The sequence below is a fragment of the Cannabis sativa genome, chromosome 9 (assembly GCF_029168945.1).
Source record: "Cannabis sativa cultivar Pink pepper isolate KNU-18-1 chromosome 9, ASM2916894v1, whole genome shotgun sequence".
Taxonomy (NCBI): Eukaryota; Viridiplantae; Streptophyta; class Magnoliopsida; order Rosales; family Cannabaceae; genus Cannabis; species Cannabis sativa.
In genome coordinates, this window is record NC_083609.1 from 46,356,933 (window position 1) to 46,429,021 (window position 72,089).

Consider the following 72,089-nt stretch of genomic DNA (forward strand, 5'->3'; position numbering starts at 1 on the left):
ATAATTTTCAACTTTAATTAAATAACAATATTAAAGTATCATGATGAAAATCAACTTAGATATTGAAATTTTCAATTTAATTAAATGTATTAAATTCAAGAAATAAATAATTAAGTAAAGAGGAAACTTAATTATTAATTCTAGTTTAATACTAGGAAAATATTCTAAACTTAGATTGTACCAAAATTAATTAGGAAACAATTAATTTCACAATCTATGATATTTTCCTATTTAATATTAGAAATAATAATTAGTACTAGAAATAACTATCTAGAATATATCATTGACTAAGTGTTTTTCTAAAATTAACTTTAAAATATTACATGAAAAATAAATTTCATATTTTTTAAAAGTTAATTATGTTGCTAATTCAATTTTAATTAGGTTAAACTAATATAATTAACCTAATACAATTATTTAAATAAGGCAAATGGGCCTTCACAATTGGGGTAGTTCATGTGAGGGGGAGCTGGGTTCAGTATGTCGTACCCACTTCTATGGCCCCCAACTCTCACACAAGACCCAAAAGAGAGGAATTTAACCTTAAAATAAACAATTGTTATTCATTGAATAAGCCCAAATCTAATTGGGCCTAAATAAATTTTCTTATGTCAAAATTTATTTTAGCAACCTAGTCCATTTACTTAGTAAAAACTTAAATGTGCTTCCTATATGCATCTAAGCCCAAAAGCAAACATATAGGCTCACACAGGTCAAATGATTTGGATGGGCCCTATCATGTTACTAGGTTTACACAGATGAAAGAAGTACAAAATTTACCTGTTACAAATTATTTATAAGATCTATCGTCAATTAGACTATGATTAAAATCAGATTATTGGATCTGTCACCAAGTTAATCATAGCAATTTAGATCAGATAAATAATAGGTTTGTTAAAAAAAAGTTTTTGAATAAACAATATAAATAAACAAACATTGTCCATGTAATAGATGTGAATCAAGATATTAATATAATTAAATTATTATTCTTAAACTAACCAAATAAAGGAAACTAATTTTAAAATATCTAGGTTTATTTGAATCAAATTAAATATCTAATAAGATCAATGATTTGAAAGGAAAGAATCTTCAATATCACTTTCAGATCTTATAATTTAATAAAATAAACTAATTTTAAAATAGATTTGTTTAGATAATTATTATTTTAGGAATAAAATAATAAATGAATAATAATTACCATAATTATATGTCAAAATATCTCAAATTAAGCAATATTCAAATCTCTACAAAAATATCTATGTTATTTAAATATTTAAGATATGATTTATAAATTTCTAATAAGGAAAAAATGATATATATAGAAAAAATATCATTTTTATACTTATAATTTATAAATAATTAAATATTTAACAAAATAACAAATTTTTGAATTCGAAAAACATTATGGTAAGTATATCTATAAAAATATCTATGTTAATTTCAAATTTATTAATTATTTAATTTGTCATATAAGATAATTTTAATATAATATTTTAAATAAAAAGATAAAGTTATCTTTTAATTTAAAATATCTTAAATATCAAAATATCTAATCTTATAATTAAATAATAAATAAATATTAAAGAAGTTAACAAATTTTTAAATCTGACCATAATAGGAAATATTTAAAATTGGAAACATTCCAAAATAGAAATATTTAAAAATTGGAAAAATTCCAAATTGAAAATATTTAAAATTGGAAACATGAATTTTGGGAAACAATCCCATGAAAAAATTGGATTTTTGGGGAAAAACCCCAAAAATCGCAATTTTTGGGAAACTGCCCAGGATTGGGCGTGCAACAGGCTGAACGCAGCCTTCATGCGCGCGCGGATCGAAGGGATGCAGCCCCATCTGCCAAGAAACCTCGGCGGGCTGCAGAGTTCCTTGTGCGAGACTCGTGGGCGCTGGCATGGTGCACTCGGGCGCATGCAGAGTGACACGGACGTGTCACGCGCGCGCGATCGAGCACCCTTGCATACCCGAAATCCCGATTTTCCAAAATTCATAACTTTCTCAATTTTTATCGGAATCGAGTTCCGTAAAAAACAAAATTGCTTAATTTTTCACAAGGAATCCAAATAAAATATTTTCAAAAATTGAAAAAATATTTGTCATGGAAAACGAAACTGTACAACATCAACATTCATCAAACAACACATAAACCAACATGAAGCCATCCAAATCAACACAGAAACATGCAATCATCGTTTTAATTCATATTACATGAAAGTAAATAATTACCATGGCTCTGGTGCCAGTTGATGGAAATTATTTTACCAGGATCTAGATTTACTAACAAGTATGTTGGATTAACAACCTAATATGAATTCTAAAACAATGAAAATAAACACATATAAAGTTAGAAAACCTTACAGTGGGTGCAGCGGAATAATATGACTCCTTCCGTTCAGATCTCTAGCCCTTGATTCCTTTCTGTAGCAGAGCATCACCAAGATCTGAACCTGGATCTTCTTTTCTCCTTCTTTGACGCAGGAATTTCATAGTCTTACATACTATGATTGAGATACCACTTGATGTGTGTGGGCACTACTCATCTCACAAGGATTTCGAAATTTTCTCTCTTTTTCTCTCTTGAATTTCGTGGCTTATGGCTTCATGCAAGAGAAGAGAACAAGGTTGCCTTATATAGGGAAAATGGAGAGCACAACTTTCCAAATAAACAGTTTCCTTAATTACTGTGTAATCAATTAACTGCCTTATTTAGTGTGATCCACCACTTTCCTATTATAGCTAGGCTTTGATTAGCAATTACATGGCAATTAAAATTGAAAATAATAATTGGGAAACACACAAAGAGGTGCCGGCCATAGGGTGATATGGGCCTCACTTGGATTTTGCAGTTTCCTCAATTTTATTTCAATTTCTCCAAAAATGCCATTTTTCCAATTCTAATCATTTAAATGCCAAAACTAATTATTTAATAACTAAAATAGATTATTAAATAATATTGTCATTTAAAATAATTATTAATTAGACATACAAAGTCTCTTAATTAATAATTAAACCTAGAAACCCTTTTCTTTACGATTTTATCCTTAAACTGTGAGAATTCATAAAGTAGACATAGTCTAACTTTTAGAATTATAATTGATTAATTAAAATCAATTAACTGAGTCTTACAAGCAGTATGGTCTCAACTAGTATGGGGACCATGGGTCTATATAACCGAGCTTCCAATAAATTGAACCGAATTTACCAAGTAAATTCCCTAACTTATTAATTCCTCATTGAATCCACACTTAGAACTTGGAATTGCACTCTCATTCATATAGAACGCTCTATATGTTCCACGATATAGACACGTCATTAGTTATCCATTGTTATAACCCTAATGTGATCAATGATCCTCTATATAGATGATTTACACTGTACAGGGATTAAATTACCGTAACACCCTACAATGTATTTTATCCTTAAAACACTTAACCCTGTATAAATGATATTTCACCTAAGTGAAATGAGATCTCCACCATTTATCTTCGTTTGGTTAAGCTCGAAGGAAATCATCCTTTACTTCTATTTGCCAAATAGAAGTTATAGATTCCATATTTATGTTAGCGCTCCCACTCAATTGCATTACCGTGTTCCCAAAATGTACGTATCACCCTGATACAAAACTAGGCTTAACTAACAAATCAAAGAACACGAGTAACACTCTTGAAATTGAGCCTAACCATATCAGGATTTCGATCATGTGATCTAGGATCAACAGTTGATATTGAATTGAATAGATATTACGGTAAGTTTTAACATATCTAATCAAAGTTCAATATCGGTCCCTTCTGATGTATACTCCATACATCCGATACTGGTAAACTTTGCCAATGTCCTGGAAAGGACATAACACTTTTCCAAGGTGTAAGAATACCTATCGCTGATTATACCATGTCAGTCTAAATCCAGTGTTCTGACAAATCAGGGAATAAACTTTTGAACATATAATAAAGATTATATTCCACTGTCCTGACAACACTATAATCTTTAACCAACTCATATGTTCTGGACTTGAAAAGAATTCATACATTACATACCTATAATCATGAAATAAATCATGTGAACCATGCAACATAAAATGTTATTTCTGATCTTTATTAATAAGTAAATCTGATTATATGAAATGAGTTTTATTTAGGGCATAAAACCCAACACTGCCACACGCAATAAAGTTTGACAACACAACCCCCGATCTGCACCTACAAGGCTATGACCACTTAAGTCTAATGACGGCTACACTGTGAAGAATCACATCAGTCAAAAGGCAATAAGGACAATCCACATAAAATCCCTACAGCACCTAGGGATTTGACCATGCATTACCCATGGTATATTCATTGGGAATACCCAACTTTATTGATAGTTACAGAAATACATGTACTATGATTCTGGGAATCACCCCACAAAAACACTATAAATACCCCCTCAAAGCTCATTAATGGGGTCGAGAATTTTGGGTTGCATAAGTGTAAGAAGAGTAAATATTTACCAAGAACATTCTTTTTGTATTAAATACACTCATAAATATACAGACTCGTGGACTAAGGCTCATTAACGCCCCAACCACGTAAAAATCCTTCTCTTAATTTCTTACAGCTCTTTCATCTTTTATTATTTTATTGGTTGCCGAAAACCTCGGTCAACATTTTGGTGCTTTCATTGAGAGCTGAAGAAAGCTTCTGTAAACACACAATACGTTACAACAATGGTGGAGACTCGAAGCACATGCCAACCTCGCCCTCTAGAAGATGCTCAAGATCCAAATGAGGAAGACGTAGCCTCAAGAGCAGCTGAGAGCTCCGACGAAGAAGAAGCAATTCCTGACGATGATTACGAGGGAAACCTCGATGAGTACGCCTACGATGACGGTAGTTACTCGGAGTTGGTGCTTCTAAGATAAAAGGCTGTCGATCATGAAGCTGAGATCGCAGCCCAAAAAGCACAAAACCAAAAGATGTAAGAGGTAATGTTGGCCATGCAAAAAGCCATGGAGGCGGCTGACATCCACGTGCATCCCAAAGCTATGTCTGTTGGAGTTGGAAAGGAACCAGAGGAATCCTCACGAAGTACCCAACGGCAAAAATCTAGGGAACCAAGCCCTATAAGGTATCACGCTGAAGGGAACCAAAAGAAAAACCCTACTTCTACCACCGGGAAGAAGAAAAAGGCGCAGGATCCGCGGAAGGTCCGCTCAGATTTCCCGAAAGGGAAAGGTCTGCAGAGGGGCAGACTCCAAAAAGGGAGTCTTGGCCCTCAGGATCGAGAGGACCGAAAAAACATTTCTGTGCACCAGGAGCCCGGAGGTAGAGGAAGAAGAGGACAGAAATGTCCTCCCGTTGATTTGAGAAATCAAATCAAGGGGAATCAAGGTGACCTCCGGGATCACCTTGACCAAAAGAAATACGGGTCCGCGGTCTCCACGGGAACGTTAAATGAAGGAATCATGGCGGAACTCGCCATACTCCGAAAAGATATCGCCTGAGTCTCCCGGAGACAAAAGGGCAATGACTCTGACTCAGACTGTGAGGACCGGGAGCCATGTGCCAAGCACATCCTGGAGGCAGAGCTCCCCAAGAACTTTAAGATGCCCGAAATGGCAGCTTATACCGGGAACTCCGATCCAAGCGACCACCTGTCGCGGTTCAACCGTGTCATGACGGTCATGAGAGTCAGCAATGACGCAAAATGTCTGTGCTTCCCGCTTACTCTAAGCGGCTCCGCGGAGGAATGGTTCAAAAAACTGGAGCCAGGATCTGTGGGCTGTTGGAATAAGTTACAGACCAACTTTCGGAGACAGTTTGTCGCCGCAAGAAAGGTTAACCTGGAGGTCAGTGCCTTGACTAACATCAAGCAGCTACCTACAGAGACCTTAAAGAACTATATAAAGAGGTTCCGAGAGGAAGCCTCGAAGACCAAGAAAGTTGATGACGGACAACAGCTTGCCCTTCTCCAGGCAGGCATCCGTACAGGGACTCCATTCTGGAACGAACTACAACAAGAAGGAGCTGCAAACCTTCAGGACTTCCAGAAGAGAGTCCAAAAATACATCAATCTTGAAGAGGCCCAAATAGTGGCCTATGGAGGATATTATCCCACCGGATAGCAGGGTATATGTCTGAAGCCCAGCTGTCGGGTACTGTCCCGACCGCAACTCCACCTATGAGCGGCATACAATTCTGCGCTACTCCCGGATACAGCCAGGGTCAGGCCTTGGCCCCCGCATCGTCCCATTTTGGAAATCTCTCGGGGATAAATGGACAAGCTCCCTCGCACTCCGCTTCGACTGCCAGCCTGGCCGGTCCTTCCCAGGGCTCGAGGAGTAAAAGGTCCTCTAAAGGTAGCACCCGGACGGAGGAAAAACGACAGAAAAGGGGGTACACTCCCCAATATGCCCAGTACACGGAGTTGACAGACTCCCAAGAGCGTGTGTACTTTGCTACTAGGCAAAATACACACTATCGGAGACCACCTCCCTTGTACAAGGATAGTTCTCGGAGGGACCCCACCAAAAGATGCGAGTATCATAATGACATTGGGCACAGTACCAATGAGTGCAAAAATCTCAAAGATGAGATCGAAAACCTAATCCGATTAGGACACCGCTACGAGTGGATCAAGAATCGTTTGCCTCATCTCAACCCAGGTCAGGCGACTGGAGCTTTGCCACAGGGAACACCAGGGGGTGCGACAGGAGTATTGGCTCCAGTTGCTCCCACCGGAGATGCCCAGCATATCCCTGGTCTGCCACCCAGACCTAATGGGAGAGTGGCCATGATCTCAGGAGGACCCCATATCGGAGGAACAACCCGCAAAGAACTAAAGCGGTACGCGGGGGTCGTGAAGCACAATGAGGTTTGGGAGGTTACTCAACTCCCAGCTCAAAGTCCCCGGTTGATGGATCGACCCATCACATTCACGGAAGAAGACGCCAAGACTGTGCGTTTTCCCCACCATGACCCGTTGGTCATAGAGACCCCCATCGCCAATAAAGTGGTGGCCAGAGTCTTGATTGACAACGGAAGTTCCGTGAATCTACTTTTCAAAGAGGCCTTTACTGCAATAGGCCTGACGGATCGAGACCTCTCACCAAGTGGTTCCCAACTCACAGGGTTCAACGGAACAACACTTATCCCGATGGGGAAAGTAAGACTTCCAGTTACCTTGTGCCCGAACACCCCCAGAGCACGTTCAAATATTGCACTTTCGTGGTGGTAGACTGGCCGACGGCATACAACGCAATCCTCGGCCGACCAGCCTTGGTAGATTTCGGTGCAGTCACATCCATACGGCACTTGTGCTTAAAGTTCCCAACCCAGGAAGCTGGGATAGGGACGGTGAGAGGAAATCAGGGGGAGGCAAGGCAATGTTACAACGTAGCAACCAACCTGCCCGTACGGATGGTTTGGGAAACCATTGAGCCAGAAATGGCTGAAGAAGATGAATTGGATCCCCGCGTGGGGTCCGAGAAAATTGTAGAACCAATGGAGGACGTCGAGGAGATATCAGTGTGCGACCTCGACTCCACCAAGGTACTCCGGCTAGGAAAAAGCCTAGACCCGGAGGAAAAAGAAAAAATAATAAAGACACTGAAGGGCGCCATCGACATTTTTGCATGGCGCCAAGAGGACATGACTGGCATAAGTCCCCACGTCATCACCCACGTCCTCAATGTCAACCCGGACATTCCGCCGGTCCAACAAAAGCGACGACCCCTCGATTCAGTAAAGGCCGAGGCCCTAAAAAAAGAGGTGGATAAGCTTTTAACAAGCGGTATGATCCGCGACGTATACTATCTGGAATGGCTAGCCAATCCGGTCCTGGTGCCGAAGCCTAACGGAACCTGGCGAGTTTGTATAGACTTCACTGATCTAAACAAGGCTTGTCCAAAGGACTGTTTCCCTCTGCCCAGGATCGATCAGATGGTAGACGCCACTTCCGGATTCAAGCTGCTATCCTTCATGGACGCATACGCCGGGTACAACCAGATAAAGATGCACACGGCGGACCAAGAGTGCACTAGCTTCAAGACCGATAAGGGGGTATACTGCTACCTGGTCATGCCTTTCGGACTGAAGAACGCTGGTGCGACCTACCAAAGAATGGTCAACCGGATGTTCAAAGGCCTCTTGGGGCGAAACATGGAGGTGTACGTGGACGACATGCTAGTCAAGTCTAAAGCATGCAATAGCCATGCAGACGACTTAGAAGAGTGTTTCGAGGTAGTCCGGAGATACGGAATGAAGCTCAACCCGAAGAAATGCACTTTTGGGGTCAAATCAGGAAAGTTCCTAGGCTTCATCGTCAGCCAGAGGGGGATTGAGGCAAACTCAGAAAAAATTCAGGCTCTCCTAAGCATGCCATCTCCCAAGAAGCATAAAGACGTGTAGAGCCTAACTGGAAAGGTTGCTGCCCTGAGCCGTTTTATCTCCCGGTCTACAGACAAGTGCATTCCCTTCTTCAACATACTAAAGAGCACATGGCCAAGCCTCCAATCCTGTCAAAACCCGTCCTCGGAGAGGACTTGTTCCTGTATCTGGCCGTCTCCGAGCACGCGGTCAGCGCGGCCTTAGTCCGGGAAGAAGAGAAAACTCAACATCCCGTGTACTACGTTAGCAAGCGCATGATAGGGGCGGAGACACGGTACCCCATCATCGAAAAACTAGTTTTCTGCCTCCTAATAGCCTCGAGAAAATTAAGGCTGTATTTTCAAGCGCACCCAATCAAGGTGTTGACCAATCACCCACTCCGGCAAGTCCTGCAAAAGCCAGAGGCGTCCGGAAGGCTCCTCAAATGGGCGATGGAGTTGAGTCAATTCGACTTACACTACATACCCCGCATCTCCATAAAAGGGACAAGCGTTGGCGGACTTCATCACTGAATGTAATGAAGCCGAGGCAACTGCGAACGCGCCGGTACCATCGGTCCCCACATGGAGAGTGTTCGTGGACGGAGCCTCCAACAAAAACGGATTCGGAGCGAGGGTTGCGATGATATCCCCGACCGGACTTCGACTCCAGGCAGCCCTACGGTTCAACTTTTCGGCTTCAAATAACAAAGCCGAGTATGAAGCCCTGATAGCAGGACTGAGATTAGCAAAGGTCGTGTGGGCCAAAAGAGTAGAAGTCTACAGCGACTCCCAACTGGTCGTAAACCAGATATTGGGAGAGTATCAAACGCGCGGCGAACGAATGACCGCATATGTAACAATAGTCCGAGAACTGCTCCACGAGTTCACGGACTACAAAGTAGAAAGAATCCCCCGGGAAAAGAACGCTCACGCGGACTGCATGGCTAAGTTAGCTTCAGACAGTGAAATTGAAGGACTGGGGGTAGTACCTGTGGAACGCTTGGTAGAGCCAAGCATCAAAATAAAAGAGGCCATAGTAACGGTTGGGCAAGAACCCAACTGGATGGTCCCCATCATAGAATACATAACAAAAGGTGAGTTGCCCCAAGAAAGGGCACGCGTCCCGTAAAGATCCGATGCACTGTGCTCATCGTTATGTAATGATGGATAAAATTCTCTACCGAAGAGGACTCAACATGCCTTATTTAAGGTGTGTATCGGACCCTGAAGCTAGGCAAATTATGCTAGAGGTCCACGAAGGGTTCTGTGGAGATCATACAGGAGGACCAAGTCTCTCAAAGAAAATATTGAGACAGGGATACTTCTGGCCAACAATGAAAAAAGATTGCATAGACTACGTCCAAAAATGTGATTCGTGCCAAAGATTCGAGAACATACCGAGAGCTCCTCCCAATGAGATTACCCTGATCACTAGCCCCTGGCCCTTCGCGGTCTGGGGGATAGATCTTATTGGGTCCCTACCGACAGGAAAGGGAGGAGTAAAGTATGCAATAGTAGCAGTAGACTACTTCACCAAATGGACGGAGGCTGAGCCCATGAAGACTATAACTGCTAAAAAAGCACTAGACTTTGTTATCAAAAACATAGTGTGTCGATATGGCTTGCCTCACAAAATGTCTCTGACAATGGAAAGCAATTTGATTGCGAAGAGTTCACTGACTTCTGCAACCAACACGGAATTGTAAAAAGCTTCTCCGTGGTGGCAAGGCCGCAAACAAACGGACAAGCAGAAGCAGTCAACAAAATTCTAAAGGTCACCCTAAAGAAAAAGTTGATGGCCTGCAAAAACAACTGGCCCGAAGAGTTGCCAAGAGTGTTATGGGCCTACCGGACGACCCCCAGAACCACGACCGGTCATTTGCCTTTCTCAATGGCGTACAGTTGTGAAGCGATGGTCTCGGTAGAAACGTTATTCCCGTCCCACAGGAGAACGACTTACGACCCAGCTACAAACCAAGCTTTATTACAAGAAGCGCTAGATCAAGTTGAAAAACTCAGGGACGAGTCACAAATACGAATGGCAGCTTATCAAAAGAAGGTGACCAAATATTTTAACTCCAAAGTTAAAAACAGAAAATTCACTATTGGGGATATGGTCTTAAGAAGAGTCTTCCAAGCCACCCAAGAACCCAGAGTGGGGGACTTGGGCCAAACTGGGAAGGGCCATATGAAATCGAGGACGAAATCGGTTCAGGAACCTATAAGCTAAAAAGGATGGATGGAACCATTGTGCCAAGGGCCTGGAATGCCGATCACCTCCGAAAATATTACCAATAGTCCAAATATGTAACTTAGGCTTTGTTTAAAGGGTTTGTACCGTCTAAGTGTATGCAGCCTCTGTATTTTAAATAAAACTGAGTGCCTTAAAAACTAAGTTTTCATGCCACTCAGAGGGTACTAAGGCATACCACACGGACAGACAAAAAACAGGCCAAAAGTAAAACATCCTGACCCAAAGGGCAGGTCCAAAAAGAAAAAAAGTATGCATCAAAAAAGAGCGTATGTATAAACATCCTGACCCAAAGGGCAGGTCCAAAAAGAAAAAATATATGTGCGTCAAAAAAGATCATATATATATATAAAATCTTGGCCCTAAGGGCAGGTCAAAAAATATATACAAAGGGCCCGGGGACAGGCCTTACTCATTGTCTCCCCTTAGAAAATAAAACAGCTATTAAATAAAGATTGTCTTAAATAAAAGCAAAATAGCTGTAAATAATAATAAAAAAAAAGAGATAAGAAAAATCTTGGTTGAAATGGGCTGGATTCGGAACGGCCTAATCAATGCGAGGAGGAAGGCGAGGACCAATGCGTGCCTCAAGCATGGCGTCAAGCTTCTTCTTCTTCTCCCGGAATTTGGCAATTATCTCCGCAGGTTTTGGGTAAAAGTCAAGCTTGATACTATGGTCATTTGTCGACCAGGCCATGTAGACGCCATCATCGAAGCGCTTGATGCAACGGCTGCAGGAGATAGGGGAGAAGAGCTCATCTTTCTTAGCCTTTTTCAAGGCTTGGTCTTTAAAGTCCTTGAACTCCTTTAGCTCCACGACCAAGTTAGCCCTGGACTCCAAGTCCGCCTGGTCCAGTTCCTCTAAAGACCTCACCTTGGCGGCCATCTCGTCTAAGGCCTCCTTGGCCTCCAGAAGCTCGCGTTTGGCCTTGGCGACAGCCTCGCCCTCCGCCCTCAACGCATCCCGGTGCTTCGCCTCCAGCCTATCCCTCCGAAGGACCTCCTCTCGGATCATCGCCTCTGCTTGGGCCTCCCTTTGCTTAGCCTCTTCCTCGAACTTGGCCTTAGCAAGAGCCTCCTGCCGCGCATCCTCCTCTTGGAATGCCCGCCTTTCAGCAGACAGGTCCTGCAGGATCTTCACGACTTCGTCTATGCCCCCAAATTCGGACAAGACGAAGTCGTGATTAATTATGGTTTTAGAAAGGCGGCCGGCCTCTGCAGTAATCTAGAAAAGGAAGCAAGAGTGAGTGAAGGCCTTAAATAAAATAATGAGAAAAGAAGTAAATCATAAAGTACTTACCGCGGCCAAGGCGTGGCTGAGATCCTGAACTTGGAAGACAGAGTTCAAGGATGCACAAGCAGCGTACCGCTTAGGTGCGCACCGAGTCAGCTGGCAGACGTACTCACCGGTCATCTTAGAGGCAAAAGGAGCCAAGGTAGGCCCGAGGAAACGGTTGAACCAGTCCGTGAGGGGGTCCAGGTTTAGATCCCACGGATTCTGATAGTTCTCCTCGTTAAGGGAATTTTGCACCTCCTCTCGCAAAACCCTCCTCAAGGCCTCCACCTCAGTATGCCCCTGGGAGTACTCATCAAGGGCGTAATTTTACTTGGCTATCCGAAGCTCTTGCCTCGCCTCATCTCCGAGGACCAGAGTCAGCACAATGTTGTGAGGCATTGTAAACTCCTCCGCCTCGGGAGGGATCCCGAAATCATGGCTCGGGGCCGGAGTGTCCACCCTCCGCGGCCGTTTAGAGGATTCCTCTGGAACCATCTTGCCTTTGCGCTTGTGCACGAGAGCAACCTCTTGCTCTTCTTCACTTTCTTCAACTTCCCCAGGAAGAGCCCATTGCTCTTCTTGACCTTCTTTAGCTTCCTCAAGAAGTACCTCCTCCTCATCCACTAAGTCAATAGTGTTTGGAGGGGCACTGGAAGAAGCCTTCACGGGGGTGACCATCTAGGAAGAAGTGGGAGGAAGGGAAGCAGCATCAGGACTGTGGGCTCCAGCAAGGGTGGCCAAGATCGCCTCCATGGGATTAGCTGCTGCAACGAGAGAAAAGAGTTGTGTTAGAATATCTGTGAAAGCAGTGAACACTTAAAAAAGTAATCAAGCTAGTCCTACCCTGACTCTCTAATTCAGCCCTAGCAAAGTCTTGAATCTTAGCACTGGCTGCATCGTCCCCGAGATAGTTGTCCGAGGGACGGAACCAGCTAGAAGAAAGATAGGCCGAAGGATCTAAGGAAACGGGCACCGGAGGTCCAGAACCCATCCGGGACCGACCCAAATAATCTCCTAAGTTGGAGAAATAATACTCCTTTGCATGATCCCCCCACCGAGTAGAGGGCATCCTAAACGTAAGGAGACGTTCATCGAAACCTACGGGCCTAAGGCTAGCGTACTCACGGACAGGAGGGACGTAATGAATTGTTAAAGGAGACTTACCAGAGCCGGAAGTGCTGGCATCAGGAGCCCCCGTATTCGGCACCTGGACAGAAGGCCTTGGTCTGGGGGCCCTCCTCTCAACCGGGCTCCGAATGCGAAGGGGCCTCCCGACAGCCGCCTGGGTCCTTCTCTCGACCGGGCTCCCAACGCGAAGGGGCCTCCCAGCAGCCGCTTGGGCCTTAGTATAAGCCTTCTCCTGGGCCTTCCGATAGAGGTACTCTCGGTACTTATCTTCCGCGGTGGCAATGATCTCCTCTCGGAAGGTCTTCTCCGCAGCTGGAACCCTTACGTTTAGGCAGATAACCTTGGAAAGGTTGGAGTCCTCCACCGACTGATGCCCCAGGATTAGCTTGGCCTTTCGGCAATTCTTCGTCGTGACCAACCCCTCGACGTCAAGGTCCTTCTTGTCATATGTGGCGAAGGTCTTGGCCCGCTGGAGGAAGAGCTGAGTGGGCGCAGTCCGCTCATACGGAGGGATCCTAACCCATTCCGTGAGAAGCTCCGGGTGTTCCACAGCCAGGAACCAAGAGGAGAAGAAGAAGAGGTGACAGTACTCCTTGACGTGTTTTTGTTGGTTGAAGGGGACCGGGCCCTCATTCAAAGGGTGGGCCCGGAAGCCATAAAAATCGTCCTTAAGTTTGTCCCCCTTCTTGGGGACAGAAACGAGTTCATAAAAATACAATATTTCTGCCGGACTGGGAGAGCCCCAGCCCCTGGCAGCGTAAAAAATAAATAAGCCTGAAAGCATGCGGTAAGCTTGTGGAATAAGTTGGTATGGTGCAAGGCCGACAAATACAAGGAAATTAATGAAATAATCCTGAAGGGGAAGCATAGCCCCGGTCATCAAATGCGTTTGGCTCCAAGCTCTGAAGCCTCCGTAATTGTGATTGGGCGTCTCCACGTCGCGGGGCGGCCGGTGGTACGTCCCGGAGGTCGCAGGCTTGATCCCAGCCACCACCACGATATGCTCCAGCTGATGAGGGCAAGTTAAGGTAGAGTGAAGCTCGGCCGCTTCCCACCCCGTGGCACGAGGCTTATATCCCTCCTGGGTGACGGGACCCATCATCACCTCTTTCAGGGTGGCCAGGCGTTTTCCTCCCTTCTTGGAAGATTTGGAACCAGATGTAGACATTTTGGTTCTGAAAAAGATATTAAAATTCCAGCAGTCAAAAAGGGAATGGGGGTCCCCTAACCACTGGAAAGAGGCCCCCTCCGGATGGATGTCAACAAGAAAGCCTTAGAAGGTTTTCATGGACAAAAGTCGGGTGCAAGAATCTTACAGATAGTGACATTACACGTGAGCAAAGAAAAGAAAAGAAAAAGAAAGGGTAAAAGTCGAGAAAGACAAAGTCTTCTCTGTACCCTTGAAGGTCATCACGTAAAGAACAGATGGGCCTTTGGAAAATATGACGTGCAAAATAAGAGTGATTCAAACACCAGAATAGAGAGATCTAAACGTGTTACACAGAAACTCAAGGCGAAAAATTCCCAGAAACTTTGAACATTAAACCCAAAAAAAAAAGATGAACAGTAAAGCATGCCATGATAAAGTAAGGGATGCGAAGAACTTACATAAAGTGTTAGAACTAGGAGTTGTTGTTGATCGACGACGAAATGTTGATTGACAGTAAGGAATGAAGGTTAGTAAGAAACCTATGGTGTTTGAAGGTTTTCTAGTTTGAGGGTTTTCTTTCTCTCTGAAAAGTTCGAAGAAATTTGGTGAAAGGCTGAAAGTAACCAAAATGAAGGAAGAATGGTGGCTTTTATAGGCAAGAGTGCATGTGGAACAGGCACGATCACCTACCAATCGTGCGGTTGGGAAGGTACACGATTCGAATTCCCAAGATCCAACGGCTAGATTGATTTGTAATCAAGGCAGTGGAAACGCTTGAGTGTCCGTCTAACACCCATGAATGCGCCGTATCATTTAATGGACGTGAAACGAATCGACGCCTGCAAAAAGTGAATCGCTGCAGTAATGGCTATCATTAATTACACCTTCACGCGCCCACAACACGTGCCAGGAAACCGATGAGCCAACCGAAGGCATCTGAACAAGCCTTTTCATTTTTTCAATTAAACAAGGCTTGGGGGGTAAATGTTGCCCCTGATTTTGCCCAATATACGTGGACCAACCACACAGGGACACGTGAACCCGAAGACCTTAACATTCAAATTAGTGGCTAAGTCTTTGTAAAGAAAGGCGTTATCCAAGACCTACCTCCCGGAGAAGGCATACAAAGTCCTCCATGCTCCCGGATACCTAAGTGATATCAAAGCACCTCCGGGAGATGTCAGACTTCCACTGAGCAGTCATCTCGCATTTAATGCCGCATGGGAGGAAGCGTGTTGGAACTGCCACACGCAATAAAGTCTGACGACACAACCCCCAATCTGCACCTACAAGGCTATGACCACTTAAGTCTAATGACGGCTACACTGTGAAGAATCACATCAGTCAAAAGGCAATAAGGACAATCCACATAAAATCCCTACAGCACCTAGGGATTTGACCATGCATTACCCATGGTATATTCATTGGGAATACCCAACTTTATTGATAGTTACAGAAATACATGTACTATGATTCTGGGAATCACCCCACAAAAACACTATAAATACCCCCTCAAAGCTCATTAATGGGGTCGAGAATTTTGGGTTGCATAAGTGCAAGAAGAGTAAATATTTACCAAGAACATTCTCTCTGTATTAAATACACTCATAAATATACAGACTCGTGGACTAAGGCTCATTAACGCCCCAACCAAGTAAAAATCCTTCTCTTAATTTCTTACAGCTCTTTAATCTTTTATTATTTTATTGGTTGCCAAAAACCTCGGTCAACAGATAGTATTTATTACAGAGAATGTTCTTGGTGGATTTTTCCTCTCTAGTTCTTATGAAACCCAGAATTCTCGACCCTTGCCTTAATGAGTTTGTGGGGGTATTTATAGTGTTTTTATGGGGTGATCCCTAGAATTGAGGTACATGTCTTTCTGTAATTCTTAGTAAAGGCACACATTTCCAATGGATACATCATAGGAGATGCATGGTCTAATCCCTAGGCTTTGAAGGGGTTTTATGGACGTAGTCCTTTCTCCTTTTTGACTGATGTGATTCCTCACAAAATAGTCGTCTCTAGGCTCATTAATCATAGCATAGTAGCTGCAGAGAGGGGGTTACGCCATCAGACTTTAAGACATATGACAGTTTCAATACGCCTTCTCTCATGCGGCATTAAATGCGAGGTGACTGTTCAGATAGGATCTGACACCTCCCGGAGATGCTTTGTTGTAGCTTTGCTTTCCGGGAGTATGTGAGACTCACGTGCCTTCTCCGGGAGGCATGTCTAAGGCTGATCCCTGTGATTAAAGAGACTTAGCTGAATTATCTAAACGTTAAACCCTTTCAATCTACGTGTCATCATCCAGTTGGTCCACGTATTTTGGACAAAATCAGGGGCAACAATATCATTATTAATTCTCTCTATATAATTATAGATTGCTTAGTTATATTTCACTGACTATACTATTACTTTTATGCACTACATATTTTACTGTTGTTAAAAAATTATCTTAATTTTTGTATCTTGTTTGCTTGATTCATTTTTATCTCTATATTGATCCAGTTTAAGCTCCTCCTCTTATTCAATATCTGTCTTGGTTCACATAATTAATATTGCTAATCCATATATAATTAATACTTAAACAACATATAATGGAGCAAAATCCAAAGACAAAATGAAAGCTCATCCAAAACTAATTTTTTTGTAGCTGATTAAATTTGCATAGCTTACTCATATCCTTCTTTACCAATAGATAGCGAGTACTCTCAAAAATGAACAGAGTGCCAACACACTAATCTCTTTTGACTGTGTTTTCAAATTTTAATTTTTAAAATTGTGTTTTTAAAAGTGAGAATAAAAAATAAAATTTTCAGATTTTATTATTTTTATTTTTTGGTTGTGCATGTTCAGTTTGAGATATTTATTTGGGATTTTGTTCATCACTCTCTCATTTGTTAAATTTTCTATGTTTTGTTGTTACATATGTGTTATTCGGTGTTTAGTATTATATACATACTTAATTTTTATATTTTTTCGACGGTTGTTTTTTGGTTGTTATGAATTATTTTTTAATGTATTTAGAGTAAGGAGAAAATTTTCAAATTAAAGATTATCTCTCGTGATATTATGGAAATCCCTATTGATAAAAGAGTTATTGAAGTATAATATTTTTTTGTGTTTTTTTTTTCGTAGTTTTATTGTTGTTTTGCAGTTATTTTATTTAATTTTTATGTTATTATTTTAAGATTGGAATCTTAAATAAATACTTATGTTTGGACTTCAACAATAATTATTTTTTAGCTGTTCTAGTATTGCTTTAGTAGTTCGGACTGTAAGTGTTGAAAATAGAGGCTTCGTATATGTTTCAAGGTGTATAATATACGTAGGGGTGTGCAGAAAGTCATCCAATCCAATCCCAACCGACCGATCCAATATAATCGGATATCCAATCATAATTGGATCGGATCGGATGCAAATTTTAAAAATCCAATTGGATCGGATCGGATGTTGGATGAGACATCCGATCCAATGGATAACCGAACCGATCCAATCCAATATCATCCAATGTCCATCCAATCATATTTAATATTTATAATTTTATATATTTAATTATTTTGTTTTAAAAAAAATATATTACTTATTAATAGGTTTTATTGTGTACCTGCACACATTGATTTAATATTTTATATAATATTTGCATTTGATGTATTAGACTTGTTTATTAAGACTTTCACTTATTAAGTTAGATTTTTATTATATTTTTATTATGGGATTATGAAAATTAGGTTGAATTTGGATTAAATTATTGTTTATTATTAGATTATTAGGCTTTAAATTATGTTTTTTCATATTTTTTTTTCTTCTTTTGAATGAAATCATGGCTAAAATGGATTGGATTCATCCATTGGATCCATTGGATGGATCCAATCCAATCCAATAAAAAACCAGTTAAAGCATCCAATGAATGGAACCGATCCAATCCAATACATCCATTGGATCGGATCGGATCGGATGACTCAATTCAATTGGATTGGATCGGATGGCAAAATACAATATCCAATAAATAATTGGATTGGATCGGATGGGTCTAAATTAGGGGTGGGCATCCGATCCAATCCAACCTTTTTTTCCTCATCCGATCCAATCCAATTAGTAATTGGATTTAGAAAATCATCATCCGATCCAATCCAATTAGACCTCAAAATCCAATCCAATCCAATCCAATTACCAATTGGATTGGATCGGTTTTTTAATTGGATATCCAATTACACACCTAAATTTCAAAATTAACTTAAAAATATGAAGAAAAATACGTAAAAACTAAGTATCACATTTTATTTAAGTTTAATACTTCATAAGCATACTATTCTTAAAAGTGTAATGTAGCCAAAAGTTTTAAATAATTAAAACAACAACATTTCTGAGTAATAAAATAGAACAAAATATCATAAAAATAAATACACAAAATAATCAAGTGTTACAAATTCAACATACAAAAAAAAATCTAATAAATATATACTATATTTTTCAATATTTTTTATTATATAAATAATTTTTTAATATATATAAATGTAATTGGATTGGATCGGTTTTTAATTGGATTTTGAGATTGACATCCAATAACCGATCTAATCCAATTAGAATCCAACTTTTAGCATCCAATCCAATCCAATTGTAATTGGATATCCAACTTTTTGTAATTGGATTGGATTGGATCAGTTCGGTTCAATTGGATTAGATTGGATAATGCCCACCCCTAGTCTAAATTCATTGGATGTGATCCAATGAACACCCCTAAATATAGTATAAAAGTAAAAAATCATGGAATATTTTTGTAAAAATTTCCGTTTTAATAGTATAAATATAAATCTACCCAAAATCTATTATTTTCATAAGAACTTTAAGTGGACATGTCCTAGCTGAATAGTATTTGAGCGCCGAGGTTAATTTCCCACCTTTGGAAAAGAAAAAAGGCAAGGCAAGCAAGGCTGCATTAACTGACACACTCACTGAACTTAGGCCATTTATTCTCTTCAATATGGTATTCTGCTTCCTCTTCTCCCGCTCTCTTTCCCTCTCGTTTTAGCAACTTCTCCCATGGCTTCCACTTCCACCGAAGCCCTAACTCTCTCCTCTTCCCACCTCTTTCTCACCGCCCAAAAGTCCTTCCACCACCATCCCTCCCCACCTCCATTCTCCCTCTCTCCTTTCCCCTCATCTTTCCCACAATCCAAACGTATTCCCAAGACTCGTTTTCTCGTCGACGCCTTCCGCCACGCCGGCGACCACTCCATTTCTTACTTCCTCTCACATTTTCACTCCGACCACTACACCGGCCTCTCCCCCAATTGGTCTAAGGGAATCGTCTTCTGCTCCCAAATCACTGCTCGCTTTCTCGTTCAAGTACTCAAGGTACCTTCTGTTTTTGTTTTCCCATTGCCTCTTCGTGAATCTGTAATCGTTGATGGGAGTGAGATTGTACTTATTGATGCGAATCATTGCCCTGGTGCTGTACAATTCCTGTTTAAGATTCCGACTACAGACGGAAATTTTGAAAGATATGTTCATACAGGAGATTTCCGCTTCTGTCATTCAATGAAGTCGGACACCATTTTACGAGAATTTGTTGGTTCGGATTCTGTGTTCTTGGACACCACTTATTGTAACCCGAAATTTATTTTTCCATCGCAAGAAGAGTCTATTGAGTATATTGTTAGTGTGATAGAAAGGGTTACAAGTGAAAGCAAAGGTTCTGTGAAAGATGTATTATTTCTTGTAGCTACATATGTTATCGGGAAAGAGAAGATTTTGCTTGAAATTGCGCGTAAATGTAATCGTAAGATATACGTGGATGCTAAGAAAATGGCTGTTTTGCGAGTTTTGGGCTGTGAGGAAAGTGAAGTTTTTACTGAGGAAGAATCTGAAAGTGATGTACATGTTGTTGGTTGGAACGTGTTAGGTGAGACATGGCCATATTTTAGGCCGAATTTTCTTAAAATTAAGGAAATTATGGTTGAGAGAGGGTACTCTAAGGCCATTGGATTTGTTCCCACTGGATGGACATATGAAGTGAAGCGTAACAAATTTTCAGTTAGGTCTAAAGATTCATTTGATATTCATCTTGTACCATATAGTGAGCATTCTAATTACGAGGAGCTCAGAGAATATGTTAGGCTTTTGAAACCAAAGCGTGTTATTCCTACAGTTGGCTTGGATGTTGAAAAGCTTGATGGCGAGCATGCTGATAAGATGAAAAAGCATTTTGCTGGATTAGTTGATGAAATGGCCAACAAACAAGATTTCTTAAAGGGTTTTCATCGAGGGTATTGTGAAGTGAGTGATAAAGATGGGAAGGACACCAACAATGCTCCAACCAAAGAATTGCACTTGGACAAAAAGACAGCGTCCTCTGTGTTGGAAGTTAATGAAAATAATGATACTTGTTTTGGTTCTGAATCATCACTCCCACTGCAAGAATCTGATTCACAAAAACTAATTGTGTTAAGTGATGCGGAAGTGGAGAAAACCCTTCAGGAACTTCGTGATTGTTTACCCTCGTGGGTTACACGAGACCAGATGTTGAATCTTATTGCAACCTCTAGTAGGGACATTGTTCAAGCAGTTTCCACCTTCTATGAGCATGAGACAGAATTCCATGAACAAGCATGGGCTTGTTCAACTTCTAACTCTACTTCCGAGATCAACTTACCAAATGACTCTGCACCCCTTTTGCAAACAACCACTAAAAATAATAGTCCGTCTGGGAGGATTGATATTCCTTCAAGTCAAGATTTTAAGGTTGTTAACATAAAGCAAATACTAAGTGGTGTTTCACTTTCTCCAGGAAAGAAGAAGAATATTGTAAATAAGAAAAACAAGAAAGTAAACTTGAAGGCTAAGTCGGAAATAAGCGGATTGTTTAGCAGTGCTTCTCCTGGGAAAAGGAAAAAGAATATTGAGAACAAGCCAAACAAGAAATTGAAATTGAAGTCTAAGTCTAAGCTAGAAACAACTGGATCAAAACAACCAACAATAACAAGGTTCTTTAGTAAAGTTTTGGATAGTGGTTCTCAAAGTGCTGATACAACCTTGCATGATAAAATCCCTGAAGATGAAAATTTGTCTAGTGATGGCACCAAACAATACAAGAAAGAGATAGATCAATTTATTAAGATAATAAATACAAATGAATCGTTCAGAAGCTATGCTGCGACAATAGTGGAGAAGACAAAGGGAGATATTAATCTGGCTCTTGATATATATTACAATAATCCAGAGGGTGCACATGGTGGGGGTGAAGTTGATGTGGGCACTAGCAAAAGTTCACAATTCCAGTGCAGCATTCTCAGCAGTTTTCCTGGCCAGAAGAAACTTTCAACAGAAAATGTGGGGCATAAAGCTGAATACTCGACACCGGGATTGTTAATGGACAATGCAAGCACAACATCTGTATCACTATCTCCCGAAAAATACAATCCCACAGAGCATGGTTGGTGTCTCTTGTAGAGTAGCATGTTGCAACTACGAAAGTTATTTTGGCATAGCTATAATTAATTTTCTTTGCATTTAGAACTTTTGGTGACATGATCGTTCTTGTGCAGCTTGTTGGCGGGATGGACAGCGGGCTCCATATTTACATCTTGCACGAACTTTTGAACTGCTTGAGAGTGAAAAAGGAAAGATAAAGGCTACTTCTATGCTCTGCAATATGTTCAGAAGGTTTTTGAAAGTTTTGTGTAAAGTGGTTTTTCATATTAAAATGTTTTTCTACTGAATGCTGTTGCTATTTAAAATGAGCTTCCTCTTGTTAACTTTTATCATTCTTTCTACTTAGTTTGCTCGCCTTGTCTCCCGAGGATGTGCTGCCTGCAGTGTATTTATGCACAAATAAGATTGCTGCTGACCATGAAAATAAGGTTGGTCAATTCCTCTTTTAATATTTGTCTACACTATTTCTTATCAAAATGTAAAAAAAAAAATCTACTTCTATTGAATTGTTTCTTACAGATCCAAACTATGCAGGATAGGTATTTTCTTATTATGCCTGTTAAAACATTGTTGATATCAATGATATGTAATGGGTCAGTCTTACATTGTATTTTATGTCTTACAAGTGTTGTTTTGTATTATCATTTTCTTCTTTCTTTTGAATGCTCTAAGCTAAGTAGTCTACTAATAACTGCAATACTAAACATAGTGTATTGGAGCAAGGTGTCATCAAGCAAATTGTCTGTACAATTCCCTTTCCTGTAATGTGAAAAATGAAAAATCATCATTTATAACAATGGTACAGGAGCTAAATATTGGAGGTAGTTTGGTAACATCAGCACTGGAAGAGGCATGTGGGACAAGCCGGTCAAAATTAAGGGAGATGTACAATGACTTGGGTGATCTAGGTAGGAATTTCGCACTGATCAATTATTTTCTTTTCATTGTTAGCATTTTGTATTGCATATCAAATATTCTATTTTTCTGAAAGGTGATGTTGCTCAAGCATGCCGTCAAACACAGACATTACTTGCTCCACCTGCACCACTTCTGATAAAAGACTTATTTTCTACTTTACAAAAGATAAGGTAGGGAGACATCAACCTGGGTTTTTGTTTTTCTAAGTTTCTAAGCTCTGAAATATTTGGTTTTTGGTTTCTGGCATTCTATTTATATCTCTCTTGCTGTCTTTCTTTCTTTCTTTCTTTATTTATTTTCTTTATAAGAAGAAAAATAAGAAGATTTGTACATGTTCTATCTATCATTATTTTATTATTCTTTTACAGAAATTAAACTTGTATTAGTGACTGAAAATACTACAAGTATAAGTTTGGAAGGGGAAACCACAGAAAGACCATAACAAAACAAAATTACAAGTTGCAATTAAAAGACTTCATATCCCTAAGGTGTCTTGGACTATTTTATTTTTCAGTCTAATTTCTAAACAAGGTTACGGTGTTTAATTTTGGTTGGTTGTATGGTTAACATAAATGAATATAGACCATTCAATTAATTTGTCATTTTTCAGTTTATTTATGTACTGTTCATCAGTGTACAAACAGGCAGTGGAAGTACATTAAGGAAGAAGAACCTAATCGTCAATCTCATGCGTTCTTGTAGAGAGAAGGAAATGAAGTTTCTGGTTAGAACTTTGGTAATATTCTCTCAGAGCAGAGCCCTTTTGTTTTTAAATGTTGGATCACATGGGCATCCTTCATTTATCTCCATTTTTTTTGATTGGGATATACCTTTTTTAAATAAAACGTTGAACTGAGGATGCTCTTTATGTTATACGAGTATAGATTAAAAATTTACGCATTGGAGCTATGATGAGGACTGTTCTCCCTGCACTAGCTCAAGCAGTTGTTATGAATTCTTCTCCCCATGAAAGCACAAAGGATGAGCTTCAGGTTCTATTTATTTCTTTTTGAATATTTCAATTTAGTCTCTTAATTGTTTCTGAATTGTCAGTAGAGGAGGATATACTTAGCGTTTGGAATTGTTTATTCATTGTAATTTTATTTTTATGTTTCTTATGCTATATTTCTTTAATCTAGAGCCTTTCAGGAGCTGTTGTTGAAGCATACAATGTGGTTCCTAGTTTGGTAAGTTACTCATGCTTTGGACTAAAGTACTACTTTCTAGTTTTCCCCACATTCCAGGTCTATTGTTATTACAGTTTCCTCAGACTTACCATCCATGTGGCACATGAAAAGAAAAACCTGCTCTCTTATTTTTGTATGCTACTATTATGTATACCGTCGCACCACTTGGGCTTGGTTGGGTGTGTGTGTGATGGATGGGGAGGGGTTCAAATCCCTATTGTATTCACACAAAAAATGTATCTTGTATAGCAGAACCTTTTTCATGTGTTTTAAAACAAAAAAATAAAAACACATGTATATTGGCATACGATCAGTTTGAGTCCTTTTATATCTCATGCTTCTCTTTATATCTATTCCACTTTTGGGCTTTCCATGTAGTAAGTGCCCCTTTTAACATATAATTTTATCCTGTAACAATTGCATTTTAGTTATCTAGAAACTATATGTTTCACTAGAAGCTGTTTCCCGAGATATATATTTCTACTTGTGATTGACAGGACTTAATTGTCCCCTCTCTAATGAACAATGGGATTGGGTTTTCATCATCTACTATGTCAATGATTCCAGGAATACCTATTAAGCCAATGCTTGCAAAGTATGTTCTTTGCTGTTTTCTTTTCCTCCCCTAAAATTCTTTGGAAAATTGATAGAGTGCATGTTATTATATGTCCTTTTATATAATCTTTTTTCTGTGGTAGAATCACCAATGGTGTTCCACAAGCAATGAAGCTCTTTCAAAATAAGGCTTTTACTTGTGAATACAAGTAAGTCTTTCCCTCTTATATGTTTGCATTCAGTTTTTCATCTTTGGGTTAAGGTTGGCTTGAGAGAACCTATTTGATATGTTTGATGGATCCTTCATAATCTAAGCATGTCAAGACAATATAATGAAATAGTTTTTATGCTGATACCTTGTTTCAGATGTTTTCTTCATATTTGCTTATCGTTTTTGTCTTTTTGAATAGCATTTCTTTTATACAGAAATTTTTATTTAAGTGATCATCTTGCAGCGTTTTTGAACTTCTTGTATATGTCTTTGTGCATTAGATTAAGCATAGTATTTTAGTTAAGGCCATATGTTTTAGATGGTTCTAATTTGTAGGCTGGTCTTATTAGTTTTAGGATATTTTTGCTAAGCTTCTAATAATATTATTCACATCAGAATAGCCTCTATATATAGAGGGTTGCTAAGATGAGTTGGCAGCTCAGAGTATATCTTAGCAAATCGGACAATTAGAAAAAGACAAAACAAATCTGATTCAAAATAATCCCTAGAAAATAGAATACAAGACAACTCTTCTAATCTGACTCAATACAAGGAAATCTTCATAGAATAAACACAAGATTTTCAACCAGTCTTCTGTTTCATTATCCTCTTTGTATGAGTATGTTGATAGTATTATGTTGCTTTCACTTTTATTTGCCTTTGTCTTATATTTCTACATATTACTTGATGAGTAATCTACTGGTATGCGATATCAGATATGATGGTCAACGTGCACAAATTCACAAGCTACCCGATGGATCCTTTCGTGTGTATTCACGAAATGGGGATGAATCAACGTCAAGATTCCCAGATGTTATTGATATAATGATGAAATCTTGTAAGCCTGATGCAGTTACCTTTATACTTGATGCAGAGGTAAGAACTATTGATCCTACAGAGTATATGTGTACTTCATATTATGTATATACATGTATGTATGTATATTATGCACTTGCTGTCATTATCGTCTATTCTTCTTTTGGGTAGGACTGGATTTTTCATTATTTTTCTTTTTTTGCATTGGACTGGAGGAAGACTGGTTTACTTATTAATTACTATTTTCTTTCTGAGTAAAAATATAATTGATTCCTATGTATGTCTTTTTTATGGTTTTAGATTGTTGCAATTGATAGAAAGAATGGTTGCAAACTCTTGTCATTTCAAGAGCTGTCTTCCCGTGGGAGAGGCAGCAAGGATATCTCAATTACATTGGACAGCATAAAGGTATCACATGTGACAATTTCTGTGATATTATCATAGTTAATGATTTACTGCTTGAATTTGCAGGTTTATTTATTTTTTCAATCCTTTTTAGTCTTAGTAAGATGAACAATGGTTTTGTGAGGAGTGGAAGCATAAAGAAATGGTTAAACCAAAATCAGATTTCAGAAATAAAGGATCTTGGATTATGGATGTTACCACTTCATATGTATTAAACATCTAGTCTACTATTCATTCGTTGTGCGCATGTGTTTATTTATTTGCTTGCGCACACATTTACTTTTGTTTCACTTTCTGATTTTTCCCTTCTGTTATCTTTCTTTGCAGGTTGACATTTGCGTATTTGTCTTTGATGTCATGTTTTCGAATGGACAGCCGTAATTTTCCTTTAACTTTTTCTGAATTGTATGTGTATGATATACCATATCAAGTGTGTGTAGTGTCTAGATTTTGGATCAACAGAACAGTTTTCATTGTAGAATCGAAAGCTTAAATTCAGATAACCTTTGCAGTTGATTTGACGCATGCTTAACTGCATCAAACTGTTTAAATTAAATGATGAATTAGTGATGATCCCATTCTTCTAGCTTTGTTTAAGATATCCGTGAAAACTGTACTGTAAAGTAAATAGAGTCCTCACTTTCTTTGTTTACAACCCTCATGATGCCCAAATGGAAGGGCCACAGGGCATAGAAAAGAGATCCTGTTAGATTGTTTTGTGATAGAATAATCTTAGAATAGAAATAGTCTGCCAGCTATTTTCCACAATAAACACAAGTAATGAATTCTTCAAGTGATCTTTATTCTGAAAAATCAGTGACAGTTACAATATCGAACTTTTTGAGAGGCATGTTTGTCCAAATTCCCAATCTTTCGAGAGGATTGGTCTCTCCACAAGAGTCTACTCTTTTCTAACTCCAAGCTAATCCAAATGAGGTTGCTCCCTCTCTATTTATAAGCATTGATATTAAAATGACTTAGGTCACCTAGGACTACAATTGGACCAATAGAATTAAAACATTAAGACAACTCAACCTATGTACATTAAAGTATTTCATTTAATCCTTACGTGATGCACAAGATAAGTCTTAGGCTTAGGCTTATCATTCTGACTTAGGTTTTACTTAATCTTGTTTTTATAATTAGTTAAAAAACAGTCTTTAACAAATTTTTTTAAATGCTTGAATTTAGCACAAATCATGTCAAGCATGACAGATTTAGAGTCATAAGGGTGTTAGATCTTCAAACAATTTGAGGAAGTTGAGTAATCTGTGAAAAGTCATTGAGGAATTAACCGTTTATTTTCAAGTAATTGTTGTTTTAGCTGATGTAAATTCTTTTTACAGGCTGTTAACTATTCCATTACGCCAAAGACGAAAATGTATGCATCCACATGTCCTGTTTTAACATTATTATTTACAAGACTACATGTATATAAATACAAATATATATATACATATGTATATATTTTTTTCTAATCCCCGCCATTTTTGACGCCCAAAATTGCAGACTTGAAAGATTTATTTTTGGGTGAGAAGTTGGGATATCTTCAATATGCAAATGAAATGACAGTAAGTACTTACGTGATTAGTTTTTTCCGTAGAATATTTTATTTTTGTAGTTTGTGTAACCTGTTTGTTTGTAGGTTGAGCAAGATGATACTTCTTTAAGAAGTGAAAGCACTTTAACTAAGATAAATTCTTTTCTTGAAAGTGCATTCATATCCTCTTGTGAAGGAATTATGGTAAAATCTCTGGATGTTGATGCTGGATATTCTCCATCAAAGCGTGCTGACACATGGCTCAAGGTTAATGCTGTTCACGAGTATTTTATGCTGGATATTCTCCATCTAATTTAGGAGAACACTTTATTTATTATCCTTTCGTAGGTCAAGCGAGATTATGTTGATGGACTGAATGACTCACTTGATTTAGTCCCGATTGGCGCTTGGCATGGGAATGGAAGAAAGGCAGGATGGTAATGAAATTTCTTTGATCTCCATCCATGCATGTCTTTTTGTTCGGTTTTTTAGTAGAATGTTGTATATGATTAGGTTGATATTTGCAGTATGTTATTGCATGAGTTCGTAAGAAGAATAGGATAAAATAAATGTTCAGAGATGAGTTGTTTGAGACCATGGACATAGTCAATGGATGTAGGAAAATATCAAACGGTTGGTGTATGCATAAAAACCAGTGATACTGATAGTCATAGGGATCAGGATTCTATAGTTAGCACAATATTGTATTTGGTAGAACGAGGGGGTGCACATCTTAGAATTGCAATATTTTATCAGTGTTAGCATCACTTCTTTTACCAGTGCTTGAAAATGGAGGTATAATAATACTAGAATATTTTTAGAATGTTTTACCAGTGCTGATGTACAGATTTCAATACTTGTATTTGTTTTAAGTTTTTGGTTTTGATTTTGATCTGTTACTGTTTTTATTATACTTTGTGCTAATGTTTACCGTGGTATTCCTCTGCCACAAGTGAGGCTTTCAGTACATAACAGCAGGCTTTCAGTACAAGTAGCCTCTTTCTCTTTTTTCAAAAAAATAAAATAAAAGAAAAAGAAAATTTTTAGATTGTAAAATATTTTATTCACATGTCAAGCAGTGAGAAAAAGACTTGTCCACAATTTTATCATCTTTCCTCTTTTTTGTTTTGTTTTGTTTTTTCCCAAGAGTTTTGATGATTTAAGAAGTGGTCTTGCAATTTTACAGGTACAGTCCTTTTCTCATGGCATGTTACAATCCTGATACTGGAGAATTTCAGAGTGTTTGCCGTGTCATGTCTGGGTTCTCTGATTCCTTCTACGCAGAGGTAAACGTGGATGTTGCATGTGAACATTATAATAAAATGATTTGGATAAATTTTCTTTGTACATTAAATGTGATTGTATACACAGAAGTATCACAGGTTCATGTGCATGAAGATAATTGGTTGAAAATAAGAATCAGATATCCTCAAGGCAATACAAGATAATTTCATTTCATCTTCACTTTACTCTGCATACTAGGATACTCAGTGATTTAGTTTCTTGAGTACATTTATACTCACTGATGATTGCACTACTTGTCTTCTATTACTTGCTGAAATGAATACGCTAAAAAACTCCACTATACTTTTTTCTTTATTGCTCTATGTTTTCTCACTTGCTCATTGGCATATAGATTAAAGACCTTCAGTATTTTGAAAATAGATATGTGTATAGTTGAGTCTTTATTTATTTATTGTTATTTTCTTTTTTCTTTTTTTTTTTGTTGGGGGGTGGGGTTAAAGCTAAAGTATATTGAACTGTAACAATGTAGTTTCTCAGTCTGAGGAAATAATATTGTGGACCAATCGAATACCATTTTGTGACATAACACAAGGGAAGTACATCATACATCATATCATGACATGAAAATAAAGGTTACTTTGTTTTTATTTGTTGGGAGTTGCAGATGAAAAGTTTCTTTTCCGAGGAAAAGATCTTGTCCAAAAAGCCATCTTACTATCGAACTGCTGAGGTGCCTGATATGTGGTTCTCTCCAGAACTCGTGTGGGAGATAAGAGGTGCTGATTTTACAGTGTCCCCTGTTCATGAAGCTGCCTTTGGTCTAGTTCATCCATCACGTGGCATTTCTATCAGATTCCCGAGATTTATTGGCTCTGTCTCTGATAGAAATCCTGAAGAATGTAGCACAGCTGCAGATATAGCTGAGATGTTTCATTCGCAGACTCGGAAAATGGATGTGATGGTGGAAGATTAAGTTGTCTTTGTTTATCTATTGTTGTTACTAATGTTGTACTTGAGATGATTTTATAGTTAGAAGTTCAAAACTAAAGATTGACATATTTCAAAATTTTGAGATGAACCCGTATAACTTATACCGGGTTTCAAATGAATGTCCCTTTTTCTGTAAGTTTGTAAATATATATATAGAGCTTTATTTCACACGAAGCTTCAAATGAAATGTACATAGAAAAGAAGTCTGACGACTTCACCTTTTTTTTTTTTTTTGAGAAAAGTCTGTATCCATTAGATGAAATCAGAATAGTACAGGATACAATTACAATTGTAAAGAGCAACTTTTTTTTTTTTTTTTATGTACTTTCATTTCATGTAGTATTATGTTTTATTACTATTTGAAGTGTTTATTTATTTATTATTTTTTTATAGATGTGAAGTGGTTATTGAAATCCACATCGAATAAGAGTGCAAATGTATTAAAAAAGAATGAAAGAACAAATGTAAATACCCGTTTTCAAATAAGAGTGCAAATGAAATGTGAACTTAAATTTGATTAATATAACCAAAGTTTTAAATTTTATATTCTTTTTAAAATGGAAGTTGCAAACTTTATTAATGTAATCGTTCAATAAAACAGACACAACAAGATCTAGGACATCACAGCCGCTAAGAATATGATCAACATAAAAACAAAAGGTGCTCACCAAATAATGAACAACTCTAACCATTTCCGGCAACAATAGAGTTGCGAACAACTATATGAATACAAGACAATCCAACTCAAAAACCATCCTATCCCAATTCATCTATTTATCCAACTTGGTGCCTCCTTCACTCCCATAACCTATGCTAATTCAAGTTTTGCCGCACCTTTTCGCCCACAGACAGCTTCAATCAACCAACTAGAATCATTACCCGCGACCATCCAAAAACCAAACTTACACAAGAGACTTGTAGCATCAACATTAATCACGGTCTTATCACTAGGAGGCTTAGTCCGTTTCTCACTACCATCTCCCTCCAACAACAAACTTAGAATGAGATGAAGAACTCGCCTTTGATCAGACAACCATTGGTCAAGATTAGAGTTAGCTAACTCTAAAACACTACTAGTGAACATTATTTGTTCATTCTAGAGTAGCTTGTTACGAGCTTCCCATAAGACCCAGCAAATCATTCCAATCGAACCTACCCTCTCTTTAGAAACTGATTTTGGTACCACCGCAAGCCAATTGACAAAATTATTACTACCGTCATTTGGGATCAACAACCCCTAATATTAACTCTTTTGCCCGACACCAATCTCCACAACAAATTCTTAACCTTTGGAGAAACTTTTAATTGCCAAAGTTTGCAACAAAAGCTAGAATTGTTGTCCTCTCATTTATCTCTTGTAGGCTTGTAGCAATTTATACTCACTATAACCTCCAAAAATCTCAGGAGACCAATGCCACTAACCCTCATAATGTGATAAACTAACACGATATTGAAAATGCAAATAAGTGATAAGAAGTTAAAATATAAAAAAATATATTTTTGTGTCAAAAGGTGATGCAAATTTAACACATAGAAAATGTTGTGTCAAATTTAGCACAACATTTGTTATGGTGCAAATTTTGCATCACCATGAGAGCATCTCCAATTGTTGATCTATTGCTAAAATATAGCTCATTTTGTAAAAATTTTATTCCAATGGTGCGTTAAAAATTGATCTAAATTTGTCACATAATAAAAGTTGATCCAAATTTAAATCACAATATGGCATGTTGCAAAATTTTGCATCACAATAAATACAATGCTTTTATATATACTTTTATGTCATTTTTAATATTTTATTATTAAATTTACTTATTTTATTAAATTATAAATATTTTATATTAAAAAATAATAAAATTAATAATAAAGTTATTATTTTTATATTTTTGATAAAAATATTAATTAAACATTAAATTTTGCATCAAGTTTTGTAATTGTGCATTGAAACACAATACTAAAAATTGATGCAAATATATCAAAAGTCTTCTTGTTTTTTTTTTTTGTCAAATATAGAACAAAATTTACATCCGCCATTGGAGATGGTCTAGATGCACAATTTTACTATTTACTTTTATGTAACTTGATGTTGCCCAATAAAACTTCGCGATCGCAGTAGTAAAATGCATTTGTCGTATTCATAGGGAGACAAATTGCAACTAAAAATTCGATTAACAGATACAAAATAAATGTGATAAAAAAAATTATAAAAATAAAATTTGTAATGCTTTAACTCTTAGAAACATCGTGTGTGTATTTTTGTAAATTAATTAGTTTATAATAATAAACTCGATTAGAATAATAAAATTGTAATTTAATTAAAACATATTAATTAAGTTAAACAATTCGTTTATACATTAAAATCTTAATTTCACTTAATTTCAAAAAAAAAAAAAATCTTAATTTCACAAATTTAAGTTTTTAGGGAATCCCTAAAATTAGAAACCAATTTTTAACTACTAACTCAACCTCGCAGGTCAAGTAGATAAGAACACCATGCTATCTTGGTCTCAAACAATTCGTTTATATATTAAAATCATAATTTTAGAAATTTAGAGCATGTTTGGTATTATTTTCTGTTTTTTGTTTTAAAAAATTGTTTTTAGAAATGAGAACAAAAAATAATTTTTGAAGTTTTTAAAACACAAGTCACGTTTGGTTAGTGATTTTTAAAAACAATATTGACCAAAAGTGAATTGGTTTTTAAAACAGAAAAACAACATTTTGTTGATTTCAAAATTCTTGTTTTTTGTAACTTTGTTTTTTGAAAACTGTTTTTAAAAAACAAGGCCAAACAAGCCAAATTGTTTTTAAAAACAATTTTCTGTTTTTAAAAACAAAAAACAGCTTTTTAGTTATGATGCCAAACATGCACTTAGATTTTTAGGGGATCCCCATTAAAAACTAAACATTTTTGGCTTACAAAGTAAGAATTGGATACCGATGCTCAACTATTAACTCAACCCCGTAAGCTGAGTAGACAAAAACATATGCACTAGCTGCTTTGCTCTCCAATTCATGGTTGAACTAAAATACTCTTGCTCTTATATGCACTATAGAGAGATTGCAAAATATTGGATAAAGGTTTAAAGAGATTCAAACTTTATATAAGTCAATTGTATTTGTAATTTTTTAATACTTTACTAATTAAATTTCATTTTCTAAGTGTGGTTTCGTGGACTATTATCAAATGAAATAATACTGCTACTACGTAAAATTCGTTCGTGTGATTTTTAATTTCTGCAATTATTTACTGTTCCAAGCACTGTTTCTGTATGAGCAAGTAACTAACTTGTTACTGCACATTTTTACAGTAACATATTATAATTATTATTGTAAAAATAAATAATTTATTTTTGAAAAACACCTAATTTTTGCCAGTTATCTCTGAGTCACGAAGTGCTTTTCTCTCATCAAGATTGATAACAGATAATGTATTGGTGGCTTTTGAGTTAATCCATTCGCTTAAACATTTGAAAAGAGGTAAAGAAGGTTACTCAGCCATTAAATTAGATATGAGTAAGGCATTCGATAGGGTGGAATGGCATTTCATCCAAGAAATGATGACTACTATGGGTTTCCACCACACGATAGTGGATATGATCTACCGCTGCGTATCTAGTGTTTTGTACTCTTTTCTCATAAATGGTTCGTCCCATGGGAAAGTGTTACCAACTCGAGGCATACGCCAAGGAGACCCTTTATCCCTATATTTGTTCATAATATGTGCTGAAGGTCTCTCTCGATTGTTTCAATTTTAAGAAGAATCTAGCAACTTATCTGGTTTGCGTGTTGCTCGAGGAGCTCCTGCAATTTCTCACTTATTCTTCGCGGATGACAGCCTAGTTCTATGCAAAGCCAACACCCGATCTGCTGAAGCCATACGAAGGTCCTTAAACACCTACTTGTTGGGTTTTATGCCCTAAATAAAACTCATTTCAATATAATCAGATTTACTTATTAATATAGATCAGAAATAACATTTAATGTTGCATGGTTCACATGATTTATTTCATGATTATATGTACATAATGTATAGATTCATCTGAAACCCTTTTCACATACTTGATCCTGTTTATTGTTCCGTCAACACATTGGAAAGTAAACATGACTATGTGAATAAAGTTTCCTAGATTTATCAGACATAGGGTTTTACTGATATGATAATCTACAACAGAGTTTACTTGCATTTGGAGAAGTGCTATGTTCTTTCCAGAACATTGGTTAAAGTAAAGCTCAGGTTGGATGCATGGAGTATGCATCGGAAGGGACCGATATTGAACTTTGACTTAGATTTAATTAAACTTACCGTAAAATCTATTCATGTCAATATCGCCTAGTTGATCCTAGATCAAATGATCTTAATCCTGTTATGATTAGGCTCAATCTTGAAAGGCTATTCGTGTTCCTTGAATTGTTAGTTAATCCTACTTTTAGGTCAGGGTGATACGTACTTTTTGGGAACACGGTAGTGCAATTGAGTGGGAGCGCTATCATAAACATGGAATCTATAGCTTCTATCTGGCGAATAGTAAGCAAAGGATGATCTCCTTCGAGCTTGACCAAACGAACACAAATGGTGGAGTACTCATTTCACATAAGCTGAAATATCATTTATACGGGGTCAAGTGTTTTAAGGAATAAATACATTGTAGGGTGTAACGGTAATTTAATCCCTTTACAAAGGTAGATCATTCATATAGAGGATCATTGATCACATTAGGATTATAACAATGGATAACTAATGATGTGTCTATATGGTGGAACATATAGAGCATTCTATATACTGAGAGTGCAATTCTAAGTTCTATGCGTGGATTCAACGAAGAATTAATAAGTTAGTGAATTTTAGTGCTAAATTCTTGATCTACTTATTGGAAGCTCGGTTATATAGACCCATGGTCCCCCCACTAGTTGAGATAATATTGCTTGTAAGACTCATGTAATTGGTTTTGATTAATCAATTATAATTCACGAATTAGACTATGTCTATTTGTGAAATTTTCACTAAGTAAGGGCGAAATTGTAAAGAAAGAGTTTATAGGGGCATATTTGTTAATTATGATACTTTGTATGGTTCAATTAATAAATATGATAAATGACAATATTATTTAATAATTATTTATAGTTATTAAATAGTTAGAATTGGCATTTAAATGTTTGAATTAGGAAATTGGCATTTTTGAGAAAATCAGATACAAAAGGTGTTAAAATTGCAAAATTGCAAAGCCCAAGGCCCAATCCATTAAAGGCATGGCCGGCCACCTATTGTAGCATTTTAAATTGATTTTTTCATTATTTTAATGTCATATAATTCAAATCTAACCCTAGTGGAATGCTATAAATAGATAGTGAAGGCTTCAGGAAAAACACTTCTTCTGATTCAAAAAATCTGAGCCTCTCTCTCTCCCTATCTTTAGCTGACCACTCTCTCTCTTCTTCTTCAATATTTCGAAATCCTTAGTGTATGAGTAGTGCCCACACACATCAAGTGATACCTCAATCATAGTGAGGAAGATCGTGAAGAAAGATCATCAGCAAAGGAGATTCAGCATCAAGGATTCAGAGAAAGAGATCCAGGTTCAGATATTGATAATGCTCTGCTACAGAAAGGAATCAAGGGCTAGATATCTGAACGGAAGGAGTCATATTATTCCGCTGCACCCAATGTGAGGTTTCTTAAACTTTATATGTATTTATTTCATCGTTTTAGAAAGTTCATATTTAGGATGTTAATAAACATACTTGTGAGTAGATCTAAGATCCTGGTAAAATAAATTTCCAACACTACTGTAGTGCCTCAGGACAGAGATTAAATGCAGCAAAGTCAGTTCTCTCCTTCTCATCAAACACTTCTCAGCATGTTCAATTGAACTTTCAACAAATCATGGATATGCCCATACAGCCATGTCATGAAAGATATTTGGGGTTTCCATCTTACTCAAGAAGGGATAAAAATTTATTGTTTGCTGATATTAAGGACAAGCTTTGGAAATTTCTTTCCTCTTGGCAAGAACAACTTTTCTCAATTGGTAGTAAAGAGGTGTTGTTAAAGGCGGTTGCACAGTCGATACCAACTCATGCCATGAGTTATTTTCGACTATCTAATTCACTCATTGATCAAATTGAGGTCATGATGAATAAGTTCTGGTGGGGGTCTAACTCTTCGGGTACATGTATCAATTGGAAAACTTGGAATGCTCTTTGTCAATCTAAAGTAGAAGGTGGCATGGGATTTAAGAGTTTCGTTCACTTCAACCAAGCTTTACTCGCTAAGCAAGCATGGCGGATTTTTTCAGATCCTAATTCCCTTCTTTGCCGTGTTCTCAAGCCAAGATACTTCAAGCATTCTCACTTTCTGGATGCCGGTTCTGGAATCTATCATTCTCTAACTTGGAGAGGCATAGTATGGGGCAAAGAACTCCTAATTAATGGTCTAAGATGGAAGGTTGGGGATGGTCACAACATTAATTGTGCTACTGACCCGTGGATCCCAGGTGTAACTTATTTCAAGCCTTTGCTTTTCAAAGGAAGTGACAGAAACATGAAGGTAGCAGATCTGGTTTTGGACAATGGTAGATGGGATTTTCCACTCCTCCAATCTCTCTTCCTTGATTCAGATGTAGACAGAATAATGAGCATCCCCCTCTCTTTTTTTCACCAAACAGATCATCTCCTCTGGCATCATGAAAACAATGGCTGTTATACTGTCAAGTCCGGCTATAAAATGGCCTTACTCCTTGAAGATCAGCAACCAAACACCAGCACCTCTGCTGCAATGTCGTGGTGGAAATAATTTTGGTCTCTCTCGATTCCGTCTAAGGTTCGTATCTTTCTTTGGAGATCAATCCAAGACTGTCTGCCGGTCCTTGATATCTTGCATACAAGACATATCAGTGACACCAACTTCTGCCCATTATGCCACCGTGAAAAAGAGACTACACTGCATGCTCTCTTCCATTGTAAGCGACCAAGGAAATTCTGGCGTTTATCCACCTTTGCTGTTGGAAATCTCCTTCAAACACATGTTTCACTCAAAAATATTTTAATCCATGTCTCTACGATCTGGTCTAATTTGGAATTAGAACAATTTGCTTGCATTTTATGGAGTCTTTGGACAGAAAGAAACAAGGAGCGCCATGGTTCAAAAACTCAACCGATTGAGTTGTTGCTTTTCAAGGTTATGATCTATCTTGATGATTTTCATTCAGCCTGAGGTGCAAACAACACACAACAGCAGACAATGTCGAAGCATCAGTCTCCTGCCCCACCACATGCTGCGATCCCATCTTCAATTGTTCCAAAATGGTTGAATCCGCCTTCAGGAAGACTGAAACTTAATACGGATGCGGGTGTAAACAAAGCTACTCAAATTACTGATTTTGGTGCTATACTAAGAAACAGTAGTGGTGATTGTATCACTGCTATGTCAAGGCCTTTTCCAGGCTGTTTTAAACCAGAAATTATGGAAGCTTTAGCTCTGCTTCATAGCCTGCAATGACTCAAGGACCTTCAGATGCAAGTGGATTACATTGAATCGGATTCACTCTTGCTGATTAATGGCTTGAAATCCTAACAAGCCACAATCTCTGATTTCCACTACTTGTTTTCTAATATTTTACATTTAGTGTCCAATTTCCCTGGTGTTCAAATTTCACATGTCAAGAGAGGAGCGAATACTGCTGCTCATACTCTTGCTAAATTTGCTCTTTCGGTGGATAATGATTGTTTATGGTTGGAGGAATTTCCACCTCCACTAATGTCTATTGTATTATAACTCTTAGCTTTAATATAGTAGCCTTTTCTCAAAAAAAAAAATATATATATATATATACATTAATATGTAATTATAAATATAAAGTTTTTTTTTTTACGAAAATAAATAAATAAATATATACTTTCTAATTTATAAAGTTCCATTAACTAATATAGACTCTAAAGCCGGTTTTTTTGTACTTCTCCAAATCTCCCGCCAAATCATCCAACCGGCTAATGCGGTGTGGCCCCACATGCAATCCCCAGTGCCCGGTTACCCATATGTTAAACTTCTATGTTATTTATGTATTTATTTTAGATAAACTTATTTTTTTGGTTTTTACTTTTTTTTATGTGAGGTTTTTCTTATGTCAAAAAACTCTTATTTTTTAAAATTGTAATTAAATTAAAATTTCAAACTTGTATGAAAATCAAATAAAAAAAATAATTTAAAACAAAATAAATAACTGAAAAGCTGGCATCAGCAATTCGTTTACCCAAGGGCCAAGATAACCGATTCTCAAAATTTCCTCTAATTGGAGGTTTTTATATATTTTGTTCTTTTATTGTTTTATTTTGTAAAATTCAAATTCTTTTTAAAAAGATAAAGAAAAATATTAATTAAACAAAAAAAATAAAAATCAAAGTAGTTTCTGAGAACTCTGGTGTGAGTTGGGTTGGAGAGGTTGTTCTGATGAAGTTTGTCGAAGTTAGGGTTAGAATCGAAGCCAAGCTACGTCTCTATGCAATTTCACAAAAAATCTCTTCTTCCTCAATTTTCAAACGATGAGTGCTGTCAGCATTACAAACGTCACTGTTCTTGACAATCCTTCCTCCTTTTTGAAACCTTTCCAGTTCGAGATCTCTTACGAGTGTTTGACTCCTCTTAAAGACGGTATCAATCAGCTCTTCTTCTTTTTTGTTTTTTGAGAATTTGAATTCGGTTAAGGTTTGCTTACTTTCTTAAATCAAAATATGAAGAAATCAATTGCATTGCATTTCAGTTCGTTCATATTATTTCTGATTCAGTACTGTTTGGATTAATTTTCTGGTTCATTTCTGACTGGTGAAATAGGGATTTAGGGTTTGCGAATTAAATAATTTGCCTGCTCTACTAATGTGCTCTTTAAGAAGAAATAAAAAATCTACGTATTTTATGTCTTCAAACTCTTGAAGAGGGTAGGGAATAATTTACATTTAATTTATTAAAAATTATAATAATAATAAAGAAAATTGCATGCAAATGTATGTAATATATCTCTATGTATTAAGAGAAGCTATTCATTGTTTGTGTTCAATATTTCCTTAATATATTTATTTGCTCTGACGATATGATACTCTGAAATTGGTTGAATGCTATAAATGTACTTTTAATATCTGTTTCCTTGTTTTTGGCCTGTTTTGCCAGTTTTGGTAACTCAAGCTGTCATGTGTATGCAATTGGTCTAGTTTTCAATTTAAACATTGAGGTATGGAGACTCATCCATACTAATCCTGCTGATATCATGTTTCTTTCTTGTGAAATGATTACAATTTTGTCTCTTATATAAATTAGTTGTACAATCCTGATAACAATCAGATTGAGGGCCATTATGGATCTGGAATTCACTCTGTTGCTCTTTGTATGAGATTCTGAGCTATTCCCAGTTCTGTTACTGAAAGTGTAACACCCTAACTAACTTAGGCGAATTACGTGATTTTTAAACGTACTGTGCAGCTCGTTGCTAATCAACGAGGTTTATGGAAAAACGTGATTAATTAAAATTTTGCTTTTTAATTAAACTTATAAACCATATTACAAAAGACTCGGGATCCTGATTATAAAATCATTTACAAAAAGATTTAACTGTTTAACCATTACATAAAAATAAAAGTCGTCTAACGACCAGTTACAAAAATCAGCCTCGCTGTCCCGATGATCGTACGCTCCAGGCCTAACCGCCCCGACATGTACAACCTTCATAAGCTCGCTCACGGTCCATCAGCTCTAGCCTTGCCTTTACCTACACATCAACGTAGAATCGTGAGCGACGTACTCGCAAGAAGAAAAGCATAATAATACTCATACATAATTCTAACTGCCGTGTCCAACACGATACTGAGTCCCGCTACATCGCCATGTCCAACATGGTACCGAGCCACTACTTGCCATGTCCAACATGGTACCGAGTTCGAACGTTCATAGGGACAAGGTGCTATTGACACGTAACAACCCGATCGGCCGAACCGGTCATACTGGCCGCTGGTCATACTCCGTACCGCCGACGTGTTACTTATATCCTCCACGACGGGCCGAACCGGTCATACTCCGCCGCTTGGTCATACTCCACTGTACCGACGGGATACGTCAATAGCACCCGAACCACCAACCAAGTGTCGGCTGATCGGCCAAACCGGCCATACTCCGCCGCCGGGTCATACTCCACCGTACCGACGTGACGAGGTTGGATGGTTCGAAGCCAACATACAACTAATGTAATCTAATAGGCTTCCTACATGCTCGCTAAACATGTAATCTACATATGCATACCGTTATACTAATCTTAATTGATTCCGAATTCAAAGTGTCTTAGCCAAACCCGACTGAACCGAAGCCGAGCGGCAGTTACGGCTCCTAAACCATAAAAATCACAACGCTATAAGTGACACGCTAAATCACTTCCCGGGACTAAAACTAGGAACTAAAAGTTTCCCTATCGATAAAAAGCATGGCAATACTCCCTAAAAACATAAAAACGAGGAAAAACACGGTTACGAAAATTCCCCAACCTAAGAGACCGCTTGCTCCAACCGAATTCCGTTCCGGACATTCAGGGACCCCATCCGAATTCCGGATGCACAACCGGAATTCCTCGCAGCAGCAACATCAAATTTTCATAACTCGACCAATTCAACCCCAAATCACCTCAAACTTTCCGCACTGCTCTATACCTTCCCTAGAACATTTCTAAGGCCTCAAAACCACCCGTAAAAACACAGATACACAACTTGCCATTAAAGCTCAAGCTTTGAGTTCTAAACTCAAACTTGAGCAATTCCCACAATCATGCAATCAAACAAGCTAGAATCTACTAAATCATGCATAAACAAGCCTCTGAAATCAAGTAAAATCATACACAACAACCCAGCAACAGATTCACAATATTTTCACCAAAATCACATATTTAGCTTAAAAAATCTCAAAGCTTTGAACAACACAACTAGCATGCATTCCAACCTAACTAAACATAAGTAATCCAACATTTTGAACATAAAAACAACAATCACAAGCAGCAGCAACAACAACCAAATTAACATGCATTTACTCATATTTTTCATCAAAAACTCAAGAAATTAAGGAAGGGAGAAGATGAGCTAACCTAGCTTGCAAAGGATCTTAAGATGAGATGAATCAACAAGTAAAAATCAAAGGAGAAAAACCCACTCCTTGCTGCTCAATGCTTGGCCGAAAATGGAAGGGAAAGAAAGAGAGAGTTTCTTTTTCAAAGTTTCTATTTTCAACACTTAGTCTAATTTTGTAAAAATTGGAGAATAAAGCAAAGCCATTTATCTCATTTATTTCAGCCAAATAACAATTAAATAAACATTTAATTTCCAAATAAAAAGTCACTAAAAGACAAAAAGTCATTGGGGCAAAAAGACCATTTTGCCCCTCCACCATAAAATCACATAAATCATACTACAGGGGTATTTTTGGGAAATTCTAAATTCCCGGCCATTTCCGACATTCCCAATGTCTAAAACCCGTCCCCAAATTACTAACATACTAAGTTGTGATTTCTACTGAGCCAAACGCCGAGTTCCAAATACCGGACACCGGAAATGCAAAATATGAAAAACTATTGAATAACTTAACCATGCATTTCTGAATTCCATAAATAACAGTAATAAATTATTTAAATAGCTATAAATAATTTCATAAAAAATCATAAACAACTGATAATTTCCAAATTAACTAAGTTGGCTTTACAACTATCCCCCCCTTAAAAGGATTTCGTCCCCGAAATCTAACCTGAATAACTCTGGATATTGAGCTCTCATATCTGACTCTAGCTCCCAGGTGGCTTCTTCCACCTTACTGTTTCTCCAGAGAACCTTGACCAATGCTATGGTCTTATTCCGAAGGACTTTATCCTTTCTATCCAGATCCGCACCGGCCGTTCCTCATATGACATGTCCGTACATGAGGCGAAGACTCTCATAACTGAGTATATGAGAGGGGTCTGAAACGTATTTTCTCAACATTGAGACATGAAATACGTTGTGAACTGCTGATAAGGCTGGAGGCAATGCTAACCGATATGCCACTTGACCTATCTTCTCGAGAATCTCGAAAGGTCCTGTAAATCTAGGGCATAACTTGCCTCTTTTCCCGAAACGTTTAATCCCCTTCATCGGAGATACCCGTAAAAACACATGTTCCCCTACTTGGAACTCAACATCTCTGCGTTTCGGATCTGCGCAACTTTTCTGTCTACTCTATGAGGTAAGCATTCTAGCTTTTATCTTCTCTATTGCCTCATTGGTCCGCTGTACTGACTCAGGACCTAGGTATTTCCTCTCCCCTGTCTCATCCCAGTGAATAGGGGATCTACATTTCCTACCGTACAACAGTTCATAGGAAGCCATCCCTATCGTACTCTGATAACTGTTGTTGTAATAAAATTCTATCAACGGTAGATACTTACTCCATGAGCCTTCAAAGTCCATAACACAGGCTCTCAACATGTCCTCCAATATCTGAATTGTCCTTTCGGACTGACCATCTGTCTGAGGATGGAATGCTGTACTAAATTTCAGCCTTGTACCCATTGCCCGTTGCAAACCTTGTCAAAATTTGGAGGTGAATTTCGGATCCCTGTCCGAAACTATAGATTTCGGTACCCCGTGAAGTCTCACTATCTCTCTGACGTACAGTTCTGCCAACTGATCCACTGAAAATGTTGTTCTAACCGGCAGAAAATGAGCAGATTTCGTAAATCGGTCCACCACTACCCAAATGGAATCAAATAAGCCCGTGGTCCTAGGTAACCCGACCACAAAATCCATCGTAATATCTTCCCATTTCCATTCTGGTAGGGTTAGAGGCTGCAACAACCCTGCTGGTCTCTGATGTTCAGCCTTAATCTGCTGACAAGTGAGGCATCTCGATACGAATTCTACCAAATTCTTCTTCATACCGTTCCACCAGAAGTACGGTTTCAAATCTTGGCACATCTTGGTGGTGCCGGGATGCAGAGAATACGGGGTAGAATGAGCCTCCTCAAAGATCTCATTTCTAAGTTCCACACTGTTCGGAACACAAACCCTGGCTTTATACAAAAGCATCCCACTATCTGACACTGAAAAGTCCTTGGCTTGACCCGCCAACACCTCATCTCGGATTTTCACTAACTCCGGATCTGTCATCTGAGCGACTTTTATTCTTTCCAACAGATCAGATTGCAGCGTCAAGTTGTGAAGCTGACCTACTACAAACTCAATGCTGGATCTAATCATATACTCTGCTAGCTGAGGTGAGATCTGAACCATACTAGCTACTTGCCCGGGACCCTTTCTGCTCAGGGCATCGGCCACTACATTGGCTTTTCCGGGATGATAGAGGATCTCACAATCGTAGTCCTTCACTAGTTCCAACCAACGCCTTTGTCTCATGTTCAAATCTTTCTGAGTAAAGAAATACTTGAGACTTTTATGGTCGGTATAGATCTCACACTTCTCCCCATAAAGGTAATGCCGCCAAATCTTCAGTGCAAAAACCACTGCGGCCAATTCTAAATCATGAGTCGGGTATCGCTGTTCATAATCCTTTAACTGACGGGAGGCATAAGCGATGACCCGATCGGCTTGCATCAATACACACCCCAAACCCTGTTTGGATGCGTCACAGTAGACTACGAACTTCTCCTTGTCCGAAGGCAAAGCTAGCACCGGAGCAGTAATCAACCTCTGCTTTAGCTCCTGAAAGCTAGCTTCGCACTTATCTGACCAAATAAATCTCTGATTTTTCTTTGTAAGCTCGGTTAGGGGCATTGAGATTTTGGAGAACCCTTCCACGAACCTACGGTAGTACCCAGCTAAACCCAAGAAGCTTCTGATCTCCGTCACTGTCTTCGGTCTCGCCAATCCTCGACAGATTCAATCTTCCCGGATCCACCTTGATCCCATCTTTATTCACAATGTGCCCTAGTGAAGGACACTCGAGACAAATCCGTAACTCACATTTCTTGAACTTGGCATATAGCTTATGTTCTCGAAGCCGTTGCAGTACCATCTGAAGATGTAACTCATGCTCCTCTTCTGATTGAGAGTACACGAGGATGTCGTCGATAAACACAATCACACAGATATCGAGGAAATCCTTGAATACTCTATTCATCAGGTCCATGAATGCCGCAGAGCATTGGTTAGTCCGAATGACATAACCGTAAACTCGTAATGTCCATACCTAGTGAAAAGCCGTCTTTGAATGTCCTCCTCTCGGATTCTCAATCGATGATAACCCGAACGGAGATCAATCTTAGAAAGACCGTCTTCCCCGAAGCCGATCGAATGTGTCATCGATCCTAGGTAATGGATATTTATTCTTCACCGTCGCCTTGTTCAACTCCCCGTAGTCGATGCACATCCTCATAGATCCATCTTTCTTCTAAACGAACAAAACCGGGCTCCCTGTGGTGACACACCGGGCCGAATGAACCCTATGTCAAGCAACCCTTGAGCCGAATCTTTAATTCCTTAAGTTCAGCTGAAGCCATTCTATATGGGGCTTTGGAAACCGGATCCACCCCTGGTGCCAAGTCAATCACGAAATCAATCTCTCGCTGAGGTGGTAACCCTGGAAGTTCTTCGGAAAAAAACGTCCAAAAATTCCCCGAACCACTCGATGTCCTCTCGTCGAATGGTATCCGGCCGGTGGTGTCCACCACCACCGCCGTAAACCCTAAGCAACTCGCTCGTGTAACAATTCTCTCGCCGACATAGCCGAGATCACCGGATCCGAGATCCCCTCGAATTGAACCAACAAATACAAACGGTTCATCACTTTCCTTGGAAGACCACCATCTTCCTTTTATGCTCAATGCTCGCCGAGTATTTAGATAGGAAATCCATTCCTAAAATAATATCAAATTCGACTAAACTCATCTCTATCGATCGCACTTAAATCTCTACCATCTATCCCGACGCATAGAACTAATCCACCTATTGGAGATAACCAATTCTCCGCCAAAAAGGGGTTCCAAACCCCGAGTCATATACGTCATACGGTCTATTCAATTTACTAGAGATTCTAGCAGCCCACATAAAAACAACCTTGACCCACGCACTCACCCGGAGGATGCCTCTCACTAACGAGATACTCCAGTAGGAATAACGGTCTCAACACTACCCCCGACGACCGCCTTTGATTCCCGGTTCCCTCGAACCTCTCGTTCGCCTCGAGCCACCGGATGCGGTGGATGATTCCTCCTCCCGTCCATGGCCGAACCACTACCTCCCCCGCTGAAACCCTCGACGCAAGGGGTAGGAGCCCCGCCACATTCGAGTCCTAACTCGATTCCACATACATCTAGCCGCGCCCCCGCCCTCACCATGCTTTCTTCGCCATCTCGGCATAGATGGTCTTATCGCTTCGTAGTGATCATAAGGTCATACTTGATCTTCACATTAAGTCCATTGAGATATTTTCTTTCTTACTGAAATCGGTTGGCACAAATCCCGAGGCTAACCTCACCAACCGGTTAAACTGAGTAACATATCCCGTCATGCTCATATTCTCTCGCTGGGTCAGGTGGGCGAACTCTTTCCTCTTGGCGCTTCTGACCGTCTCGTTATAACATTTAACGCTGAAGAGTTCCTAAAACCTTTCCTGGGGTCATAGTGATGACGTCATGGATCCGAGACACCATGTCCCACTGCACCGAGCGTCTTCTTAAAAACCGAAAAGTGGCACTCACCACTCGCCGTTCCCGGTGACACCCATAAAGTTTAGAATCTGGGATCACCGTCGCCCATCGCTCGCTTTCATCACGTCCGGACCTCCCAGAAAACCGAGGTGCACGCGTCTCCAGAACCGTTCGTACAAAGGTTCCTACCCATCTGGCCGCCACCACTATCTCGGCCTGGGCGGCAGGGGCAGTGTGCCACCGGAACTACGGGCACAGAACCGGGCAAGCACCCCGGCCGTCTCAACCTCCGAATCTCGAGATCTTGCTCTTCTATCCGGCTTGCATTTCCGCAAACCGTAACTTCCCATTCCGGGGCTTCCCGATTGACTTGGGCAGCCCCGCGCGAGTCAACATCACTCCAACCGCGAACCCCGCCCCCGGACCTCTACCCCGCCCAAAACACTTCGAGGGGAACCGAGCTCCGACCTTGATCCGACCCGACTAAGATGCCCCGACTCCTAATATTTCGTCCTGGCGTCCATCTAGTCCGAACCGCCTCGAAATCCCGAGTTGGCACTTCAAAGTCACGATCATCGAGAGCTTACTAATGCCGCTTAATTTGGAAATTAAACGAAACATGCGCCTATTCTACTATCAAAGCTACTAACATGCTTCCTAACAGCTTTTCTTTTTCTCATAACCGAATAAAATAAACTACTAAAGAATAAAGGCTTATCGAACCGTGAACCGAGCTAACCGCCGATGATGATTGTACATGTCGTGACGATCTTCTAAGACAACCCTGCCGCCCCGATACCAAATTGTAACACCCTAACTAACTTAGGCGAATTACGTGATTTTTAAACGTACTTGTACTCGTTGCTTAATCAACGAGGTTTATGGAAAAACGTGATTAATTAAAATTTTGCTTTTTAATTAAACTTATAAACCATATTACAAAAGACTGGGATCCCGATTATAAAATCATTTACAAAAAGATTTAATCGTTTAACCATTACATAAAAATAAAAGTCGTCTAACGACCAAGCATACAAAATCGACTCGCCGTCCCGATGATCGTACGCTCCAGCCTAACCGCCCCGACATGTACAACCTTCATAAGCTCGCTCACCTGGCCCATCGACTCTAGCCTTGCCTTTACCTACACATCAACGTAGAACCGTGAGTCGGCTGCACTCAGAAGAAAAGCATAATAATACTCATACATAATTCTAACTCGCCGTGTCCAACACGATACCGAGTCCCGCTACCGCCATGTCCAACATGGTAATCGAGCCAATTACTTGCCATGTCCAACATGGTATCGAGTTCGAACGTTCATAGGGACCCGTACTATTGACACGTAACAACCCGGGCCGAATCCCGGTCATACTCCGGCAATGGGTCATACTCCGGCCTATACCGACGTGTTACTATATCCTCCCGATCGGCCGAATGGCCATATATTCCGCTGGTCATACTCCACTGTCACCGACGGATACGTCAATAGCACGGAACCACCACCAACCAAGTGTCACTGATGCAAACCGTATTATATTTCCGTGCTCATTGGTCATACTCCACTCGTACCGACGTGACGGGGTTGGATGGTTCGAAGCCAACATACAACTAATGTAATCTAATAGGCTTCCTACATGCTCGCTAAACATGTAATCTACATATGCATACCGTTATACTAATCTTACCCGGATTCCGAATTCGGGTGTGCGGTCAACTGACCGGAATCAAGCCGACGGCGGACATCGGCTCCTAAACCATAAAAATCACAACGCTATAAGTGACACGCTAAATCACTTCCCGGGGACTAAAACTAGGAACTAAATGTTTCCCTATCGATAAAAAGCATGGCAATACCCCTAAAAACATAAAAACGAGGAAAAACACGGGTTCTGAAAATTCCCCAACCGTAGACCGCCCAACCTAATTCCGGCCGGAAATTCAGGACCCCCATCCGAATTCCTGATGCACAACCGAATTCGGCCTCGCAGCAGCAACATCAAATTTTCATAACTCGACCAATTCAACCCCAAATCACCTCAAACTTTCCGCACTGTTCTATACCTTCCTAGAACATTTCTAAGGCCTCAAAACCACCCAGAAAACACAGATACACAACTTGCCATTAAAGCTCAAGCTTTGAGTTCTAAACTCAAACTTGAGCAATTCCCACAATCATGCAATCAAACAAGCTAGAATCTACTAAATCATGCATAAACAAGCCTCTGAAATCAAGTAAAATCATACACAACAACCCAGCAATAGATTCACAATATTTTCACCAAAATCACATATTTAGCTTAAAAAATCTCAAAGCTTTGAACAACACAACTAGCATGCATTCCAACCTAACTAAACATAATTAATCCAACATTTTGAACATAAAAACAACAATCACAAGCAGCAGCAACAACAACCAAATTAACATGCATTTACTCATATTTTTCATCAAAAACTCAAGAAATTAAGGAAGGGAGAAGATGAGCTAACCTAGCTTGCAAAGGATCTTAAGATGAGATGAATCAACAAGTAAAAATCAAAGGAGAAAAACCCACTCCTTGCTGCTCAATGCTTGGCCGAAAATGGAAGGGAAAGAAAGAGAGAGTTTCTTTTTCAAAGTTTCTATTTTCAACACTTAGTCTAATTTTGTAAAAATTGGAGAATAAAGCAAAGCCATTTATCTCATTTATTTCAGCCAAATAACAATTAAGTAAACATTTAATTTCCAAATAAAAAGTCACTAAAAGACAAAAAGTCATTGGGGCAAAAAGACCATTTTGCCCCTCCACCATAAAATCACATAAATCATACTACAGGGGTATTTTTGGGAAATTCTAAATTCCCGGCCATTTCCGACATTCCCAATGTCTAAAACCCGTCCCCAAATTACTAACATACTAAGTTGTGATTTCTACTGAGCCAAACGCCGAGTTCCAAATACCGGACACCGGAAATGCAAAATATGAAAAACTATTGAATAACTTAACCATGCATTTCTGAATTCCATAAATAACAGTAATAAATTATTTAAATAGCTATAAATAATTTCATAAAAAATCATAAACAACTGATAATTTCCAAATTAACTAAGCGGGCTTTACAGAAAGTCTTGGCATTACTTTTTTTCTTTTTTGTTTACTTCCAAGTTCTAATTGCAGTATATGCTGATTAAAGTATGATGCTTGTTCAAAAAAATAAAAATAAAAATAATGATGCGGTTGAAAACTTGTTTAACTAGAAAATGTGAAGATAATCTTAAACGAAAGAGAAAGGAGAATCTACGGAGGAGATTTTGTATTTTTTTTTTTTGTGAAAATGATTGAATTTAGGATGTGATTTGTGATGGAAAATTTTTGTTTTCTTTTATAATTTAAAAACTTATTGTTCATATAACTGGCATTTGATTGATTATTGTCAATATCATATTAGGTACTTTTTTAGTGCCTTTCTGCATAATTTTGTTGAATATTTTCAAAGAAAAAATTTCAGTCACTTCTTGTTATAGAAGGAAGATTTGATCTTCCCTTCCCCGTGTTGTGCCCAACTTAATATACTACACATAAATGTTAGTTATCCAACCAAGTTTGAAGGATCCCAACATGATGGTTTTGTTTTATCAGAATCTTGTGGTGATTATGTCTGCATCTTGACTCTTGAGTTGAATTAGTAACTGTTTTGTTCATCATTTTATCTTGCAAAGATAAGAATATGTTTTGTAATTGTGTTACAGATTTGGAATGGAAGCTTATATACGTAGGATCAGCTGAGGATGAGACGTATGACCAGCAATTGGAGAGCGTACTTGTGGGGCCTGTGAATGTTGGAAATTACCGTTTTGTGTTACAGGTAATTTGCTACAAATCATGTAAGATTTGTTATTGTTTGAATGACGTGTGGTTGGGATATATGATATGACTATTATATGCTGAAATTTTTCGCAGGCAGACCCTCCAGACCCATCCAAGATTCGGGAAGAAGACATAATTGGTGTGACAGTACTTCTGCTCACTGGCTCCTATCTTGGCCAGGAATTTGTTCGAGTTGGATACTATGTGAACAATGATTATGCCGACGAACAGTTGAGAGAAGAACCTCCCACAAAAGTCTTGATTGATAAGATACAGAGAAATATTCTTTGCGACAAACCTAGGGTCACAAAATTCCCCATAAACTTTCATCCAGAGAACAGTGAGAGTGGAGAGCAACCCCTGCCAACTGATAATGCGGTTAGTGCTGATGGAATTGGAGAGACAGCATCTTCACATGTACATCATTTTGAGGAGCAGGCGCCTAGGTGTTTGGATGACTAGAATATTTTAGTTCTTACCTTCAATTTGTCTTCAAGGTACATATATCATGCCTAACCATTTTTTTCAACCCTCAACCAAAAACTTCAGAGGAAGAACATTGACAATGATTGAACACTTTTTACGGTCCCAAGTTGTTTACTCATACTTATATTAATTGAATTTATTATGATTTGGTAACTGATAGGAATTTCCTATCATTTCGATACAAACAGTAGCAAAATGGAGATAATAGAGATGATATATTGATATTAGAAGATAAAAGAACAAAGTTGCTGGGTATTCGAGAGACCCAGCTCTCTCCCAAGAGCTAAAAGCTCACTTAACCAAAATCATTCCCCCTTCTTACCCTCACTACTCACTCATATATATAGCATTAATCCCTCCCATTACAATTACCCAATTACCCGTTTTATTTATTACCCTAAGGCCTAACAATACCGGCCGCTCGAAATTCACCTTGTCCTCAAGGTGAAGAACACAAGCCTCCACAACAATTTTGGTTCGTCCTCTGTCGAAGAACCAAGAAAGCAGGTGCACGTTGTTCCCCCTGCGGAAGAGAAGACTCCAATCAACAAGCCGGCCTCGCTCGAAAAACCAGCTGAGCAAAGTTGTATTCCCTCTGTTGGTAGGCTGAACTAGTGATTGCATAAATGTGGCAGCAAGAACATCAATCTTCAAATTGGCTTCGAAACCCCAATTCAAAACACAAAAGGCATTTGAGTTTGCCAAATTTGACATCACTCCCATGTTCCTAGCGGCTGCCAATCTTTTCTGTACTACAATCAAACAAATCACTTGGATCTCCACGTCTATCTCTCCACGAAGAAGACAAACAACCAAGCTTGCTGCCAAATCAGCTTCTTTGGGGCTCGGCCACGGAATAAATCCCCAAGGAATGATTATTTTGCCCCTGTTAAAAACCCGAAAATCAGCATACTCTGTCCGGGTTGGGTGAAACATGACAAATTCCGACCCCAAATGGACGTTAGTGCTCTCCATGGTCCACTTTTGTTCCAGTAGTTGTTGTTCTTTGTGTCTCCCTCTAGAAAAAATCATCCTTAGAGATTTTCTCACAATTTGATACCATTTTTTTTTAATTCCCAACCAGCAACTAACAAAGAGTGACAAGAGAAAAAAGTCCTTATGACCACCCCAGGACTTTGATAAAAAATTGGAGAAATATTAGAGGAAACTTTTTTCTCTGGCAGTAGTTCACAATAACAACAATAACAAGTCCTCTTTGTCTATCTCTGCTCATATTTGGACAATCCCATAAAACCAAAACCAGTAGAGATGAAATAGGGATAAGACAAAAAATTTCCAAGATTGGAATTAGATAGACAATCCCATATATCACCGAAGTTTCCAAACCAAATAAAAAACATGAAAATATGAGGAGATTTGTCCTTGAGCCATTGGAAATACCTTTGTACCCATGTGGTGTTGTGCACAGTTAGCCATGGTGAATACCGTTGAACAATAACACTTCTCCCTCTATCAAAAATCCATCTCAGATATCTGAGCTTTTGTCCCTTCCATCTCTCCTTCCTCCTAGCAAACTGCCTCCATTGATGCACCCACCGAGCACCGTACCCAAGATGTAAAGGTTCAAAGAAGATGACTGAGAAATTCCACCCAATATGATTCATCCATTTACACAAAGAAGTTAGGGATAGTGGAACCTTCCCTGGATCCCATATCATAAGCACGTGACCCTTTATATATTTACTACTTGAGTGGGTCCACTCAATTATGGGATTTAATGAAGAAATGGGCTTGGGCTTAACCTGGTAGCAGTGTAATGTTCCATTTGAAACATAAAGCGTTAAGGGGTCATGTACATCAATTTGACTCTTTTGGGTCGGATCCGAATAGTAAGAATTGGGCTTTATACAAACATCACATATGGATTTAGGTCTGAATTCATCATCTTCAGACGCCGGCTCCGATTGTAATAGAACCCATCGACACCCACGTTCTTCTTCTTCGATGTTCATGACCTTCTCCGACGTCGCTTCCAACCTCTCGTTAACCCTCGCGTGACCCGGCTGCACTGAATATTTTTCACCATCGCCTTCGAACCTTTCGAATATGCAATTGGTTCTAGCGTGAGTCCATTGATGCGACTCCAAGTTTCCCAATGATGGTGGAATTGGCGGAGGTTCATTTCCGTTGCAATGCTTCTCCATCTCTATTATCCTGTTCTTCCCAATATGTAGTCCCATTGTTGTGTCGCTGCAAGTCTTTGATTGGTCGTGATGAGTTTGCAATTCATTACCCACAATTTCTAATGAAGAAACCAAGTCACCAGCAGTTAGAACTTCAACATCGATTGAGCCATCTTTCTTGTAAGTACTTTTATATTGTCGTGGATTTATTTGCTCTATTGGAGAGCCACAAATCTGCAATTCAGAGGCTCGATTGTGTGATTGAGAAATAAGACGTCATTGATGAGTTTTCTTTCCTCCATCTCATCTCTAACGAGATTGCAAGTATGATGTTGGGTCTGCAATTCTTCTTCAACAATGAACGCCTGGGCTAAAACATCAGCGAGTGTCTTAGGCCTTTGCTCCCGCACCTTAATTGCCATCTCCATTGGAAGATTACCAAAGAAGATATCTCGCAAAAAAGTTTCTGGAATGTTTGGCAGCATCGTTGCAACCATCTCGAATTGAGTCCAGAAATCTCTCACCGAGTTTTCATATTGTAGCGCCATCAACCTCTTGTACGGATCATCTTCGCTTTGACTACAACAATTGAACATGGCGATCCGAAACTCCAACCAGTTCTTGAATGGGTCTTGTGCCTCCACCGCTTGAAACCATCGCCAAGCAACTCCTCAAAGACAGGCTTTAGCAACAGAGACCTTCATGCTTTCACGAATTCGATGTCGAAAATACTCTTCAATGTCACTGACCCACGCGTAAGGATCATCGCCGTAAAAAATGAGCTTTGAGTTTTTCATGGTCGCCAGATCGATTTGCTCTGATACCATTTGATAGGAATTTTCTATCATTTCTGTACAAACAGTAGCAAAATAGAGATAATAGAGATGATACATTGATATTAGAAGATAAAAGAACAAAGTTGATGGGTATTCGAAAGACCCAGCTCTCTCCCAAGAGCTAAAAGCTCACTTAACTAAAATCATTCCCCCTTCTTACCCTCGCTACTCACTCATATATATAGCATTAATCCCTCCCATTACAATTACCCAATTACCTGCTTTATTTATTACCCTAAGGCCTAACAGTAACTTTATTTTTGAGTTCTCGTTAGAATTGTTTAGTTTTGTGTCTAGCCTTCTGACTAGAATTCAAGAGAATCACCAAAGCATACAGACTGCTTTCATTAGCATTGTGTCTAGGCTTGTGACTGTAGTCTTTAGTTTTTTTTTTTTTTGGAATAAAACTTAGTCTTTAGTTAAGTGGTTGTTTCATTGGTGTTTTTAGCAGTTAAGGATTTGCTAATTGCTAATTAAAACACCAGTGTGATCCTTGTTGTAAATTCAAAAAGTATCCAAAAGTTTATTCATTTTTTCTATTTTTTCTTGATAAGTAATAAAGTACCCAAAAGATGGCAACAAAAAGATTTGGAAAATCTTATCCTAACTTTTTTACAGTTCAAAATTAATTACTATTCCTTTGCTTACTTCGGCCTTTATGATTTTCGTTGAGCGTATACAAAGTGAACTTGGGTCACAAATATAACTCTGTTTTATATCTATATCCATATTATATTATCTCATTTATACGAATGCTTTTACAATGCCCATTCAGAATTATGCAATACCGTGTGCATAACAGTAATTGCAAGGAGGCAAAAAAAAAAAAAAAAATTAAAATTAAAATAAAATTAAATTAAATGACAAAATTGTTATTGCTCATAGAACAGTAAACATGAAGAATAAAAAGCTACAACAGAGTGAATCAACCTTCATCTGAAGACAGAATAGGGCACACAACTTTGAAAACACCAAAACATAAATAAAAGTATTCTCAGATCGACACTAACCACATCACTCCAACCAACGAACTAAAAGAGGATGTCATGTCTCCATACCATTTCTCACAGTATGCATACTCTTGTTTAGCAGCCAAATAACACCTTTCACTTGTCATGTTTACTCCTCTTCGCCAGCGGCTTCTCTCTTGTTGGCTTAGATTTTTTATGACTAGAATCAGGTTCTGTTTTCTGCATAATGTTATCAAGGGATTTAACTACAATGAGACCTTCAAAAACCTCACCACATATATTAAAAATAATAAAAACAAAACATTCCGCACAATATCTATTACCATCTGCTTTGACCTCTTGTTCTGTAATCGACGACGTTGTCTCTGCCTGCCCCTTTTTTCCCTCTTTGGTTTATCCTAAATTGAAACAACAATCTTGTCATTTATTAAATATTGCATCTCACAATTTCAAGGCTTCCATTCCCAAAGAATCCAAGACAAATGAAAAACCTGTGAAGGAGGTTCAGCTTCCTCATGTTGCTTTGCAGGTAAGTCTTCATTGTCAATTTCCCCATCACTGTTGAGAATACTCTTAAGCCTTCCCTCGTTGAGTAATTTCTCTGAACGGGAATGTCTCTACAATAATAACAAGTTGAAAGTTAGGAATGACCTTATCCCGGATTAAATTTCAAATCTCAAAAGCTATTCCCTCTCAATAAGGAATTGAGCCTTAAATATCATGGCATATAGCCATATAGTGCTTTACTGTTAGGAAAAGCATAAACACAAATGAGAAGCCGTAATAGTAGAGCAAAGTAACTATAAATTACAGGAGGGTAAGATTTCTGATGCTTATTATCAACATCGTTACCTTGGACTTCAAATGAGCCTTCAATGACTCCTCATTTAAACAGACTATTCTTGGGCATAACTTGCACTTAAAAACCGATTTCGACTTCAAAACACATTCTGGAAAACCTGCCAAATCCAACTCATTGTCTGACAGCTGACTGTCAATTCGATTTGGTCTTTCATTTCCAGAATCAGAATCCTCTTCATCTATTGGTAGACCTAACAAAATGACATTTAAAATAAACATAGTTTTAGTTAAGGAATAAATTGCACAAACACATTTATGAGAAATGCTCTTAAAGAGTTCCAGTTTCGTAACTACTTCAACACCCGAATTCTCAAAACCACACCTTTTTGCTTTCTCATCTAAGTTATCAGTTATATGGTGGCTCGGTTTTGCTAAGCTTATTTTGTTTATAATAGCTAAAAAGTAAGAGGATTTTCAGCTGTAAAAATAGTTTAGAATTCTCAGGTCCTTTTAAATTAAATAAATAAAAAGTTAAAGAGCTTGTAGAAACTAAGCAAAAGAATCCGTTACCTACCACTTATTAAGAAAAATATTATGCCCCTATTCTTTTTCACTACGTAATTTTACGGATTATATGACAATGAGGAATTTTCCATTATACATACATAAGCATACTTGTTATTCGCCTAAGGAAATTCCACAAGAGAAAATTTACTGATAATAATATGTAATAAACATTGATAACGAACGGACCAATTTAGTGCATTCAAAGTGGGTGAGCAAGCTTAGCTATAAACACCAAAAATCCGAGAAGATCGTAAAAGTGTAGTTACCTGAGGAGTCGATACCAAGTTCATTGGCGGAGCTATCCTCAGTCTCGTATCCGGAAGAGGTAGAGCAAGCTTCAGCATCATCCCCTTTAAGTTGTTCAAGGGAAACTCCATCAACATCATCATCGCTTTGAGATTGTGCTTCAACTTCGGAGTCGGAGGAGGAAGAAGAGTCGTCAGTGACCTCGTCGTTTTTGTCACCATGGTCCATCTTGTAGAATCGACGCTTTATCATGTTTCTGTTATATAATATATACTGAAATTGAAAAACTGTTGTAGAGCGACGGCGGCCGGAGAGAGAATAAGGAAGAAGAGTAGGGAAGTAGGGAAGAATGGAAAAGGAAGGTAAACGAGGTGAATAGGTTCTCTCTCTCTTTCTCTCTTAACCAATTCCACTTTCTCGACCTGGCCCAATGTTATATTTCCCATTATGGGCTGACCTATTATAAGAGTTGGGAAACTTACAAAAATACTGAAATGATTAATTTTTACAAAAATACTGTCACACGGAAATTTTTTCAAAAATACTGTGTTTTTATAAAACACCAGTAAAACACAAAGCAATATAACTCAAAACAACACTAGAACACTAGTAAAACATCAGTAAAACACCAGTGAAACTTAACACAGTATATTGCAGTATGAAATTTATAAAAAAACACAGTAGAAAAGTAAAAAATACCGTCTGGCAGTATTTTTGTAAAAAAATGACAAAAGTTAGTATATCATGTAAATTTCCCTAAGAGTTTTACTAGAGTGGGTGGAAATTATGTGGGCTAGGAGTTTTTCTTGTTATCTCTTTTCATAAATACAGATTTTCTTTTTTTAATTTTTTAAAAAAGGGTATCCTGCAAAAATGATCTCCTTTTTTAAAGTATTAGGATTGGGCTTATTTCTGTTTTTATGTTTTGGGCTTCTTATTTGGGGTTTTTCCCACTTTGTATAAATACCACATTTTTCTCATTATTGGGTAATGAGAATTTTACCACTTTTCCCTAATATGGTATCAGATGACATACTTTCCTCATTCTAAACCCTTCTCTTTCTTCAAACCCTAACCCTAACCACCATGGTTCAGACGAGAGGTTGTTCTTCTCACTGCCTCAAACTTGGTCATTTGGTTGAGAAGTGTTACTTTCTCCATGGTTTCCCTCCTGGCTATGGTGACAAACGCAAATAAGATTCTGCCAAGTCCAATCAAGCTTCAGCTACAATTGTTACGGGACAGGACACCACTTCACAGCTGCAACTCAGCCAACAACTTATCCAACTTTTGAGTGAGCAACTCCAGCAACCTTTTACTTCCCGTGATGTTGCTCCGAGTGCCTCTAATGTGTTTGGTAACTCTAATTTTTTCTCTATTTTTTGGATTGTTGATAGTGGTGCTACTCACTATATATGCAATAATATTAGGTGTTTTACTGCATTGTTGCTTCTTTAGTTACTTTGCCTAATGGCCAACAAATTAAAGTCACCGCTTCGGGTGTGGTTCAACTTAACAAGGATATTAGGCTCAAAAATATTCTCTTTATTCCTGAATTTAGATTCAATTTATTTTCGGTGAATGACTTCTTAGAAAATAACACTAACTTGCTGTGTTTTTCTAATTATTGTTTTGTCATTCAGGACCCCTCTTAGAATTTAACGATTGGGACAACTAAGAAAGTTGGGAAGCTCTTCTTCTTTGAGTAAGAAATCAGTTTTTTTTACTTCTGATGCTTTGATTTCAGCAAATAATACTTGTACTAATGATGATCCTTGGCATTTTCGCCTTGGACATCCTTCAATGTATATTCCCAATTCAATGAATAAAACATTGCAATTTTCTTTGAAATCGCATGGCTCTCATTGTTCTATTTGTCACTTTGCTAAGCAAAAACGTCTCCTTTTTCATTCTCAAAATAATATGGTTATTGCCCCTTTTGATTTAATACATATTGATACTTGGGGTCCTTTCCATATTGATAGTATTGAAGGATATCGATATTTTTTTACCATTGTGGATGAGTTTTCTCGCTTTACTTGGATTTATATGCTCACCAACAAATCTGAAGTTTCCTTTTTCATTCCTCAATTTTTTTTTTCAGCTTATTGCAACTTAATATTCCATAAATATTAAGGTCATTCGCTCCGACAATGCCAAGGAATTCAACCTTACTGCATTTTATGCTTCGAATGGCGTCAACAACTTTCGCTCTTGTGTTGATCGGCCCCAACAAAATTCAATGGTTGAACGGAAACATCAACATATTTTAAATGTTGCCCGGGCTCTTCTTTTTTAATCACATTTATCCTTACCTTATTGGAGTTATATTGTTAATACGATTGTTTATCTTATTAATCGTACTCCTTCTAGGTTGCTTAAAATGAAATCTCCTTTCGAATTTTAACATAATAAGCAGCCCACTTATGATCATCTTAAGGTTGTTGGATGCCTTGCTTATGCATCTACTCTTGATGCTAAGTGCCATAAGTTTTCTCCTAGAGCTAAGGCTTGTATTTTTATTGGCTATCCTCACCTCATGGTATGAAAGCTTATACTTTATTAGATGTTGAGTCTCAAGACATTTTTCATTATCCTAATATCGATATTTTACGAAAATATATATCCTTTACACAATAAGCATTCGAATGCTAGCATTAAAGATTTTTTTAATGAATCTATTTTGCCCTCTACAGGCTCAACAAAGTTTCAAGGCCAAGATGATCATTTGGCATGACTCACCCCTTGTGCAATTTCTTGTGTTATGACAAGTTATCCTCTCCATTCTGCCATTTTGGCTGCCAATGCCACTGTTGCTCCTACCAGCTATAAAGAGGCTGCTACTATTCGCGAATGGAACCAAGCCATGGACACCAAAATCATTGCTCTTGTGGCTAACAAGACATGGGATGTCGTTCCTCTTCGTCCCGGTCAACATGCTATAGGATGTAAGTGGGTCTATAACTATAAATATCATGGAAAAGGGGAGTTGTTAAGTGCAAAGCCCGGTTGGTTGCTAAAGGCTATACCCAAAAACACGGGATAGACTACCTTAATACTTTTGCCCCCGTTGCAAAATTTAATACTCTTAAAAAATTACTTGCTATTTCAGCAATCAAAAATTGGTCCTTATATCAATTGGACATCAATAACGCCTTCTTACATGGTGATTTGCATGAAACTATTTACATCCAACTCCCCAAAGGCTATACACCTCCGGGATTTGTTCCCAAAAAATTTATTTGCAAGCTAAACACAAGTCTATATGGTTTGAACCAAGCCTCTAGACAATGTGTTAAAGTAGATTTTCGTTAACTATATTTGAGTCTAAGTACTGATAAATTTACACTAAAAATAAAAACTAGTAATGAAAAGATTGGAAAATAAAGGTTTTTATGTAGTTTTGCAGTTAAAATTCTGCATAGTCCACGAGTCAATCTTATTAGATTTCTGATACAACTCTCAAGCCTTTTTCTTTAATGATTTTTTCGTCCCTTTTTCAGTGTAACTTGCCTCTATTTATAATTACATAGTAAGATTGTTAATTACATAGTGTTGGGTTTTATGCCCTAGATAAAACTCATTTCAATATAATCAGATTTACTTATTAATATAGATCAGAAATAACATTTAACGTTGCATGGTTCACATGATTTATTTCATGATTATATGTACATAATGTATAAATTCATTTGAAACCCTTTTCACATACTTGATCCTGTTTATTGTGTTGTCAAAATATTAGAAAGTAAACATGACTATGTGAATAAAGTTTCCTAGATTTATCAGACATAGGGTTTTACTGATATGATAATCTACAACAGAGTTTACTTGCATTTGAAGAAGTGTTATGTTCTTTCCAAAGCATTGGTTAAAGTAAAGCTCAGGTTGGATGCATGGAGTATGCATCGAAAGGGACCGATATTGAACTTTGACTTAGATTTATTAAACTTACCGTAATATCTATTCAAGTCAATATCGCCTAGTTGATCCTAGATCAAATGATCTTAATCCTGTTATGATTAGGCTCGATCTCGAGAGGCTATTCGTGTTCTTTGATTTGTTAGTTAAGCCTACTTTTAGGTCAGGATGATACGTACATTTTGGGAACGTGGTAGTGCAATTGAGTGGGAGCGCTAACATAAACATGGAATCTATAGCTTCTATCTGGCGAATAGTAAGTAAATGATGATCACCTTCGAGCTTGACCAAACGAAAAATAAATGGTGGAGATTTCATTTCGCATAAGCTGAAATGTCATTTATACGGGGTTAAGTGTTTTAAGGATTAAATACATTGTATGGTGTAACGGTAATCTAATCCCTTTACAGTGTTGATCATTCATAGAGAGGATCATTGATCATATTAGGATTATAACAATGGATAACTAATGATGTGTATATATTGTGGAACATATAGATCATTCTATATACTGAGAGTGCAATTCTAAGTTCTATGCGTGGATTCAACGAAGAATTAATAAGTTAGTGAATTTTAGTAATAAATTCTTAATCTACTTATTGGAAGCTCAGTTATATAGACCCATGGTCCCCGCACTAGTTGAGATAATATTGCTTGTAAGACTCATATAATTGGTTTTGATTAATCAATTATAATTCTCAAATTAGACTATGTCTATTTGTGAAATTTTCACTAAGTAAGGGCGAAATTGTAAAGAAAGAGTTTTAGGGGCATATTTGTTAATTATGATACTTTGTATGGTTCAATTAATAAATATGATAAATGACAATATTATTTAATAATTATTTATAATTATTAAATAGTTAAAATTGGCATTAAAATGGTTGAATTTGAAAATTGACGTTTTTGAGAAAATCAGATGCAGAAAAGATAAAACTCCAAAATAGCAAAAAGTGAGGCCCAAATCCACTTGTATAGGGCCGACCACTTTTGTAGGAAATTTAAACTGATATTTTCATTATTTTAATGCCAAATAATTCAAACCTAACCCTAGTGGAATGCTATAAATAGATAGTGAAGACTTCAGGAAAATCACACTTCTGATTCAAAAAAACTGAGCCTTTCTCTCTCCCTATCTTTAGCCGCCACTTCTTCTCTTTCTTCCCTCTTGAATTTCGAAATTCTTAGTGTTAGAGTAGTGCCCACACACAGCAAGTGATACCTCAATCATAGTGAGGAAGATCGTGAAGAAAGACTTGCAGCAAGAAAGAGTTTCAGCACTAAAGAATCAGAGAAAGAGATCCAGGTTCAGATATTGATAATGCTCTGCTACAGAAAGGAATCAAGGGCTAGACATCTGAACGGAAGGATTCATTTATGTAACACCCTAACTATCTTAGGCGTATTACGTGATTTTTAAACGTACTGTGCAGCTCGTTGCTAGTCAACGAGGTTTATGGAAAAACGTGATTAATTAAAATTTTGCTTTTTCATTAAACTTATAAACCATTTTGCAAAAAGTCTCGGGATCCCGATTTATAAAAATATTTACAAACGTTTTTACTGTTCAACTTTTACATCAAAATAAAGTCGTCTAACGACGCTACAAAATCTCGCCCCGTCGTCCCGAGGATCGTACGCTCCTGTGCCTAACCGCCCCGACATGTACAATCTCATAAGCTCGCTCACGTCCATCAAGAATCGCCTTGCCTTTACCTACACATGAACATAAACCGTGAGTCGACGTACCCGCAAGAAAAGCATAAAAATATCATACATAAAACCGATCGCCGTGTCCAACACGATACTGAGTCCCGCTACTGCCATGTCCAACATGGTACCGAGCACCACCGCCATGTCCAACATGGTACCGAGTTTTGAACGTTCGTGGACAAGATACTATTGACAAGTATCCTCCCCCGACGGCCGAACCGGCCATACTCCGCCGTCCGGTCATACTCCACCGTACCGACGGATAGGTCAATAGCACCGAACCACCAACCGTTGTCACTGATCGGTCCGAACCTGGCCATACTCCCGCCGTCGGTCATACTCCACTCGTACCGACGTGACGTTGGGTGGTTCGAAGCCTAAATACATATCTAATGTAATCTAACAGGCTTCCTACATGCACGCTAAACATGTAATCTACATATGCATACCGTTATACTAATCTTACCCGGATTCCGATTTCGTGTGTGCCGTCAACCCGACCGGAACGTAAGCCGAACGCGCTGATTACCGGCTCCTAAACCATAAAAATCACAACGCTTATAAGTTGACACGCTAAATCACTTCCCGGGACTAAAACTTGAAACTAAAAGTTTCCCTATCGATAAACAAACATGGCAATACCCCTAAAAACCCAAAACGAGGAAAACTAGGTTCTCGAAAAATCCCCAACCTAAGCAGACGGCTGCCCAACCGAATTCCGGTTCGGGGAAAATTCAGACCCCATCCGAATTCGATGCTCAACCGAATTCCGGCTCGCAGTGCCCAACTAAAATCTCCTAACTTGACCAATTCAAACCCAAATGGTCCCAAACTTTCCAGACCTGCTAAATAGACCCTAATAAACATTTCCAAGGCATCAAACCTACCCAGAAACCACATACACAAATTTTGCCATTGGAGCTCAAGCTTTGAGTTCCAAACTCAAGCTTGAGCAAAACCACATAAACAAGCAATCCACAAGCTTAATTCTACTAAACTAAGCATAAAAATACCTCTGCAAACTAACAGAAACATCCAAAGAACAACACGTAAAACATATCATAGCATTTCATCCAAAAATCACATATTTTACATAAAAACAACAAAGCTTTGAACACCCTATCTAGCATGCTTCAAATAACTCAATTAACATCACCTAAACATACTTTGAATCACACAATTTAACCACAAAAACACAGTAGCAAAACCAACTAAAAATCATGCATGCATCTCATTTTTTTCACATTTTTCTCAAGAATTTAAAGAGAGGAAGACAAGAACCAACCTAGCTTGCAAAGAACCTTAAGAGATGATGAATAACCAGCCAAAATCAAAGGAGAAAAGCCCCATCCTCGCTGCTCAAAGCTTGGCCGAAAGAGAGAGTGTTTGTGTGTGTGAGTTTTTGGAATTTTTCTTTCAAAAATGACTAAGTGTTGGAATTTTGGAAAAAAGGAATATAACACATTTTATTTCAGCCAAATAATCACATAAATAATTATTTATTTTCCATTTAATAAATCATACAAGACAAAACACTAATGGGGCAAAAAGACCATTTTGCCCCTCCACCATAAAATCATGAAAATCATACTAAAGGGGTATTTTTGGGACATTCTAAATTCCCGGCCAATCCCGACATTCCCAATGTCTAAAACCCGTCCCCAAAATACTAACATACTAAGTTGTGATTTCTACTGAGCCAAACGCCGCGTTCCAAAATACCGACAATCGAAAATGCGAAATATAAAACCGCCGATGACATAATTATGCATATCTCGAATTTCATAATTAACAATGATAAATTATTTAAATGGCTATAAATAATTTCCCGATTAACATAAATAATCGCTAATTTCCAAATTAACTAAGCGGGATTTACAACTATCCCCCCCTTAAAAGGATTTCGTCCCCGAAATCTAACCCGAATAACTCGGAAATTGAGCTCGCATATCCGATTCTAGCTCCCGTGTGGCTTCTTCCACCCATCGTTTCTCCGAGAACCTTGACCAACGCTATGGTCTTATTCCGAAGGACTTTATCCTTTCTATCCAGATCCGCACCGTCGTTCCTCATAAGACATATCCGATCGAGCCGAAGGCTCTCATAACCGAGTATATGAGTAGGGTCCGAAACGTATTTTCTCAACATTGAGACATGAAATACGTTGTGCATCGCTCGATAAAGCCGGAGGCAATGCTAACCGATATGCCACTTGACCTATCTTCTCGAGAATCTCGAAAGGTCCCGTAAACCTAGGGCATAACTTGCCTCTTTTCCCGAAACGTTTAATCCCCTTCATCTGAGATACTCGCAAAAACACATGGTCCCCTACTCGAACTCAACATCCCTACGTTTCTGGACCGCGTAACTCTTCTCCGTCCGCTCCGGGAGGCAAGCATTCTAGCTTTAATCTTCTCTATTGCCTCATTGGTCCGCCGAACCGACTCGGACCTAGGTATTTCCTCTCCCCGTCTCATCCCAAAGGATGGGGATCTACATTTCCTACCGTACAACAACATGTGGTGCCATCCCTATCGTACTCCGGTAATCGTTGTTGTAAGAGAACTCTATCAATCTCGTAGATATTTATTCCATGAACCCTCAAAGTCCATAACATGTGCTCTCGCATATCCTCCAATATCCGAATTGTCCTTTCATCCGACCATCCGTCCGAGGATGGAATGCCGTACCGAATTTTAGCTTCGTACCCATTGCCCGTTGCAAACTTTGCCAAAATTTGGAGGTGAATTTCGATCCCTATCCGAAACTATAGACTTCGTACCCCGTGAAGTCTCACTATCTCCCCGACATATAACTCGCCAACCGATCCACCGTAAACGTTGTTCTAACCTAAAATGAGCAGATTTCGTAAATCGATCCACCACTACCCGTATGGAATCATACATACCCGTGGTCCTAGGTAACCCGACCACAAAATCCATCGTAATATCCTCCCATTTCCATTCTCGGTAGGGTTAGAGGCTGCAACAACCCCGCCGGTCTCCGATGTTCAGCCTTGATCTCGCCGACATGTGAGGCATCTCGATACGAATTCTACCAAATTCTTCTTCATACCGCTCCACCGTAAGCACGGCTTTCAAATCTTGGTACATCTTGGTGGTGCCGGGATGTGTAGAATATGGAGTAGAATGAGCCTCCTCAAAGATCTCGTTCCTCAAGTCCACACCGTCTCGGACACAAACCCCGGCTTTATACAAAAGCACCCCACTAGCCGACACCGAAAAGTCTTTGGCTTGACCAGCCAATACCTCATCTCGATCTTCACTAACTCCGGACCGTCGTCCGAGCAACCTTTATTCTTTCCAACAACATCGATTGCAGCGTTAAGTTGTGAAGCCGACCTACCACAAACTCGATGCCGGATCTAACCATATCCTCTCGCTAGCCGAGGTGAGATCCGAACCATGCTAGCTACTTGCCCGGACCCTTTCTCGCTCGTGGCATCGCCACTACATTGGCTTTCCCGGATGGTAAAGGATCTCACAATCATAATCCTTCACTAGCTCCAACCAACGCCTTTGTCTCATGTTCAAATCTTTCTGAGTAAAGAAATACTTGAGACTTTTATGGCTCCGTATAGATCTCGCACTTCTCACCATACAAGTAATGCCGCCAAATCTTCAAAGGCAAAAACCACTCGCGGCCAATTCTAAATCATGGGTCGGTATCGCCGTTCATAATCCTTTAACCGACGGGAGGCGTAAGCGATAACCCGATCGGCTTGCATCAATACGCACCCCAAACCCCGTTTGGATGCGTCACAATAGCGACCACGAACTTCTCCTTGTCCGAAGGCAAAGCTAGCACCGAGCAAGCAATCAACCTCTCGTTTCAAATTTCGAAAACTAGCTTCGCATTTATCTAACCAGATAAATCGCCGATTCTTCTTTGTAAGCTCCTGCTAGGGGCATTGAAATTTTGGAGAACCTCCACGAACCTACGGTAGTACCCGCCTAATCCCAAGAAGCTTCGATCTCCGTCACCGTCTCTGGTCTCGGCCAATCCCCGACGGATTCAATCTTCCCGGATCCACCTTGATCCCGTCCTTACCCACAATGTGTCCTAGGAAGGACACCCGAGACAACCGTAACTCACATTTCTTGAACTTGGCGTAGAGTCTATGTTCTCGAAGTCGTTGGCAAGACCATTTGAAGATGTATCTCATGCTCCTCTTCTGACTGAGAGTACACGAGGATGTCGTCGATAAATACAATCACACAGATATCGAGGAAATCCTTGAATACTCTATTCATCAGGTCCATGAATGCTGTAGGAGCATTGGTTAGTCCGAATGACATAACCAGTGAACTCGTAGTGTCCATACCTAGTGCGGAAAGCCGTCTTTTGGAATGTCCTCCTCTGGATCCTCAACTCGATGATAACCCGAACGGAGATCAATCTTAGAAAAGACCGTCTTCCCTCGAAGCCGATCGAACAAGTCATCGATCCTAGGTAATGGATATTTATTCTTCACCGTCGTCTTGTTCAACTCTCCGTAGTCGATGCACATCCTCATAGCATCCATCCTTCTTTCGACGAACAAAACCGGGCTCCCCAAGGTGACACACCGGGCCGAATGAACCCTATGTCAAGCAACCCCCGGAGCCGAATCTTCAATTCTTTAAGTTCAAATTCGGAGCCATCCTATACGGGCTTTAGAAACCTGATCCACCCCCGGTGCCAAGTCAATCACGAAGTCAATCTCCCGATGAGGTGGTAACCCCGGAAGTTCTTCGGGAAAAACGTCCAAAAATTCCCGAACCACTCGATGTCCTCTGGCCGAATGGTGACTGGCCGAGTGGTGTCCACCACCACGCCGTAAACCCTAAGCACCCACCGTGCAATAATTCTCTCGCTGACATAGCCGAGATCACCGGGATCCGAGATCCCTGAACCGAACCCACAAATACGAACGCGTTCTTCACTTTCCGGTTGGAAGACCACCATCTTTCTCTTACACGTTCGCCGAATATTTAGATAGAAATCCATTCCTAAAATAATATCAAATTCGACTAAGCTCATCTCTATCGCATCGCCGCTTAACTCTCTACCATCTATCCCGATCGGCATGATACCTAATCCACCTATTGGAGATAACCAATTCTCCGCTGTGTAACAGGTTCCAAACCCCGATTTATATCTATCAAAGGGTCTACCCAACTTACTAAAGACTCGGCCGCCACATAAGAATGTGTAGCCCCGTAATCAAACAAAGACTGAATAAAGCGAGTCGTTAATAAAAATCCGACCCGTAACAACCGATGGGCCGGCATCCGCATCGCCCGCGTGATAGCGAACACCCCGGGCCGGAGTGGGTATCGCCGGAGCTTCCTGCGGCTCCGGCCGGAAACTCGGGGACATTCCCTCTCGAAGTGCCCGGCATGCCACAATGAAAGCATCCCCGCCCCTCGCACTCTCCCCGATGATGCCTCTCGCAGCCTGTGGGCACTCGGGGTAGAGAATCCCGGTCTCATTACCACCAGACGACTTCCTCTCGTTCGGTTCCCCCGAACCCTCGTTCCGGCTCGAGCCGCCGAAGCGCGTGGGTGCCCTCTTCCTTCCGATCAATGGCCGAACCACTACTCCCCGCTAAAGCCCGATGCAGAGGGCAGGAGCTCCGCCACTAATCGAGTACTAGCCGACTCCGACATGCACCCCACCGCGCCCCCGCCCGCAAGGCCTTCTCCACCATCCGAGCATAGGTGGTGCCGTCGTTGCCGTGGTAATCATCGTCATGCCCGATCTGGGATTCAACCCGTCCAGATACTTCTCCTTCCCCGCCGAAGCCTGGCCCAAGACAATTCCCGAGGCTAACCTCGCCAACCTGGCCAAACCGATTAGTATACTCGCTGACACTCATGTTCTCCCGCCGGGTCGTGAACGAACTCTTTCCTCTTGGCGCTTCTGACCGCCTCATTATAGTACTTCGCGTTGAAGAGTTCTCGGAACCTTTTCCCAAGACATGGTGGTGACATCGTGAATCCGAGACACCATGTCCCACCATACTGGCATCCTCCCCGGAACCGAAATGTGGCGCACACCACTCGTCACACCTGACACCCATAAAGTTCGACTCGGGTGATCACCGTAAGCCACCGCCGCTTTCGACACATCCTGACCTCCCAGAATACCGGAGGTGTTGCTTCCCGAACCGCTCATACAACGGCTCCAATCTATGGGCCGCCACCACTATCTCGGCCCGGGCAACAGGGGCGGTGCCACCGGAACTACCGGCACCGGAACCGGCAGAGCACCCCGCCGTCTCAACCTCTCGAATCTCGAGGTCTTGTTCTCTTCGATCCGGCTTGCATCTCCGCAAACCGCAACTCCCGCCGGGCTCCCCGATCGGCCGGGGGAGCTCGGGGCAGCCCGTGGCGGGTTCTCATCACCCCGACCACGAGCCCTCGCCTCGGGACCTCTACCCCGCCCCTAGCAGTGGGGGAAACCGAGCTCCCTCTCCCCGATTCGACCCCACGAGTTGCCCCGACTCCTGGTAGTCCGCCTGGCGTCCATCTAGTTAGAACCACCTGCGAAACCAAGAGTTGGCATATCAGGTCGTATTCAAGGCGAGCTTACTAATGCCGCTTAATTTGGAAATTAGAAATGAAACATGCGCCTATTCTACTATCAGTCTACTAACATGCTTCCTAACAGTGCTTTTCTTTTTCATAACCGAATAAAATAAACTACTAAAGCAATAAAGGCTTACCGAACCGTGAACCGAGCTAACTCGCCGATGATGATCGTACATGTCGTGACGATCTTCGAAGACAACTCCGGCGCTCTCGATACCAAATTGTAACACCCTAACTATCTTAGCGTATTACGTGATTTTTAAACGTATCGTGCGCTCGTTGCTAGTCAACGAGGTTTATGGAAAAACGTGATTAATTAAAATTTTGCTTTTTCATTAAACTTATAAACCATTTTGCAAAAAGTCTCGGATCCCGATTTATAAAAATATTTACAAACGTTTTTACCGTTCAACTTTTACATCAAAATAAAGTCGTCTAACGACAAGCATAAAATCTCGCCTCGTCGTCCCGAGGATCGTACGCTCCTGTGCCTAACCGCCCCGACATGTACAATCTCATAAGCTCGCTCACGGTCCATCAAAGAATCGCCTTGCCTTTACCTACACATGAACATAAACCGTGAGTCGACGTACCCGCAAGAAAAGCATAAAAATATCATACATAAAACCGATCGCCGTGTCCAACACGATACCGAGTCCCGCCACCGCCATGTCCAACATGGCATCGAGCACTACCGCCATGTCCAACATGGTAATCGAGTTTTGAACGTTCGTGGGACTATTGACAAGTATCCTCCCGATCTGGCCGAACCGGCCATACTCCGCCGCCGGTCATACTCCACTCGTACCGACGGGATAGGTCAATAAGCACCGAACCACCAACCAGTTGTCACTGACGGCCGAACCTGGCCATACTCCGCCGCTCGGTCATACTCCACCGTACCGACGTGACAGGTTGGGTGGTTCGAAGCCTAAATACATATCTAATGTAATCTAACAAAGCTTCCTACATGCACGCTAAACATGTAATCTACATATGCATACCGTTATACTAATCTTACTCCGGATTCCGATTTCAAAAGTGTGCCGTCAACCCGACCGGAAATCGTAAGCCGAACTACGGACATCGGCTCCTAAACCATAAAAATCACAACGCTATAAGTGACACGCTAAATCACTTCCCGGACTAAAACTTGAAACTAAAAGTTTCCCTATCGATAAACAAGCATGGCAATACCCCTAAAACCCAAAAACGAGGAAAACTAGTGGTTCTCGAAAATCCCCAACCGCGTACCCGTTGCCCAACCTAATTCCGGCTTCCGGGAAAATTCAGACCCCCATCCGAATTCCGATGCTCAACCGAATTCCGGCTCGGCAGTGCCCAACTAAAAATCTCCTAACTTGACCAATTCAAACCCAAATGGTCCCAAACTTTCCAGACCTGCTAAATAGACCCTAATAAACATTTCCAAGGCATCAAACCTACCCAGAAACCACATACACAAATTTTGCCATTGGAGCTCAAGCTTTGAGTTCCAAACTCAAGCTTGAGCAAAACCACATAAACAAGCAATCCACAAGCTTAATTCTACTAAACTAAGCATAAAAATACCTCTGCAAACTAACAAACATCCAAAGAACAAATACGTAAACATATCATAGCATTTCATCCAAAAATCACATATTTTACATAAAAACAACAAAGCTTTGAACACCCTATCTAGCATGCTTCAAATAACTCAATTAACATCACCTAAACATACTTTGAATCACACAATTTAACCACAAAAACACAGCAGCAAAACCAACTAAAAAATCATGCATGCATCTCATTTTTTCCACATTTTTCTCAAGAATTTAAAGAGAGGAAGACAAGAACCAACCTAGCTTGCAAAGAACCTTAAGAGATGATGAATAACCAGCCAAAATCAAAGGAGAAAAGCCCCCTCCTTGCTGCTCAAAGCTTGGCCGAAAGAGAGAGTGTTTGTGTGTGTGAGTTTTTGGAATTTTTCTTTCAAAAATGACTAAGTGTTGGAATTTTGGAAAAAGGAATATAACACATTTTATTTCAGCCAAATAATCACTTAAATAATTATTTATTTTCCATTTAATAAATCACAAAAGACAAAAAGTCATTGGGGCAAAAAGACCATTTTGCCCCTCCACCATAAAATTACAAAATTCATACTAAAGGGGTATTTTTGGGACATTCTAAATTCCCGGCCAATCCCGACATTCCCAATGTCTAAAACCCGTCCCCAAAACACTAACATACTAAGTTGTGATTTCTACTGAGCCAAACGCCGCGTTCCAAAATACCTAATAATCGAAATGCGAAATATAAAAACTGCTGATGACATAATTATGCATATCTGAATTTCATAATTAACAATGATAAATTATTTAAATGGCTATAAATAATTTCCTGATTAACATAAATAACTGCTAATTTCCAAATTAACTAAGCGGGCTTTACAATTTAATTCCGTTGCACCAAATGTAAGGTTTCCTAAACTTTATATGTGTTTATTTCATCGTTTTAGAAAGTTCATATTTAGGGTGTTAATCAACATACTTGTGAGTAGATCTAAGATCCTGGTAAAATAATTTCCAACAACTGGCCTCAGATCCATGGTAATTGATTTGCTTGCAAGAAATTTGGACTTTAAAACAATTGTTTGATGTTTTGGATGGTATCATGTTGTATTAAGTGTTATTTGATGATTGATTGATGTTTGTAAATTTTCGTGAAAAATAATTGAATATCTGTTTCTGGAATTATTTTTATTGGATGGTATGGAAAAAATTAAGCAAGTTACTTTTTTACAGAACTCAATTTCGATTTAATTTGAATTAGTTATGATTTTTTGAAGTTTCGGAAAAAATCAGGAATCGTGCAACTTCACGCGCGCGCGCACGAGGCTTGTCCCTCGGACAGCACGCGCACAGACAAGATTTTTGTCTGAAATCCTGGGCTCCGCGCGCGCTGATAAATCTCACCCATGCAGCCCCTTGCGCGCCCATGGACAGTATGCTTGGCATACTGTCCGTACAGCTCACAAATTTTTCGTTTTTCTTCGTTTTTTCATGCTATTTCATGAATTTAACTTCCGATTTTTTGTGTAGTTCTGTATTTATACATTTACTATTCCTAATTCAATTCTAATTATCATAATTAAATTTATTAATATTTTTTAAATTTAATTCATGATATTTGTGTAATTTGAATTTAAAAATAGTAAGTATCTATCTTTTTTTGCTTAATTATCTATCTTATTTTTAAATTTGATTATATCTTATCTTATTTTTAAATTTAAGGTCAGATTTTAAATTTTTAAATTAAATCTTTTTTTTTAAATAATTTGACCTTATATAAATTTAAAATAAGATAACTATAATCATGTAATTTTAAATAGATGTAAGATATTTTGCTAACTTTTAAATTTTGTTATTTTATTTATTTAAATTACATTTAAAATTTGAAAAAGATATTTATTTATCTTTTTTAATATTTTATTTAATTTTTATTTATAAAATAACATTAAATATTTAAAAGTAGTTAGCAAATTTTGAAATGATATTTAGGTTAGTTGAAACCTAATTTTTCAAAATTGTAGGTTTAATTTAATTTTTTTTTAATTTAAATTTCGAGTTTTTTTTTTAAATTTTCGAAAAATAAATTTTTTATTTATTTAATTAATTATTTTTCGAAATTATTTATTTAAAATTAAATAAATCCTACATCAAACTATCCAGCTAACCTTGTTCCAGGAGTATGTGTTTTAGCTTGTTTGTAAGTTTTCAAAACCTATTATTGCTTGATTGCAAATAGCCATGGTTAACTTTTTGCCAGATCTAATGATTTGATGGGTCCCTTGGTCAAGTAAATAATTTGTAACAATTATATTTACAATCTTCTTTCATCTGTGTATGACCTAGCAACATGATAGGACCCATCCAAAGTGTGCCTGTGTGAGCCTATGTGTTTAATTTCATTATAGATGCATATAGGTTGTTGTTGCTAAATAAAATATCATAGTTCTTGATAGATTTTATTTAGGCCCATTTAGTTTTTGGGCTTATTCAATTAATAATAGTTGTTCATTTTAAGGTTAAATTCCTCTCTTTTGGGCCTTGTGTGAGAGTTGGGAGCCATAGAAGTGGGTACGACATACTGAACCCAGCACCCCCTCACATGAATCACCCCAATTGTGAAGGCCCATTTGTCTGATTTGAACAACTATACTAAGTTAATTAAACTAGTTTAACCTAGTAAAATTGATTAGCAACATAATTAATTTCATTTATTTTGAAATTAATTTAAGAAAACCATAGTTTAAAGAATTTTATATTCTAAGCTAAACTATATGTATTTTCTTGTATTTAATTAAATATAGAATTATAACCATCTAGATTCTTTCTGAAGCTTAATTTAAATTTTTCATTAAATATTCCTATTTAAGTTGATATTTAGTTATCTACAACTAACCAACTTAAATCTGAATATCTTTTGGATTTAAAATTTCAAAATTAAGTTGAGGAATTTTAGGCATTGGTTATTAAGATTCTTTAGATATTTTTTAAGTTAATATCTTTTCGAATATTAACTTAAAATGAAATATTTTAGATATTTTTTAAGTTAATATCTTTTCGAATATTAACTTAAAATGGAATATTTTCAAATTAAGTGGTTACAACTTAATTTTTGATATTTAATTAAATTTAAATTTGAAAATATTTAAGTTCTAGATTTTTTCTAATACTTTAAATTAGATATTTTTTTTTTCAAATTTTGTGGAAAAGATACTTAGTCAAATAAGATATTTTCTAGATAGTTATTTCTAGACTACTTATTATTTCTAAT

At 38.7% G+C, this 72,089-nt stretch overlaps 4 protein-coding genes across 10 annotated transcripts; 3 read left to right on the top strand and 1 right to left on the bottom strand.

Annotated features, from left to right (window-relative positions):
- The first annotated feature begins 19,032 nt into the window (after positions 1-19,032).
- Positions 19,033-30,935, top strand: LOC115722724 (DNA ligase 6). 7 transcript variants are annotated; one of them, XM_030652009.2, is made up of 19 exons: positions 19,035-21,611; positions 21,724-21,841; positions 21,957-22,038; positions 22,416-22,518; positions 22,602-22,698; positions 23,162-23,264; positions 23,413-23,520; positions 23,668-23,715; positions 24,213-24,310; positions 24,414-24,479; positions 25,198-25,357; positions 25,598-25,705; positions 26,030-26,079; positions 27,049-27,083; positions 27,212-27,273; positions 27,348-27,509; positions 27,591-27,679; positions 28,429-28,528; positions 29,152-30,935. In XM_030652009.2, the coding sequence occupies exons 1-19, from the start codon at positions 19,220-19,222 to the stop codon at positions 29,458-29,460; spliced, it is 4,290 nt and encodes a 1,429-aa protein (XP_030507869.2). In that variant the 5' UTR covers positions 19,035-19,219; the 3' UTR covers positions 29,461-30,935. The 7 variants fall into 7 exon arrangements, 3 of the variants coding, with proteins under 3 accessions (XP_060960015.1, XP_030507871.2, XP_030507869.2); XR_004012839.2 differs by lacking the exons at positions 28,429-28,528; positions 29,152-30,935 and having other exon boundaries at positions 19,033-21,611; positions 27,439-27,509; XR_009684472.1 differs by lacking the exons at positions 28,429-28,528; positions 29,152-30,935 and having other exon boundaries at positions 19,033-21,611; positions 27,416-27,509; positions 27,591-27,669.
- Positions 30,936-35,361: 4,426 nt separating this feature from the next.
- On the top strand, positions 35,362-36,270 carry LOC115723614 (uncharacterized mitochondrial protein AtMg00310-like). Its single transcript, XM_030653099.2, has one exon. The coding sequence runs from the start codon at positions 35,362-35,364 to the stop codon at positions 36,268-36,270; it is 909 nt and encodes a 302-aa protein (XP_030508959.2).
- Positions 36,271-38,015: 1,745 nt separating this feature from the next.
- On the top strand, positions 38,016-49,446 carry LOC115723615 (probable histone chaperone ASF1A). Its single transcript, XM_061104928.1, has 6 exons — positions 38,016-38,124; positions 38,179-38,257; positions 38,638-38,698; positions 38,785-38,851; positions 48,867-48,982; positions 49,078-49,446. Exons 1-6 carry the CDS (start codon positions 38,016-38,018, stop codon positions 49,444-49,446), a joined length of 801 nt encoding a protein of 266 aa, XP_060960911.1.
- Positions 49,447-53,301: 3,855 nt separating this feature from the next.
- Positions 53,302-55,499, bottom strand: LOC115724206 (uncharacterized). Its single transcript, XM_030653690.2, has 5 exons — positions 55,056-55,499; positions 54,274-54,473; positions 53,913-54,038; positions 53,745-53,819; positions 53,302-53,640 (listed from the first exon to the last, which is right to left on the bottom strand). The coding sequence occupies exons 1-5, from the start codon at positions 55,285-55,287 to the stop codon at positions 53,557-53,559; spliced, it is 717 nt and encodes a 238-aa protein (XP_030509550.2). The 5' UTR covers positions 55,288-55,499; the 3' UTR covers positions 53,302-53,556.
- Positions 55,500-72,089: the final 16,590 nt, after the last annotated feature.

Coding starts and splice junctions, on each gene's coding strand:
- LOC115723614 (XM_030653099.2), top strand. CDS start 35,362: ATGGATATGCCCATACAGCCATGTCATGAAAGATATTTGGGGTTTCCA.
- LOC115724206 (XM_030653690.2), bottom strand. CDS start 55,287: ATGATAAAGCGTCGATTCTACAAGATGGACCATGGTGACAAAAACGAC. Junction 54,039..54,273: donor AGGCTCATTTGAAGTCCAAG/GTAACGATGTTG, acceptor TTATTATTGTAG/AGACATTCCCGTTCAGAGAA. Junction 53,820..53,912: donor AAGCTGAACCTCCTTCACAG/GTTTTTCATTTG, acceptor GTTTCAATTTAG/GATAAACCAAAGAGGGAAAA.
- LOC115722724 (XM_030652009.2), top strand. CDS start 19,220: ATGGCTTCCACTTCCACCGAAGCCCTAACTCTCTCCTCTTCCCACCTC. Junction 25,706..26,029: donor TTACATTGGACAGCATAAAG/GTATCACATGTG, acceptor CTTTCTTTGCAG/GTTGACATTTGCGTATTTGT. Junction 27,510..27,590: donor GTGCTGACACATGGCTCAAG/GTTAATGCTGTT, acceptor ATCCTTTCGTAG/GTCAAGCGAGATTATGTTGA.
- LOC115723615 (XM_061104928.1), top strand. CDS start 38,016: ATGAGTGCTGTCAGCATTACAAACGTCACTGTTCTTGACAATCCTTCC. Junction 38,699..38,784: donor TTTTCAATTTAAACATTGAG/GTATGGAGACTC, acceptor TATATAAATTAG/TTGTACAATCCTGATAACAA. Junction 38,852..48,866: donor AATTCACTCTGTTGCTCTTT/GTATGAGATTCT, acceptor ATTGTGTTACAG/ATTTGGAATGGAAGCTTATA.